General features: G+C 41.8%; 2 protein-coding genes across 2 annotated transcripts; one reads left to right on the forward strand and one right to left on the reverse strand.

Annotated features, from left to right (window-relative positions):
- Positions 1-559: 559 nt before the first annotated feature.
- On the forward strand, positions 560-17,055 carry LOC134493915 (myeloperoxidase-like). Its single transcript, XM_063298751.1, has 12 exons — positions 560-622; positions 3,114-3,225; positions 4,535-4,710; positions 6,248-6,371; positions 7,056-7,185; positions 8,013-8,216; positions 9,116-9,431; positions 11,249-11,409; positions 12,323-12,575; positions 13,653-13,823; positions 14,443-14,680; positions 16,424-17,055. Exons 1-12 carry the CDS (start codon positions 598-600, stop codon positions 16,620-16,622), a joined length of 2,109 nt encoding a protein of 702 aa, XP_063154821.1. The 5' UTR covers positions 560-597; the 3' UTR covers positions 16,623-17,055.
- Positions 17,056-18,018: 963 nt separating this feature from the next.
- On the reverse strand, positions 18,019-46,615 carry MPO (myeloperoxidase). The gene is made up of 14 exons (XM_063298763.1): positions 46,564-46,615; positions 44,793-44,870; positions 43,621-43,714; positions 42,504-42,679; positions 38,977-39,103; positions 35,786-35,915; positions 33,237-33,443; positions 31,630-31,948; positions 29,426-29,586; positions 26,103-26,334; positions 23,574-23,744; positions 23,131-23,368; positions 20,018-20,235; positions 18,019-18,597 (listed from the first exon to the last, which is right to left on the reverse strand). Exons 1-13 carry the CDS (start codon positions 46,568-46,570, stop codon positions 20,028-20,030), a joined length of 2,148 nt encoding a protein of 715 aa, XP_063154833.1. The 5' UTR covers positions 46,571-46,615; the 3' UTR covers positions 18,019-18,597; positions 20,018-20,027.
- Positions 46,616-52,864: the final 6,249 nt, after the last annotated feature.

Here is a 52,864-nt window from a genome sequence, read left to right on the forward strand (position 1 = left end):
CCTGAAGGTCAAGTATGCCCTTGTAACTCTGTGGCATGAGCTGCACTGGTTATCAGTAAGCTTCTGGGTGCAATTTGAAGCGCTGATTGTGATTTATGAAGTTCTTCATGTCATGGGGACTGACTACCTTTGATAGGTTTATGGTATTCACACCCCAATGGCAAATATTGAATTTCTCTCAAGACATGAGATATGGAAATTATATCCAGGAAAATCCGGAAACAAAGTTAGAAATAAGTCCTGGAAACTACTTTGGTGCAAAACACACACCAACACACTGTGAACTAAATGTTACATTGTGAGAAGTCAGGGTGAAATTTAATACCTCCTTTGCTTTAAGAAGTTCAGGTCTGTGAAGGTTACCCCAGGTGCCAATAACCTCATTCAGAAAAGTGAAGCCTTAGAAACACAAATTAGACTTTTTTTTTCTCTGACAGTTACAGATAAATTACATGCTGAATCTGTATTTCCTTTTAGCAACCTGCTTTTGCAGGGTTCTAAAAATTACTTCTCTAAATGGAACAATTTGTATCATCTTTCTTTTCTTCCTTTTCAGAGATGGGGAGAACAGTTGCTTTGATAACATTCAGCCTCTTGATGGTATCTGAATCTTACCTGAAAGGTAAAATTGTAAATCTTGTTTTGCCTCATGCTACTCTTTCATGAGCATAATACTTCCTGGGAGGGAGAGATGCAGTTTTTAACGACCTCTTGAGGTATTTATAAACAAGACATAAATGGAAATCAAGGGCTATTAGCCTTGATGAACCTTGGCAGCTATCTGCTGGGAGATCACTATAGTGGGCTTGCTTGTGCAGTTGGTTGGCCACTGTGAGAACAAACTGCTGGACTAGGTGGGCCAGCTATCTGATCCACGAGGGCACAGCTTACATGCTTGTCTTAAATGGTGGGATTCAGGAAATTCTCCTTTTTGGGGAGAGATGGGCAGTGATAGAAATCTGAATAAATAAATAATAAAAAGGAACAAGGGATTTAAATATATATATGTAACTGTGACCCCCAAATTGGGAGAGTGGCTCCAACAGATCCCAGGAGCAACATCAGAGCTCTCTGTCCAGAAGAGTGCAGTGCTAGGAACAGCTAAGATCCTGCGCAGAACCCTCAAACTCCCAGGCCTCTGATAGGTTGAGGAAGACACACACCACCTATAGGGGTGAGAATGGAATATATTTATATTTATGGGGCATGGATAGGGTTAACAGATATCTGAGCAGGCAAAGGAGGACACGGACAATTGTAAGAGAGGACAAATGCGGGGGAGGGGAAAGGAGGAAACACTAACTGTTTAACTTTCTTGGCATCCACTACAAAAATTAGAGTGAAAAAAAAAAGTACTCAGTCCTACCTGTATATAAAATTACTTTTTCCAGCATCAGAAATACTTTTTTTTTTCCCTGGTGGCAGGAATGTACCAGAGTCAGTTAGGAGGCAAAAGCCTTTGGTATAAAGGATTAAGGTCTTGTCAGTTTCAGGCAGCAGCTGGAGCCCCTGAGGGTTCTAATCAACTAATTAAAGTCACAGAGTGGAGCTTGCCAACTTGCAGTTAGCACTTATTAGGGAAGTGCGGTGCAGGCTACTTCATTGTGCTGCTCTGGAAGAGATAGGTTGGAGGTACTCTAAAACAGTGTTTCTCAACCTTGGCCGCTTTAAGCTGTGTGGACTCAACTCCCAGAATTCCCTAGCCAGCCTTGCTGGCTGGGGAATTCTGTGAGTTGAAGTTCACACAGCTTAAAGCGGCCAAGGTTGAGAAACACTGCTCTAAAATCTGGGCAATATTTGATTTTAAGGCTATGCCTGAAGGGTGGAGGACATGATGACAAAAAGGAAGGCAGAGGTCTGGTAACTCCTTTTGCCAGAGGTCTGGTAACCCTAGGCATGGAACTAATTTCTGAGAATTGCCTTTGATTTTCTGGTAGAGAAACTGGTATTCCTGGGTTGGAAGGAAGGGGGGAGATGCCCTGTTTCGCACAAAGCTTGGATGGAGGGTTTGAAGAGGATTGGGACAGCATCTCTCTTAGCCTTTCTGGCTGATACTCGGCACATGACTAGAACTCACAATTAAAATACCTTCTTCATTTCATGATTTTGCCTTCATTTCATCCCTCATCTGCTGTGAGTGAGGCAGGCTCAATTCATCCTTAATCTACTGCTGTTAAACTAGTATTCTATCCCTTAAGCCAGCAGCACTCAGTGACAGCTTCAAAGTGTTATTTTGTCATCCTGGAGGAAATCTAGGGATGATTTCAGTGATTGGGGAAAGAGTCAATAGAAGCAAGAGAGGGAGGCAAACCACAGTTGCCTATGGCTAATTAAGAATATTATCAAAAGTCCCATGAAGGTTCTTTTTTAAAAACACTAGAATCATATCTGTTCCTTTCAGCCTTCTAGCGTGCCACAAATAATTTAACATGAATATCTGTCATTGTTGAGGTAATGAGAGGAGGTTTATAGATGTTAAAAAATAAGAGAAATTTATGGAAGAGGAAATGTATATCATTAATAACCATTAGAACTGCTAACTCAAGAGAAGCTTCATACAGTATTTAGGGCAGGGTCAAAAAAGGCAAGATGATAGCATGACTTCAGTGGTGTAGTCATGCCATTGCCTTGACTTTTTTTGCCATAAATGCACCTAAATGCACATGTGGACACCCCTGATTTAGCGCAGAATGTTATTAAATAGCAGAGTCTTTCTTCATCCCCTACTTCTGGCTACAGAATTCTAATAGCCGTTGTTGGTAACAATATGTTTGCTAGATCTTCAGTGTTGCTTGCTTATTATTCAATTTCTTATTCTCATTCTCAGCCAAGAAGATTTTTGGAGTAAAGTATAAGTAGTGAGGCAGTATTTGCCTTCATGCTTAACAATCTAAATGACACAACAGACAGGGAATAAAGATGGACAGGGAAGAGGAAAACAGCAGATGCCAGCTCTGCTTTCTTAAAGTTATTTAAGCTACCTATGAAAGTTACAGCTACCTATGATGATGTAGCTGGCCCTTCTTTTCATCTCTCCTGCTCTTGGTTAAGGAAAAAACAGAAGTCAGAATTTAGCCTTGTTTTTCGTCTAATATTCTTTTATTCTTCCAAAGATCTTGGTGATAAGGTGGTTTCCTCTGCAGAGCTGACTGGTAGTGAGTTTTTCAGCAGCATCAATGAAGCCAAGCAGAAGGTGGATCAGGCATATAAATTATCCCGGGAAAGGTGAGCTGCTTTTGTGAAAAATTGTAGGCAATCTAGTGATTCTCAAGCCCGTACCTGTCATGTTCGCCGTTCCAATGTTGCTGGTACATCGTAACGTTTCGCATGTCATTTCGCTGATACGTGTTTCATCTGGGAAGGGAGGAGGATTCCATCTCGTGGGGCTGTTATCTGTTGGCTGCTGGTTTGGAATGTGTTTGGGTTATCTCATTGTGTTCAAGGTTACTTTCCCAGGATCAGTAGAAAACGGTTACCAGCACCTGGGGGGGGGGAGTTTGCTACAGTCAGGCGAGGGGAGGGATTACGTTTTGAGCCGAGGGTTTTTAGTTTGTATTTGGTGCGCTTTTACTCATTCTCAGCTTTCTCTGTATTTGCATACTATTCTTCTAATAAATCAGATATCATTAAGTACCTGCTTGTGAGTCTGAGTCTATTGGGATAGGCAGTCATTACAGTACCTGTTTAGTAAATATCCTCATTCATCCATTTTGTCTGCTGTAACAGCAAGCCCTTTAGAAGCTAACTAGTTACTCAGATCTGAAGGAGTTTGGGTGTCCAGCGAAGTGCAATCATACAAGAGTCTGAACACACAAACTTCTTGGATGTGATATTGTAGAAGGACCACCCTCCCCAGTTGGTTAGGTCTAATGAAAAATCTAGATGTTTGAACGATGCTAAAGATAGAAGAGGTTTCTTACAGAATTTTAAAAAGGCACAGATTCTTTTGTGACATGGAAAAATAAGGACTCAGACTGCATATATCAATACATTTTGGCTAAATGGGGTACTCTGTTGAGGGAGTAAAATGGTAATGCAGAAGAAGACCTCTATAACTCTTGCTATAGCTCATTTTCTACCAAGAAAGAATGGAAATAACAAAAGCATTTATAAGAACATGAAAGAATGATAATACCTCCGATGGCCCATAATTTCTCTCTTTATGGTGAGATTTCCCTGCTGGTATTTTAAAAAATTTAGAGCCAGTTTGGTGTATTGGTTAAGACATCAGGCTTGAAACCGGGAGACTATGAGTTCTAGTCCTGCCTGGGGCACAAAGCCACCTGGTGACCTTGAGCCAGTCACTCTCTCTCAGCCCTAGGAAGGAGACAATGGCAAACCACTTCTGAAAAACCTTGCCAAGAAAACTGCAGGGACTAGTCCAGGCAGTCTCTGAGAATCGGATATGATTGAATAGATAAATAATAAAATAATTTAAAAACCATCATTGTGGAAACACATCCTTAGCTCTTATGACAGTTCTGATTGTTTTCTGTCATTGCTGTTGTCATCAATTTTGTACTTCTTTTTCCAGTATGAAGGAAAGTTTGAACAATGCTCATGTCAACCCCTCTGATTTCCTGAAATATTTAAAAGCACCAGTGGCAGGAACCAGGACTGCCATTCGAGCGGCAAGTTACGTGGAAACTGCCTTGGATATCCTAAAGAAGAAAATGCAAAATAAGTGTCTGAAACCATTCAATATTACAGGTATGATGAAAAACCAGGGAGACCTATGATGGTCCATGAAAACAGGGCTTTGTTTTCTTTCTTTGGCCCAATCACAGTGCCATGAAAGAATTTTCCACCTCTGGAGTGCTCCAGAAATTTTTATTAGATAGGTACTGCAAAAGGACGATTTCTGGAAAAGAAACAGAAAATCCCCCACACTAGGTCATGAATTCTGCAGTTTAGACTCCATAAAATTAAAGTTTTGAGTTGGATGACATAGTTTTGGATTTCATAGATTAGCTCACTCATGGCTGCCTTTGTGGATGATTTCTTTATTTTTATTATCAGGTTTGTATGCGTCAACTCAAGGCAGCGTACATGCCTAATGATCTCACCTCCTAGTTTCCCCACAGCAATCCTGTGAGGTAGGTTGGGCTGAGAGGGAGGGACCAGCCCAAAGTCACTCAGCCAGCTTTCATGCCTAACGGACGCCTAGAACTCATGGTCCTCCTGGTTTCTGGCCCAGCACCTGAGCTTCTTCTGTTCCTAAAAGAAGCCAGCATTTAGAAATTCAACAGCATGGAAAAAGGCATAATGTGGAAAAGGTCAAAGTGCAAATTTCAAAATGCTGAACTTGGAATATTTTGAAATTCTGGTATTCATTTTTTTTTAACTTTGTGCAAGTCATTGAAACCTCTGCATATAGCCTCTCCACGCTCACAGGCTTCAAGGGAGTGAGCAGGGAAGGAGTAAGAGAGGTTAGGAGTACTGCTGCAGAGAGCAGTACCTCTCTCCTACTAGGTGTTTACCGCATGCCAAGGTTGGAACAAAATGACATGCGTGCAGCAACATCATGACACAGACTCTGCCATTTACATCCTTACCTCCTTAGGACGTATGAAAGTCATGGTTTTAGTATTAGGAAGTCATGGAACACATGACACCACTTGCCATCCTTCTCCCTGTTGCCACGTATACCTCCTCCCTCCTCAAACACATGGACTTCTCCTTTTCTTTGGAGAATTTTGCACTTTTCCATATTATGGGCAAAAGAAAGAGCTTGTGGTTTAATGGTGAAGATGTTAAATAAGGAATACAGAGTCCCAGGTTCAAGTCCCCCCTCAGCCACAGATGCTCCCTGGGTGACTTTGGGCCAGTCACACACTCTCAGCCCAATCTACTCACAGGCGAGGCTTCTGAGGGGGTTCCCCAAAGTCAAGATGGTGGCCATGTGGTCAAACAACCCCCACACATAAAATGGGGCGGGACATGGCCACCATCCCGACTCTTTGTATTGCCTCTGTAGATATCGCTGCTCACAGGGCTGTGGAAGGAATTAGGAGGAGGGAGCCTTGCGTGCATTACTTTAAGCTCCTGAGGGAAAGGTGGGATATACATCTAAAAAATAAACAAAAAGAAGAAAAAGCCAATAATTTCTTATTTCCAGAATGAAAGCAGATGACCACTATCCTTGGCTTCTAATTTAAAATTTTAAGGTATTGATAATTAACAATCAACATTACTTAAATTAACATTAAATTAAATCCTTGATTTCTGATTGATTTTTCCTATTTAGATGTATTAAGCAGCCAGCAGAAAGACACACTCTTCAAGGTCACTGGTTGTAACTACGTAACGCGGCCGATTCGGTGTCTGCTGAACAGACCTTACCGTACCATCACTGGCGAGTGTAATAATAGGTATGCAACTCCTGTGAAAAGTCTGCTTAAGGCATGGCTCTTTAGGACAGTGTTTCTCGACCTTGGCAATGATAAGATAAGATCTTATCTATCTTATTTTGCCCCTTCTCTACCTCTCCAAAGAAGCAGATAAAGGATCTGTGCCCATTCTGTGGATTTCTGGAACAGCTGATGGGAACCCACCTAGGTGGAAGCATGGTCTGATTGGCTGTAAAATATCTCTGTATGCTGAACTATTCAGCTGAAAAATAAACAAGTTTAAGAGTTCTATGGGATAAAAGAATTTTCATTGGATTCTTTTAAAAATATCAAGCACACTTGGGGCATTGGTGTTAATGGCAGTACCCGGAAGGACTGGATGGAATTGTATTTTTTTAGCCTGTATTGTTTTATGTTTTATGCTTCATTTCATTTCTTTCACCATTAATCTTGAGGGGGAGGTGTTAAAAAAGCTTTCAAAATGCATATTTAATCAGTTGTAGTTTCTCAGAACAGAGGTTTACACATGGGTTTCATTTTTTTCAACATTCAAAGAAGCACAAAACCTGATGGTTAGCTGAACTCCAGTCTTTAGGGAGGGAAATTAGGTATTTTTTTGTATAGGAATTGTTTCAGTATATTTGATTCAGTGATGGGGACATCCATAAAAGACCTTCTATGCATTAAATTGTTTTCCCATTCTAGGGAACACCCACATTTTGGAGTAGCAAATCATGCCTATGCACGCTGGCTTCCAGCAGAGTATGAAGATGGCGTATCCCTTCCAAGAGGACTGATTGAGGGGCAACTTTATCATGGACATCCTCTCCCTCTGGTAAAAGCATGGGAGGTCATCTACCTGCTTGGATGGAGTTCTTAAAAAATAGCAATAGTCAGAGAACCGTCAGGGGACGATGGTGAAACCATCATGAGATCTTTGTATAGGATGAGATGAGCCTTGTAGAGAAATACCCATATTAGTCTAAGGTGGCCAACAGGAACTGGCCCAATCCACTCTCCCTCCCATCCCCAGATCACCTGACAAACGGTTGACGAAGTGGGTCTGATCATACCCCCAATTGCCATAGTGCATTGTTTTCCTTAGAGGATGGATTGGGGAGGAGAACTTTATGAGGACATGGCAGAAAAAAGAGGTTGCTGGGGCATATTTATGCTGAGGTTAGATGCCAATGGAAGAATAGAGCCTCAGATGGGCTGAGCTGGGAAAGAGTTCTGCTTCAGATGGTGTAAAGCTACTGCCAATCAGAGCAGGTCATCTGATGATGCATTTTGGTGACTCTATGATCCTCTGCCTTGTTACTTCCAGCTGTGATGCTATAGTTTTAGTCCCCTTTGTAGGGCCTGGACTTCAAGCAAAGAACTTGGGAAAAAGAGGAATTTCAAGCCAGACCAGATTAAAATTTGCTTATCTAATGCTCACTAGAAGTGTTTGACTTCAACCTCTATAATCTGGGCCAGGTTGCCCAAAACTGGTGGCTACAAGAAGATGAAGTCACGCACTTCTGGAAGATATCAGGTTGCAGAAGATAGCAGTGGCTTGTACTAGGCTAGGCAAAGGCAAACCAGTTTCCTTATGTGGGGAGGGGGAGTGTTGTTCCCATGGGACTTTAATTTCCATGGTCTTTGGGTGTTTCCTTGCAGGTACGGAAAGTGTCCAACGAGATCATCACTACTTCCAATGAAAATGTCACGCCTGATCAGGAACGCTCTCTTGCATTCATGCACTGGGGGCAGTGGGTTGACCATGACTTGGACTTAGCTCCTGAAAGCCCAAGCAACATTGAGAATAAGAAGGTCCACTGTGACAGTAGTTGCAACTATGTACCTCCTTGCTTTCCAATTAAGGTAATAGAAATTCTGCACTGGGAGAAAAAACAAGCGTACCATTGTGTGTCCACAGATCAGTTTTCTCTTTGCGAGATCCTCCTTGTGAGGATACTTTCTCCCTAGTTTTGATAAAATAGTGGATGAACATATGAATAAATAGTGTCTCTTTAAAATAAAATTTAAAATGCAGGTGGCTTGTTTGTAAGGTCAAGAGAAAAGGGTGATGATAAAGGCTAATTCTACAGTGGGCTTCCTGCTATGTATTTCTGATGAAACCTGGCTTACACAACACATTTCACTTGCTTACTGAATTAACCTATTTTCTGGATGCATGCAGTTCATTGACTGTAAGTGAATCAAATAGGTTGGTTGACAAACTATGCTAAAAAAAACTAAGTTTGCAGGTTGTGAAATACAAGCTCTTTCACTGATCTGCTGGACTCTTATTAGACTTGACAATCTCATGAGATTTAAAAATGATTTAAAACCATTTCTAAATTTTATTTATTAAAATTAACTTAAAAATCAAAGTATTTGAAAATAATGTTTGTTTATTTATTTATTATACTGCCTTTATTATTTTTATAAATAACTCAAGGCAGCAAACATACCTAATACTCCTTCCTCCTCCTATTTTCCCCACAACAACAACCCTGTGAGCTGAGTTGGGCTGAGAGAGAGGGACGCCCAAAGTCACCCAGCCAGCTTTCATGCCTAAGGCAGGACTAGAACTCTCTGTCTCCTGGCTTCTAGCCCGTTGCCTTAACCACTAGACCAAACTGGCTCTCTTTATGTCTATTGTTGAGTGCCAGAGCCTGAAAAAGTTGCCATACCCTGCTTAAGAGTTCAGGTCTCATGCTGGTTAGACTGGGGCCAGAGACAGGTGGAAGTTCTGATTCAGTGACCCTTTTGTACAGATCCCGCCTGGAGATCCACGGATTATGACTTCGGGCATCTGCATGCCATTCATTCGGACAGCCGCAGTGTGCAACCCCAGAACATTTGTCCGTGAGCAGCTCAATTCAATCACCTCCTTCCTGGATGCCAGCATGGTGTATGGGAGTGAAGAGCCTTTAGCAAGAAGTTTGCGGAACCAAAGCAACTTGCTTGGTCTTATGGCAATCAACCAGAACTTCACCGATGCGGGTCTGGCCCTTCTGCCTTTCGAGACGAACTCCAACAGCCTCTGTCTGCATACAAATAAAACTGCCAAAATCCCATGTTTTAAAGCAGGTATTTATTTATTTGTTTAATTAATGTATTGAATTTATAAGGTCACCCAACGCCGTAATGACTCTGCATGGGGTTCAGTGATAAAAACATTGCTAACATATATAAATAAAATCACAGGCATCTGGAGAAGGAAGAATTTTTAAATGTAATACAACCCACAGGATCTACCATTTAATCTGCTGCAAGGCCTGGGGGAAGAGCCGGGTTTTAAGGGCTTTTTTAAACACAATCAGGGCAGGGACCAGACAAATCTGAGGGGGAATGTTGTACTTCTTAGCCAGGGCACATAAGTTATCTGATTTCAATACATGAGCTAATAATAATAATAATGATAATAATAATGATAATAATAATAATAATAGGCATGTGGTACATTCAGTTCTGGGGCATCATGCGCAAGTTTTTATTTATTATTCAAATTCAATTACTGCCCATCTCCCCCAGAAGAGGGACTCTGGGCGGTTTACAATAAAATCAAACTACGACCATAAACATTAAAATCTCATAAAAATCAAACACATTACGATTGTAAAATGCAATAAATAAATATAAAATCCAAGAGGCTATAAAATTCCAAGCTGGTATATGTGAGAGTATTTTATGCTCTTTCAAAAAGCTCTACCGGACTATGAGATAACATTGCATAATGACCCCTAATAGAGAGAACTGCTTTGGTGAAGATCTATAGCCCAGCATGGCCAGGATGTGTCTTTTGGATGTAGAAGGCCAGCTTTAGCATCTCCAGTTAAAGCAAGCACAGTAGGGACATGACTGATGGAGTTTTTAACGGTTAGTAAAAGAACTCCAAGCAGCTAACAGCAATCTTGTAGAGTAGAAGCGTGAACTAAAAGAGAACTTGCACATTAAGCTTAATTGCATTCAGAAATAAATTCAGTCTCCACACTGTAGTTAAATGAAGAAAATAGAGATAGCTTACTTTTATTCAGTAGATCTGGATACAGGCAGGTTCATAGTAGAAAGCACTTAATCATCACTGGATGATGAAAAAGGGGAGAGCTGCATTTCTGCAGCACCTCCTGCTTGCAAGTCTGCCAGAAGGGTAATGGAGATTGTTAATCCCCAAACCCAAGAAGGAGGAGGAAGTGGAAATCAGGTGACCCACGTGATATCCCACAAACACAATAGAGAGACCCCCCTTATGCTTATGAGACAATGCTGAGTTGACCCCTGATAATTCTAGCAATGACCTGGACACCTTCTTACTTTCTGGAATAGTTAACACTGAGATGATATAGGAGGAGACAGAGAGGAATTAGAGTCTGGTAGTATAAGAGCCTTTTTGGTGGTCAGAAGATCCCCAGGTTACATCTCCAACATCTTCAGGAGGAACGAGAAAAGACTCACTTGAAATTCTGGAAAGCCACCACTGGAAAGTTGCACATAAAAAGGAATAGGGTTTCAGTTCCACAGCTGTGGATGCCATCTTGACTTGTTTTACACCCTCCCCTGTGGACACCCCTGGGACAGGAGCCTCCCTTTATAACTCCCTTCCAGCCACATTCCCTTACTAGGGTTACCAGATTTAGGCTGCAAGAATCCACATAACCTCTAGATGGCACAGGGAATCCTGAAAGTTAACATTTTCCACCTTCCTTTCTGAAATGTCTAGAACTTTGTTTCTCAACCTTGGCAACTTTAAGGCGAACTTCATGCCAGCATGGCTGGCTGGGGAATTCTGGGAGTTGAAATTCACATATCTTAAAGTTGACAAGGTTGAGAAACACTGGTTTAGAATGTTTTTGTTTTTGTTTTAATTGCTAGAACTAAGTAAAATGTGTCATGGTTTAACTTTGCAGGAGACCTAAGGGTCACTGAAAATCTGGGATTGACAGCTATTCACACTGTGTTTCTTCGGGAGCACAACCGGTTAGCCCGGGAACTAAAGAAGTTAAATCCCCATTGGAATGGAGAGAGACTCTATCAAGAAGCCCGGAAGATCACTGGTGCCATCATTCAGGTACTGAATGTTCTCATTTTTCAACACACAGGCTTTTCTGGTTTTGTGTAACATTTTGTTCAGATCAGCAGTATCCAAAGGGATTGCAGGACTGAATACTCTCTCTAGAACAGATGTCTTTTCAGGCAGAAAACAAATGAAGGAAGTCTTTTCCCTTGCACACCTCTTCTGCTGCCTAAATTGGCACATTTCAGAAAGAGGCTTGTTACTTTACAAACAGAACCTCAAATTACACATGGAATGCTAAAGCAGAGGGTGAGATATACCATATACTCTACCTTGCTCAAACAAATCCTGCTGGAATAGATGGTAGGTGAGCTAAAACAAGAAAGTTGGATCTCACCTTGATAGGTGCAACAAGCATTCCTGTTTCAATGGTTCCATTTTCAATGGTTTCAATTGTTGAAAAAGATATGTAATCCCAGTAGATCAGGAGTTCATTTATTAATGTAATTCTATTATTGACTTGGCCAGAGAGGGTAAAGGATGAGAGGTTAGTTCCTGCTAACCTAGCAGTTTGAAAGCATGCAAATGCAAGTAGATAAATAAGTACCACTTTGGTGGGAAAACAATTTGTAAACTGCCCAGAGTTGCTGGGAGTCATGTGGCATATACAGTTAATAATAATAATAATAATAATAATAATAATAATAATAATAATAATAATAATTAATACTGGGTATCAGGCCACTCTATTTCCTTACACAAGGTTGATGTGGAATCAGATCAAAAGACCTACCTTTGTTTCTCAAATTAAGTTTGTTTACAAATTGGGTTCTTACTTTCTGAGAGCTCAGAGGCCTCTTGCTTTTAGATCATCAGACCAAGCCTGTGAATGCCTCATCAGGTAATAAAGGAAATAAATAAGTAGGCTGAGCCCTTTGGGGCTTACATTGTGTCGGTATCGTTGCAGATAATCACGTACAGAGATTACTTTCCCCTGCTGCTGGGGAACGAAGCCCGTAAACAGTTACCTGTGTACAAGGGCTACAATAAGTATGTGGATCCCACCGTTTCCAACGTTTTCTCCTTGGCCTTCCGATTTGGGCATGGTAGTGTCCCGCCCATTGTACCCCGTCTGGATGAGAATTTCCAGAACTCGCTTCCCTTTTCCAATACCCCACTTCATCTCACCTTTATGGCTCCGTGGAGGATTTTGGTGGAAGGTGAGTTTGGTCTCTCTCTTAACCCTTCTGGGCTGGGCTTCTCTGAGATCCTGCCCATTTCTTGAGAACTTAAACCGAGCCTGTCCAAGGTGCTGCCTAGAGGGCTGGGAACTATCCAATGCTCCTAGAAACCATCATTTTTGTAAAGCAGGAGTGAACAACTCTGAATCTCAGAGCCCCTGCGAGCATGCCCCAAGTCTGTCCGATGCATTCCTGCAGCTTTGATCCAGGAAGCACACAGTAACTGTCATGCACACACTACCATTGTCTTAAATAGCATAGTTAAAAAAGCAAAGACCCTCCCTGTGCTTTTCCCTCAACACAGAACCATAAAAAAATCCTGGGCCCACCCATCCGTTTGACATGCCTATAGGACATTCTCTAAAGGGATTTCTATGCAGCTCCCAGCCCCTCAAATGCTGCTCATCCCTGCTGTGCAATGGAGACCTTTGGCACACCTAAGACATGTGGCTCTCTGAAGCAGATGGCTGCCCCCAGATCTTAGGCTGCCCTACAGTGACAGGTCAAGGGGTTCTTCAGACTGACATCTCTAAGGCAGGGGACCAGCTGCAAGCCAGGGGGGGTTGGGGGCTGCTGCCACTGGGGACGAAGCGTGAGGAGCAACCAACATACTGGGACCTGGGAAAATGCCTGTTTCAGAAGATGGGCCTCGGTGGGCTGCCCGGGGGGAGACCAGGGTTGGCACTCCCCATTTTAATGGCTGGCTGGCTGCTGCATTCCAAACTGTGGCTTGCTTTCATTTAATTCAAATGTATATTACAATTGATTAGTGAAAACCACATGCATATAGTTAATCTGATGATTATGCTTCATGTATTATGCAATTGCCACCATTTGTCACATTAGACATGATAAATTAGCAGCTATTTTTGGAAGGGCAGAACTAGACCCCACGATACCTAACTGACTTTCCTCAAATTACTATGCCAGAGAGTTATCTGCTGAATTTAAACACAGAAAGCAAGCTGCTCATTTAAAAAAAAAATCAAAAGCTCTGGGAGCCTTGGCTTAGAAGATGCATCTCTTTCAGGGACCACTGTTGCCTTTCTCTTCTAGGTGGCATTGACCCCCTTCTCCGTGGCTTCATGGCAGACCGTTCTAAACTAATGAGGCAGAACCAGATGATGGTTGAAGAGCTTCAGGAACGGCTCTTCGAGCAACTTGAACATATTGGTCTTGATCTGTCAGCTCTGAACCTGCAGAGGGGACGAGACCATGGTTTGCCAGGTAGAACAGCTTATTGTAGAGGCAGATTTATTGCTGTCCGTTGGATACCACCTTAAGAAAGGCTGCCCAAATCAGTCTTCCTTGCAACCTAACAGCCTCCAGATCTGGTGGGACCACAACCCCCAGAATTCTTAGTGGGCTGACTGGCGAATTCTGGGAATTGCAGTCCCAGCACATCTGAAAGAGTGTCAAGTAGGAGAAGGTTTCTGTAAACTTTCTGGCCACCTTTTCTTTCCTGCCACCCTGCCCTGCCCTGTCCAGACGTTGTTGTGCATGATTTCAGTAGTTTTTCAGAATAGAAAATGAATCCCAGCCTGACAGAGACACTAAACTATGCCTATTATATAACACCTGCTTGCAGCTCCTACAGCATTCTCGAAATGGTTATGTGGGGAAGGCTCTACCGTCACCCTTTTCTTTACAATCTTAAAATATACATCAGATTTGTTTCCTGTTTTACACAGATCCAGCAGCATAAGTGGGATCAGCTGTAACCAGGGGTACCTGGGGAGGGGGAGAAAAAGTCAAGACGACAGCTGTGACCATGCAAATGCAGACCTGCCCCTTTTTTTTACATGGGGACCTCCCTGTCTGCAACAATGGTTGTTCCTCCTTGTAGGGTACAATACCTGGAGACGTTTTTGTGGCCTCTCTGATCCCAAAAATGAAGCGGAGCTTGCTGTAGTCCTTCGCAATCGTAAACTGGCAAAGCAGTTCATTAACCTTTACGGGACACCAGAAAATATTGACATCTGGATTGGGGCGATGTCCGAACCCTTTGTCCAAAATGGGAGAGTTGGACCTCTCCTGGCCTGTCTCATTGGAGCCCAGTTTAGAAAACTCCGAGATGGAGACAGGTGGGTGTTTTTCAAATCCTTATGTATCAGAAAACTGTATGCCAAATCCAAATGTTGCCATTGATTTCTTGGCTGTAATTGTATTTGTGATCTTTAAGCAATGGTGTGATATGGTAGTTTTAATTATTATTTCTTATTTTACTTTGATTATTGTTTTGTACCATGGACTTTGTAGGATAATTTGGCGGGATCATCACTTGCTGCGCATCTTTTGATTGTGGAGGGAAGACATCCAATATATACATCAGTGTTTCTCAACCTTGGCAACTTTATGAAGTATGGACTTCAACTCCCAAAATTCCCCAGCCAGCATGGCTGGCTGGGGAATTCTGGGAGTTGAAGTCCACACTTCTTAAAGTTGCCAAGGTTGAGAAATACTGGTATACATAGATAAATATATAAACAAGACTCAGGTTTTGGGACAGTCCTGAGGGTGAAGAAACAGTTGTGATTGACTTGATCAGCACTAGACTTCAGGACACCCTTTGGCAGGATTTCCAGTTCTCTTTGCCTGTTTTCTCCTCTCCGCCTTCTCTTCCTCAGCCCAGAGCCTCCTCCTTAGGTTGTGTCCATGGTATATTAAAATACAGTGAAAAACTACTGGAAGCCAGCTTAGCTCACATAACATTGGTGTTATGTGGGCATACCTTGGCGTACTCAAACATTCTGGACCAGCTGCAGCTTCCAGATGCTTGTGGGGCATTGGCAACTTGTTAGTCATGCTGACCCTGTACCAGGGTTAGGACATTGTTTTGGATTTTAGCAGTAATGCCAACTTCAAACCTTCTGCAGGACCAGAAGTTAGCATAACTACCATCTGCAAAACCATCACCATATGGAAAAGTCTGCTGCTGAGCAACAGATAACGTGGTTCTCCTCCTCCTTTGGGTCAGCAGTCAACCAACAGACTTAACTTGGAGACTGAATCCATTCATTTCTGGATCCATGGTGTTATAAACTAACCAAACAGGCTGGGATGGGACAACAGGTTAAGCTACAAAAAGTTAACCAAAGTTAAAACCAGCTATCCTTCACATGCTCTGCCAAGGCAGCCACTAAGTCTTAACTGATCTGCAGACCCTATAGTGTGAGCAGAGCCATTGGGACTAACCCCACACTTGCGCTCTCCAAGTATGGAAGAGTTCAATCTCTACCCGCCTTGTCCTTTCCTTCTATACACCTTATGGGCCACTGCTGCAATCAGGATGCTGGTCAATAGCATCAGCTGAAACAGTCCAAAGATCTAAAATAGCTTTATAGGTAGAGAACATTCAGAAATCTTTGAAGGCTTTTTCTTTAAAAAAGTTAAGAATAAAGCTCCATATTAATTTCAGAGTGAAGTCTTCTTCACTCAAGTCAAACTCAACTCTGATGGCTGCATGGACATATCCATATTGTTTTCTTAGCAACAGTACAGAAGTGGTTTGCTCTTAGGGCTTTCTTCTGGGATGCTATTTCAATTGCCAACATTGGATGTTCCTGGTGGTCTCCTGTCCAAGTACTTCCAGGTACAGCCCAACTTAGCTTTTCAAGATCAGCCAAGATGGCTAGCTGCTTCTCCCTGCTGCGACAAACATCCAGAGAAGCCCACCAAAAGAAAATGGTTTTCTAGGATTAACCCTTCAGCCCTTGTGTAATTAAAACATTTTAACTTCCTCAAGTCTATTTTATTATTATTACTGTTATTATTCCTATCATCATCATTCATCTGTTGCAACTTTTCACTTTTTTTTTTTTTGGCAGATATTGGTGGGAGAACCATGGGGTCTTTACTCCACTGCAGCGCAATGCTCTGGAAAAGGATTCATTTTCCCGTATCATTTGTGACAACACAAACATCAAAGAGGTGACCAGGAACATTTTCAAAACGAACCGCTATCCAAGAGATTTTGTGAGCTGCTGCAAAATCACAAGTCTGGATTTGTCAGCTTGGAAAGAATAGAATCAAAATCTGGGCAGAAGGATGAGTCAGGCAGTGTGGGACAGCACCTTGACTCTGCATGGAGGGCCTGGAACTCAGGACGCTGTCATACTCTAAAACATGAAATAGAATGGTGGTAACCAGCTCCCACCATTAAGGACATGGCTTCCAGTCCATTTCAGTTTAAGACCTATAAACCGGGTGCCTGGAGTCAAATGGAATGGGGCAATACACAAATGCTGTAAGTAAATAAGGTTACGTCTGCCTGTATTTAGTATTCATTAGCATCCTGTCTCACTTCCCCAATTACCACATTTTCCTGAAGTGAAGAACATTTGGACCAGTTGCAATGAGTATTTCCAGATGGGGGCATTTGCAGGGCGGTCAAAAAATCAGGATAACCATGCCATCAAAGCCCGACACCTTTTTTAGTGCATCACATGAGCAAAATATATAAGACGGGTGGGGGGTTGATCACACATTCGTAGGTGCCCTTTTGACTTTTTTGACCCCCTCCCCCCATGAATGCCCTGCTGGGAGACTTCTAGGGAGTTGGTGCCACAACTGAGCACAACTATGTTGCTGTCTTTCAATTCTCCCACAGGAGAGGAACCCTCAACATGCCTACATTTGTACTGGACAGGTAGATTCAATTTGAAGTAAACAATCCTGCAGGCATGCAGATGCCATGTCATTTAGGGTTCTATAAATCAAAACTAGCACTTTGAATTGTAGCTGGAACCTATTGGGAGCCATTGCAGAATCAGTGCTGGTGTTATGTGTGAGTAGTGGCTTTCACCTGCCAACAAACAGGCTACTTCATTTTGCAACAATTGCAGTTTCTGAGTAGTCTTCAACGGCAGCACCATGTAAAGGGCATTCCAGTAATCTAATCACTTCCCTGAGTTTCTGCTCCACAAGGCTATTTTGTTAGCCAACAATGAGATCCCAAACATTGGACCAGGGGCATCGTACTAAGTTTGACTCTTTAAGAAACATCTGAATGAGCAACTAGACATTTTCATTTTCTTTAGCTTAAGCTTGTTTAATGGGCCCCTGAAAAATTTACAGACTTGAAGCTGGATTTAGATACTTCTCTACAGTCATGTACACAAAGTACTGGTGTTAGTTGGGCATACAACGCTGTCACATATAAACTCTAGGTGTGGGTGTGGGTATTAAGATCCTGTTGCTTAGAATCAGTTTTTATTCTAACGATTGCCTAGGGATAGCTGGCAGTAAGATCTGATTATTTTTAAAGTCAGCTATTGAAATGATTGCATCACTAATAAAAATGGATGGATACAAGGACCTGTGTAGATACTTTTTGAATTCAGAAATATAAAAAGCTGCTATACCTATAGGCTATTGTTCTATGTGGCACAGTCTGATTTGTAGTTGTTCTCCAAGTTTTATGTTAAATAGATCTCCCTCAAGCACATTAATCATGCATCTGCCTTCATTTCCCTCCAGATTCAAGCTTTCTGGATTAGAAATGTACCTGAGCATATATTTTTGCATATGTTTGACAAAAAGTAAAATGCATCAATGCACAAGGTGTTAGGCTCAAAAGACCCCTGGGTGAAATTTCAAGCATCTTTTAAAAACTCAGGGGATTATCTCTGCACAGGGCCTTTCCTTTTCACCACTGCTAGTATCCTTGCTCAACCTAAATACCATTGGCAAATAACTGTACATTCCAATAACCCAGCTCTGTTTCAAAGATACAGGAAGGGGATTGCAACAATATTTCATGCACTCCTCAGACAGAGATCCTTCTATAATTTCATTGCCTTGTGTGATTTGAAGAAGTGGACAAGACTTGAATATAGCAGAGCAGCTATTTTAATCTGGCACTCCTTTCTCATTTCTCCAAATTAAGCATGAGCAATGGCAGCGAGCAATGACAACTATAGCCAGTTAAAGAATGCTTTCTCAAAAACTAAAATTCCAGGTTGTTGACAGAGCCATTGGCAAAACCTGCTGGGATGTTCTTCTGCAGAGGAGAGAGAGAAAAAAATTATTAGAAAAATTGTTCCTACAACAAACTCAAAACAACCAAGCTCAGTAAAACCAATAGCCACTATGGCATATCCTCCACCACACTCTATCCACTGTATTTCTCCAAAATTCTCTCTCCTTTGAATGAAATGCTGAAAGCTATTCTGTTTCATCAAATTACATGGGAACTGGTACAAAATAAAGCAGAACTGCAGCTTGCAGAGCAAAATGACAACTGTGCTTTAATAGGATAAACTGGATAAACATATCCTCTGGAGAACAGGCTCTCTAAATGAGGGAGGATGAAGAGGGTAGGATAGATCCGCTGTTAATTTTCCTTTCAAAAATTGTGTGCAGTGACGAATTTGAGGCTGGTTTAGGATGCAGGGTACTGAATCTGCACCTGGTGATACCCCCTCCCAACAACACATTGGAAGGGGGCCTCTGACAAAATCTGCTATTCCCAATTGCCTCCATAATGACCTGACTAAGGATACACCAAACTACCTCTGTTTGTTCAGCAGCCCACAGTGGTTGCAAAAACACAGGCAGAGGCTGCTTAGGATCAGCATTTGGGGAAATGATGAGCCATAAAAAGGTTATTTAGGGGTTCAGATAAATTTAAGGAAAGATTCTTCCTGGATCTCCTCAAGGAATCAGATACTCTTTGGCTGTCCATACTACATAGGAAGCCATAGGTTTCAATCCCTGGGATCCCTGAACAAAATTAGCAGTATTGCATGTTGCGTGCATGAGCTGGGTTTGTGCATCATGCTAGACAAGACTAATTTGGATTGCTTGGCTCAAAGTTCGGAGTGTTACAGGAAACCCACATTAAGCTGCAATAGCGTTATTTGTTTGACTTTAGCATATTATGGAAACAGCTGTTGTGTTATGATTTAGCAAGTTGTGTGAATCCTGGTTTTGCATGTACAGTATGTGCGCATGTATGCACATAATATGGCTCTACTTGCTTGCCCCTTTCCTTTCCTTTGCAGCCGCAGCCCCAGTCTATATATTGCCGTACGGGCTTTTTTCCTGATCTTAGAGCCAGCAAGGGCAATATTTCTCAACCTCAGCAACTTTAAGATGTGTGGACTTCAACTTTCAGAATTCTGGGAGTTGAAGCCCACACATCTTAAAGTTGCTGAGGTTGAGAAATATTGAGTTAGGGGAACAGAGGCCAAAACACAGGGAAATGTTATGGTGGGGAGGAGAGGGCTCAGAAAAGACTGCATATACCCCTCTCTGTAATGCTCCTCCCCCACAAACCTTTGCATTCCTCTTCTGGGGAATATTGGTTTATAACTTCAATATGGTGGCAACTTTCTAAGGTTACGTCGCATCTCAAGGAAAAGCTCATGAGTGCAAATTCAAAGGTGGCACAGCTGCGTCTGAGACCGCATGCATCTTACCTTTGCTGATCTAATTAGAAGGCTTTTTCCATGGGAAGAGGCTGAACATTGGGATGGTATTGCAATTGACAAAATTCCGTGGGTAACTGTTGGCTCGGAAAATGAATTGAGGTACCTCGCGAATGAAGGTATTGTCACAGATGATGCGTGACAATGTGGCTCTATTAAGAGCCTGTTGCTGGGCCCGGGTGAACACTCCAGACCTTTCCCACCAGAACCTGGAAAAAAGAGGGAAATGGTCACCTGACCACCAGCCTCCCAGATTTACAGAAACTTTCTTGCTGGAATAAAGCCATTAATTGTCTGTTAATTAAGTGGCTTAGGAGGGGTTCTCTCCTTTGGAATGAATATAAACATATATAGCAACTGAATCAAATCATTGATCCATCTTGCCCTACACGGTTACAGTGACCATGCGTCCTTTTTTACAAAGGACAGTCCTTTATTTCAGAAAGCTGTGCTTTAGATTTATTTTTCAAAAACTCACTTGCCCTTAATTTTGGTTATTTAACTTTTACTGTACAAATGGTACCACTTAATTCAGTCTTTCACATTCATGTGAAAAATAATGGAAATTGAATTGTCTTTTTAAAATAAATTTACAAATATTGTTTGATTTTAGATATTTTATTAAACTATGCATTTTTGTAAAAAAAAATTTTTTTTGGTTTTGCTCTTGAATTTTCCCTTGTAAAGCAAAGTTATAAACATCTATATACTACTAAAACTCTCGTATCTGTTTGATGCTTTGTAACCTGTAACTGGGCGAAACAGTGCATCATAGGGCAAAACTTTTTTAACCAAGGTATCTCAAATGGGTTAACTTGCAAAATTCATCCAAAATCTGGAACCCATGACTCCCATGGAATTGGAATTTGGCAAATTTTATAAAGCATTTTATGACATAAAAATTACCATAAAACATTTTATGACATAATACAAAATGTCATAAAACATTTCCTGTGGTCAACTTCTGATGTCGACTGTGTTATACAGTTCAACATGGGATACTTTCAAGGCAGATATATCTCTCCCTGAATTTTTAAGAACTTTTCCAGGACATTAGAAGCTCTGCCATTGTTGAAGGCATTGAGGAATCTGGTAAGAAATATCTCTGAAATGATGGCCCAACGGGTCACGGGTTGTCTAGTAAACAATTCTAGTGAACCTCTTTCAGATTTGCCCCTTTTTCAGGTTTGTCCTTTATTTTTTCCAAGAAGAAATGGTCACTGTATATATAGTAGAACCTGATTAGCGGTGGCTTCCCAAAATTTTAAATCTATCTTGTTTACCTAAAAGGAAAAATAATTCCTTTTATTTATTGGTTGTGTTTTTATTGTTTTTTATTTTGTTGTAATTGTTAGCCACCCAGAGTCATGTATATGAGATGCGCAGCCATATCAATTTATTATATATACGTGTGTGTGTGTATTATATATGAATTGTTTATTGTACACCGCCCAGAGTCACTTTCGTGAGATAGACGGATATATAGATTTGATTGATTAAATAAATAAATAAATAAAGGGGAAAAAGAACTCTGATAAGATAACATGTTCTCACAGGAGGAACTGGATCCAGTGGATGACCTGTTTATCACCAGCTAAAAATTCCATTTTGTTTCCCCCTCTTTTGGTAGAATTTCATTTAATGTGAAGCTTTCACTGAAAATTTCCCATTTTACTGCTATTTTATTTGTAACATGTAAGAAGTTTAGAAGCTGGATCAAATCACGAATCCATCTTGCCCTATATAGTAGAACCTGATTAGCAGTGGCTTCCCAAGATTTCAAATCTATCTTATTTGTAAGATGTTTGAAAGATCTTAAATAGATTCCCTGCTTTTTTCTTTCCTTCTCTGATCCTTTCCATTCACTCATCCCTGTTCAGTTTTGTTCGCTCTTCCTCTTTCCCACCCTTCCTTACTGAAGCTACTTATTCCCCTTCCTTATCTCTCTTTTTTAATGTTTACATCCATTTTAATCGGTAGTTAGGAATTCAGGGGTTTTTGATTACCCAACTGTTACACATGTATGCGCTTATGGGATGGGGAGAATTCCAGCACTGGTTTCAGCTGGAGTTGTTAACTCTAGGTTGACATGATGGGGAAAATGAGCAACACAGAGATTTTGTTTATTGTGTGTGTAGTTTTTTTTCAGGGGCCATCTTCCTTCCAGGTAAATACAGGTAGTCCTCACTTAATGACCACAATAGGGACCGGGAAATTGGTTGTTAAGTGGTGCAGTCATTAAGTGAGTCACCACATGACTGGGCTCAATTTAATGAACATTTTTACAACAGTGGTTAAGGGAATCCAGCTTCCCCAATGGACTTTTTTGCTAGAAACCGGCAAAAAAGGTAGCAGATCGCAATCATGTTACTACAGGATGGTGCAGCAGGTCGTAAATGCAAGCTGGCTGCCAAGTGCCTGCACTGCAATCATGTGACCACATGCAATGGTCTGCAATGGTTGTAAGTGCAAGTACAGGTTGTAAAGCACTTTTCCCGAGGCTGTTGTAACTTTGGATCGTCATTAATTGCATGGTTGTTAAGCGAGAACTAACTGTACAGTGTTTGGGAATGCTGGGCACTGAACCTTATTCATGCAAAGCACCTCCTCTGTCAACATGTGACCGGACCCGATTTTACAATCATTTTTATGACGATCATTAAGTGTATCTAGCTACCCCAATGGACGTTTTTTGCCAGAAACTAGCAAAAACTGTCACAAATCGTGATCACGTTACCGCAGGATGCTGCAATTGGTTGTAAATGTGAGATGGCTGCCAAGTGCCCAAATTGCAGTCACGTGACTGTGGGGGTGGTGCAACAGTATGCGATGGTTGTAAGTGCGGGTACTGGTTGTAAAGTGCCTTTTCCAAGGCCGTCATAACTTCGGACTGTCATTAAACGAATGGTCGTTATGCAAGGACTACCTGTACCGTGTTTGGGAATGCTGGGCACTGAACCTTATTCATGCAAAGCACCTCCTCTGTCCCTGAGTAGCAGCACCACCTTCTAGTTTCCTTTTCTGTAGTGAAACAACTTTGGCTCAATCTGCTATGTGAAGAGTAAGAGGCCACAATAAAATGGCAGGCTTTCTATATTGCTCACCTGTCTCCATCACGTAGGTTTTGGAACTGTTTTTGAAGGATACATGCCATTAGAGGCCCAACCCTGCCATTGCGGATGAGGGGCTCAGCCACTCCCCCAATCCAGAGGTCGATGTTTTTGGGCGTCCCATAAAGTCTAGTGAACTTCCTGGCCAGCACACGGTTCTGGAGGACCTGGGCCAGCTCAGCTTCATTGCGAGGTTCTGAGAGGCCACAGAACCGTCTCCAGGCATTATAACCTAGAGAGTGAGAAAAGCGGTCAAAAGTGCTGCTCATCTGAAAAATGATGTCCCCGCTAGTACCTTTCTATGTTGCAATCTCAAAACATTTTTAGGCTGAGCTACTGAGGGACTTCTGTAATTTTCTACATTATTTTTGGCTATTTAGCAGCAATCCACAATCTCTGATGTTTGCTGCAAAATGGGAGCACTCTACCCTCATTACCTGGTAGGCCGTGCTCTCGGCCACGCTGCATGTTCAACGCTGGCAGGTCCAATCCAATCCTAGCAACTTGTTGGAAGAGTCGGTCTCGGAGAGCCTCTACTACTAACTGATCTTGTCTCAGCTGTTTGGCTGGTGTACCTATCTGGCCTCGCAGAATGGGGTCAATGCCTCCTGAAAGAGAGAGGAAATAACTTTCAAAAGCGATGCCCGTCCACAGATCTCAACCAAACATAAGGAGAAATCTCAGCAATGGAGTGGGTAGCTTTAGAGCTCTCCTCCCAGTTCTTTAGCCAGCAGAAAACTAAACGGGCATAAAATTTGCTGACTCTGCTTCCTGGAGACGCCAACTGCACAATGCTGCCAGATAATCCTGTTCTTGTTTATGGTGTACAGGGCACATTAAGGACAAGGATTTCTTATTTCTCCCATCAAACAGCACTGGCCGGTGAGAAAACATTCCCCAAATACTGTCCTTAATGTGAAACTGAGATGAGGAGGAAGCAAGTTTTGATAGCTAGACTAGCCGGTTTAGCTATCAGTCAAAACTCAGCCAGATTTTCACACATGTTTTGTGCAGGTGCATTTAAGCAGAGACCCCTTCATTATTCCCAGTTATTTTTTTAACCTTATTTAAGTTTAAACACTATCTAAGCTTAGAAAATTTATGGATTTATATATTTAATAAATGTATATGGCTGCCCATCTCATATACATGACTCTGGGCAGTTAACAAAATAAAAACAGTAAAAAGAACCAAAATTTGAAAAACAACATCAGTAGCATAAAATAGCAGCTGAGATCATTCATAACATCCCACATTCAAATCAATGATGAAACGGATTCACCTACTGAATACTGCCAGGGCCCCAGGCTAGATGGCAAATCCAAGTTTTTAACGTCTGGTGAAAGGCCAGCAGGGTCAGGTCACGTCTAATCTCAGGGGGGATGCTATTCCAGAGGATGGGCATCACGGCAGAAAAGGCTCAGTTCTGGGGTCAGATGGATTCTCTTGTGGATGGGACCTAGAGCAGGCCTCTCCTGCTGGATCTAACAGGATGGGTAGACACCACTGGGGAGAGTAAGTCACCCAGCCCCAAGCCATGAAGGGCTTTAAAGATAACCACCAGCACCTTGAATTGCATCCAGAAGCATACCGGTAGCCAATGCAGCTCATGAAGCAGTTGTGTCACTTGTGCCGAACAACCAGCCTCCATAACTGTCTGTGCCATCGCATTTTGCAGCAGCTGAAGCTTCCACATACTTTTCATAGTATGTACAGCATGTTGCAGTAATCCATCTGGGAGGTGATTGAGGTATGAGTGACTGTGAGCTGGGTCTCCTGGTCCAGGAATGTACACAACTGGTGCACAACACAAAGCTGTGCAAAGGTCCTCCTGGGCACAGCTCCATCTGCTCTTTGAGCAGGAGCTGTGAGTCCAGGAGGGCCCCCAGATTGCACACAGGATCTGTCTGGGGCAGTGCGACCCCATCCAGAAAAAGAGATGGAAGGTCCCCAGAGCCAGGGGGTCCTAAAACCCAAAGTCACTCAGTCTTTCTAGGGTTGAGCCAAAGCCTGCTTTTCCCCATCCAGACATGCACAGCCTCCAGGCAGGACCTCCATGGCATCACTCCATGGCATCTGCATACTGATACCTCACCCCAGATTGATGGATGTCCTCACCCAGCGGTTTCATGTAGATGTTAAACAGGAGAGGAGAGAGTGCTGAGCCCTGCAGCAGCCCACATAGCAGAGGCCATGGGCTGGACTTCTCCTCCCCTAACAACAGTGACTGGAACCAGCTCCAGAAGGAGAAGAAACAATACAACATGGTGCCACTCATCCTCAACCCTCAAAGCTGGTCAGAAGGATACCATGATTGATGGCATTGAAAGCTGCTGAAAGGTCAAGAACAGCAAGGATGGATGCATCACCCCCATCCCGCTCCCACCAGAAATCACCCAAGAGTGCGATCAATGCTGCCTCAGTCCCATATCCAGGCCTGAATCCTGACTGAAAGAGCTGCAAACAATCCCCTTCTTCCAGAGTTCTTTCAAGCTGCTGTGCAACCACCTTCTCCACAATCTTCCCCCAAAAGGGAAGGTTGGAAACTGGATGAAATTTGTTCAGTACTGTTGGTTCCAGCAATGGCCTCTTGAGGAAGGGGCAGACCGCTGCCTCCTTCAGAGACGGTGGAACCACCCCATCTCTCGAAGAGGAGTATTCAACAAACTGCAGAAGGCAGGGTACCTCTGAAGAAAACTAATCAGGCTTTGGTGAGAAGGAACTCTCAGTCATGATTCTACAGCTTGCCACCTTCAGTAGGAATTTTAAAAGTTAAGAACTCCCTTGAGCTGAACCAAGTCCTGGTGTCTTTATGGACACATTCATGTAGTTTTCTTAGCAGTAATACAGAAATGGTTTACTGCTGCCTTACTTCTAGCCCTGGGTTTCCTATCCAAGAACTAACCAGGTCCAGCTCAGCTTAACTGTTTGAGATCAGCCAAGGCTGGCCACTTGCTGGGATTTACCTTCTCGGATTACTCTCCACGTAGCAAAGAACTCTGTTTCTAAGGGTGTTTGACTCAGGGTCTGATAACGGGTGTTTAAGCGATGCACAGCGGGCCGCACCAAAGTATGTCCAAAACGGAAAGCATTGGTGAAGACGCTGGAAATTCGGGGATCCACAGAGTCATTGTAGCCCCGGTAGGAAGCCAGGGAGCCTCCCAGTAGGGCGGGTATATATTCTGTATAGGTGATTTTCTGGAGCAAGAGGACAAAAAGAAAGAAGAGTCACGGCCCTATTGGAAGAAAGCTATTAATTCAGGCTAATGATTATGACTAATATTACTTTTAATATTAGAAGCAGTCTTCCCCAACACGATGCCATGGGGTTTCTTCTTATACTCCTTTGTTTTCTATATACTTGTTTGGCTTCTTTCTCTTTTGTAGGCTCACAACAAGTCAGAATACTTTCAACTCAACACATAGACTATATCAGCAGAAATTTAACACCCCTTTCCTAAATCATGGTGTTGGGATCACTGTCTGAGGGAGGAATTAGTACCAGCCATAAACTGGTATTAACCAGTTTTTTGAAACTGCACAACACATGAACCTTTTTTCATACATGACGCTTTCTATGATGTGGAATGCGGATGCTAAGTCCCCAGCAATATGCACCCTCTGCAGGGATGTCCTACGGCCCCCAGCAGTCAAACTCTTGACAAGTCAAGCTGCTACTGAAGCTTTCTTTCTGGCAACAATTTTCCGTGAATGGGGAAAGCCATGCCCAGGAGGGAATTCTGGTAGCTGGGAAAGCCTCATATCACAAGGAGTAGATAGCTTGCATTAAATTAAAGATTGCTTGGAAACATGTTTACAATGAATATTAGGCCAAACACTTGATGGATGCTGAAGGCAAGTCCATCTGTAGAGCAGCATGTTGGCAAAGATAGCTTTAGAGCAGTGTTTCTCAATCTCAGCAACTTTTATATGGACTTCAACTCCCATAATTCCCCAGCCAGATCTCAGCATTCTTGCTATCTCTTCTTGGTAGCCTAGCATCTTCTTCCCATCAGTTCTGATTTTCAGCTTTCCAGCTGTCTCCACTTCTACACGATGTTCATTAATAAGTACAGTTTAGGGCAGCCTTTCTCAACATTTTGACCCTGGAGGGACCCTTGAAATATTTTTCAGGCCTGGGGGAACCCCTGCACATTCAGGCTCAAATGTAGGTCAGAAGTTACAAAATCATTGTTTAGATGGAATCTAAAAGGGACATGGGATGAAACAGGGGGCACACCTAGCAACCCCAACCCTGCACCACTACACATTCAGGAGAGCCATTGGTAGCTGGTTTTCCTGATGATACAGGAAGCTGATGGGAAGGGAAAAGAAGCCAAGAAATCCATCAGTCACTGCCTCCAAACGCCCACAATAAACATTTTAAGGACAGCAACAAAACCAGCCTCATTATGCTGGTAGAGGAGTATAAGATACTTTTCTGCTGGCTTAGCTTACTATCAGGACAAAAGCAGCTATCTGAATGGCCCTTTCATGATGAATCACCTAAACCAGGGTTTTTCAACCAGGGTTCTGTGGAACCCTAGGGTTCTGTGAGAGGTCACTAGGTGTGGTAGATTTTGGCGGTGCCGCTGGTTCTCAGGAAGGAGGGAGCACATTCCAAGAAGGGGAAGGAGATAAGCGGAAACATAGTCCGGAGGGCAGTTGTGGGAAAACCAAGAGGTTCAGAATAGCCCCGCCCTAGAGCTTTCCCAGGTTATTTCCCCTGAGGTTAGGTAGAGTTGCTTTAGTCTGGCAAGATTCTGTCTATGCAGTGTGAGCAAATAAAGAACTGAAGCTTGGCTGGACTGGTTCTTGGTTGTTCTTGGGCTGGGCCTGACACTAGGGGTTCCCTGGGAGATCATGATTTATTTAAAAAATTATTTCAAATTCAGGCAAGAGGTAAGTTTTATTCTTTATTTTTAGTTTAAGAACACCGTTTCTCATGAGTACTGATGGCGAGCAGGAGGGGGCCTCTATCCAGGGGAGAAAACGCATGCGTAGTACTGAGGAGTTAAGCAGCCATTCAAAGAGATACAGATCAGACCCGCCTTAACCTCTGGGGTTTATCTGTCTGGGTTTTTCCCACGCTTCTTCAGTTTGTTAGGATTTTCTGTCTAATGTAGCAGTTATAAACACTACAGACCTACTCCTCGTCTCAGCGTGATTCCTGGCTGTTAGGACACTGTTAATGCATATATACAGGCCGACACATGAAACAAATATCGTGATTTTGTCACTTCTGGCCTATATTTGAGCCTGAATGTGCAGGGGTTCCCCGAGGCCTGAAAAATATTTCAAGAGTTCCTCCATGGTCAAAAGGTTGAGAAAAGCTGATCTAAACTGTACTTATTAATGAACAGTGTGTAGAAATGGAGACAGCTTTTAGGTGCTCTGACCTATGAAGAAATCCATCATGTCCTGAGAGTAGACCATCTGTCCGATAAGATAGTGTGAGTATTCAGAGGAAACTCTACTAATAAGCAAGGGTTTCTTTTGTTAAATTGAACTGTATAGATTCTGGGTTCATTTCTAGAACAGTCAGTGTGGTCCAGGTGTTGGACTAGGACTAGGAAGACTCAGGTTCAAGTCCAGCCTCAGCCCCAAGAGTTCCTAGCCAGCACACTTCACAGAGTTGTTGTGTGTACATGTTATTTTGAGCTCCTGTAGGAAAGGTGAGATAGAAATCTAAGAGACAAATAAATAATAACTAAATTTAGATGGTAGGTGTCATGCTAGGGTCATTCAGTATCCCACCCTAACGATCCTACACTACAGGTTGTCTTCACTTAACAACCATTCATGTAGTGACAGTTCAGACTTATGACAGTGCTGGAAAAACCAACTTACGACCGGTCCTCACACTTACAACCATCACAGTGTCCCTGCGGTCATATGATCATGATTTGGGCACTTGGCAACCAGTTCACATTTATGACTGCCGCAGTGTCCCATGGTCAGGGGATTGCCATTTTCGACCTTCTCAGCCAGCTTCTGGCAAACAAAACCAATGGGGAACCATATGGTTTGCTTAACGACCATGTGGTTCACTTAATTACCCGCACTGAATCGCTTAATGACCACTGCGAAAAAGGTTGTAAAATCAGGTCAGATTCACTTAATGACTACTTCACTTAGCAACTGAAATTCTGGTCCTAATTGTGGTTGTTAAGCAAGGACTACCTGTATAGGATTGGATACTCTGGGCTGCACAGAGGGGTTAAGCCACTTAAACAGAATTGTGCCTTCATTTTGTGCAAAACAATCACAGCACCTATTCATCCCATACCTGCATCATTGCTCCCAAGATTTTCCGGGACTCCTGATAGAGTTCTTCTCCACTCATTTGTGGGTTCAGCCTCTTCAGCTCAGTGGCCAGACGGTTGTGCTCCCGCATGAAAAGTGTTTGCAAAGCGATCAAGCCTGGCATTTCATTCACTCGATTGTCCCCTTTAAAAGCCAGAATAAGAAAGCATCATTGCAACAGAGGTTTCATAAGTCAGTATTTTGTTCCAGGTGAGCAGTCTGAAGCAGCAGCAGGTATTGGGGAGCTATGCCTTGAACAAAGATATCTGAGATATCTGCGCAGTCTTTCCAGTGACACACTTAACTGAATTAAGGGAAAGGGTTAATAGGTCAAGCAATCACAGCCAGCACACATATTAGAGCAGTGTTGCTCAACCTTGGCAACTTTAAGAGGTATGGACTTCAGTACCCAGAATTCCCCAGCTTGGCTGGCTGGGGAATTCTGGGACTTGAAGTCCACACCTCTTAAAGTTGCCAAGGTTGAGAAACACTGGATTAGAGGTAGTTTTAGCTTCTGCAAGGCTACATGAAGCTAAGCTAACTCTCCACAGGTCATCCATATTGTCTAAATGGAAGCAACAGAAATAATCACCTTCTTGGACTGCTGGCAGAGATGGTGCTACTGGCCCCACAAAACTAGGGATTCTCTAGGTTCCCTACTATTGCATCCCCACCCAGAGACATAAGTCAGGGAAGACTTGATAGAGAAGGAGCAAAAATAGGTGGGGATAGATCAGGCCCTTTTCCTGACTTCATCTGCTGTAACATTGACTCTAATATGAAGCAAAATATGATGATAGATAGATAGATAGATAGATAGATAGATAGATAGATATAGATAGGTAGATAGATAGATAGGTAGATAGATAGGCAGGCAGGCAGATGATAGATAGATGATAGATAGATAGATATACATAGATAGATCTAATCAATCTACTTCGGGGAGGATATTCCAATTGGCTACTGTCCCTTCTACTGAAACTCTAGAGATTGGGAGCTGCTGGTGCATGGGAGCATTTGCTCCAGAGGAGTAACTGACTGGATCAGCTGTATCAGGTGAACATAAACAGTGAGGGTCCCCCACATAGGTGTTTGTGGCTACAGGTGGATGGGGGAGAGGGTAAATGACAAAACATGCATCATGATGTCAAACACATACTACATGGCTTACATATTGTACTTGTGCCTAATGCCAGGACAAAGTATGAATGACTAGAGTTTGCATTCTGACACTGTGACACACATTTCACCATTTTTCCATCAACACAATTTGTACCACATGTCTATGGCTGCTCAAGTTCCTTATTGCTGTTATTTTTAGTAGAATTCCAATTTCCACCAACTGGAGCCTGGCTGTGGCTCAGGGAACACATGGCCTACATCACATCTTCAGCCAAGGCACTTATTTATTACAGATTATTTATATATTTGAGAGCCAGTTTGGTACAGTGGATAAAGAACCCAGGCTAGAAACTGGGAGACTATGAGTTCTAGTCCTGCCTCAGGCTTGAAGCCAGCATGGTGACTTTGGACCAGTCTCTCTCAGCCTTAGCAAACCACTGCCAATGGCAAACCATTCCTGAAAACCTTGACAAGAGAACTTGGATATTGTAAAGCCACTTAGGTTTCAGGGAATGCCCTGGTAAACAGGCAGGTCTCTAGCTGTTCTCTAAAAATCTGGATGGAAGTGTCTATCTCAGGTCCATTGGAAGTTCATTCTGAAGATCTAGTGCTGCCAGCGAGCTGAAAGCTGACAGATCCATGTACAAATAACCCCTCCCACAGTCAGCAAGCCCTCCCTAACAGATTTCATGCTTGTGCCGACACCTGCAAAAGTCACAGCTGCTTTGAAGGTGCAAAGCATAATGCTTCGTCTGCAGACCAACAAATTGCCAAGTACCTCTTTCAAAGGCTTTGCGCAGCCCTGCTCAGGTACCTAAACTCAAGTACTTTGCTCTTCACAAAAGTGCACCCACCCCCAGCTTTTTCCAAAAGCTTCATTTTGCCAGAGATGACTACTGGTAAGGGACTGGGAACTGAAAACTCTTAAATGAGTCACAGCAGCTCTCCAAGTATTAGCCAATATATTCAGATCAGCCTTCTGTCTCCTCCTGCTATCCCCTTCACTAGTGACTTCAGTTTGCAAGGACAGCCCTGAACAAATGGTGCATCTTTCAAATAACTTACCTGCCAAAAAACAGGGGATCCTGAAGGTTGTATTTGTTATATTGCAGTTTTCTTGAAAACCTTCTGGAGTGCCAAAGGGGAGAAAGGCAAGGCCTCGATCTGTGAACCTCTGGTTGACAGCCAGCAGTCCCAGGTTGTTTGTGAAATTTCTTAGCTGCATTGCCCACTTGTTTTCACTGGCATATACCATACTGGCATCAACAAAGGCTGTGAGTGCATTGATCTGGTTGCGGATGGCATAGCCACCATTGCATGCAGGAGCTGACCGAGTAAAGGGAATGCAGTCACCCTGTTTTTTGGTAGGGTCATTAGGTGGGATCTAGAGCAAAAAGATGAAGATGAGCTTAAATTCCCAGGTTCAAAGAACATAACATTTGCTTTATTTTGCCAAGCAGAGGAATTCTTGTATCAAACACCTTGCAGCTTTACATGGATAGCCACCATCGTTCTCATGCTTTCTCCTTTTCTCCCATTAAGTTTAAAAGGAACATAGGACACAAGAGAGGGATGCTTGGAAACTGTATAAATACGATCCAGTTCTGGAATGAGTTAGTTTTGGTGATGGGTTTTGGACTTCAATTCCTGTCAGCTCCAGTTAGCACAGCCACACAACTGAATGTCTGAAGGCCTTCAAGTTAAACTGGGAGGGAGACAGGTTACACCTGTTAAGCCTGCTGGCTCAGCAATGCTGTCTTTTTATATGAATAAGGACTGCTCAAGAAATCCTGTCTTGATTTTTTGTGGGAACAGAACTCTATAAATAAAAAGTCAAAGATTCAAAGACTTCTGTACTTTAATGAAAGAGGGGCATAATATTTATTATTAGATATCCCCTCTTCTTTGGTTCCAGAGCACAAAGTGACCTATGTATAGCTCCCTCTTTCCATTTTCTTCAGAACAATAACTCTGTGAGGTTGGCGGGGCTAAGACACAGAGAGTGGTTAGCCCAAAGTAACCCAGTGAACTTCAACAGCAGAAGATGACTAGAACTTGGGTCTCACCAGTACCAGTCCAGCACCTTAACCGTTAGATCACACTGGCTGTTTGTAACTTTACTCTAGTTTGGGATGTGCTTTGTAATTCACTGAACAATGTTAGATGTGTTTTATCTATTCTTATGAATTTAGAGGCAGCCAGTAACAAAATACTGAAATATAAACAGCTCAAACAAAATAGAATAATTGTAGCGTTTCTGAGAAAGAGCAGAGGGGAAAACTCTTGGTCAAAATGTCATTAGAGAGCCCAGGTCCTTATTATTCTCACTGTTCATTTAATCATGCTTTCCTCTGGATCCATTCTACCAAGCAGAGTAGAAAGTACTGGAGATGTTCTATCTCCTCACTTGCATGTGCTTAGAATAGACAGCAAGGAGGATAGAGAGATGGAGGTGCAGTTGGAGATGGAGATGGAGAAGCAGGGCTAGGAAGAATTGGGAAGCTGGAGAACAGGGGTTGACAGATTTGAGTGGTTGGAAGTAAAACCCCTGAAAGTATGGAGACATGAGATGTTCCCTGCTGATGGTGAATTTCTCCCTAGCCTTCCACTCATTCTGAGTTTCTCTTGGTAGCTATTAATCCATGGAAAAATAGATGCAGAATTTCTCATACCGGTATGGGAAAGCACGGTGGTCCTTTGACACAGCTTGTAAAGCAATTTATTCCACTGATGAAGGTGAGAGTCGCTGTTGTGGAAGGTCCAAAATCCAAATCATGATCGAGAAATTGCCCCCACTGCATAAACAGGACTGAGCGGAAAGGATCAACAGTGAGGTTGACATTGGGAAAGAAGACAATGTCGTTGGATACAGCCCGGACCTGTTACCAAGAAATTATTATTAGGAAGAGTGTTGGGGACAGGAAGAAAGGGAAGGGGCTTACCAAAACCCACCTGGATACAGCTACAGATTGCTAGATAAGTGAAGCTAATTAGAAAGAATTTAAAGATATACATGCAAAAACTGCCAGTGAAATCATCCAGGAGTCCCCTCCTGGATGAAACAAGAGAGAGGAATGACCTGAAGGTCTTCAGGCAGGAGAAACAAATACAGATGCTTGATACCCTGGAACTTCATTAAAAGCAGCTAACTAAAATGATTAAATAAACATATTTTATAACCTGTTACCTAACTTGGGTATTAGAATTTCAGAGGGCTTATATATGGGTCCTACAATAGAATATTGCAACCTAAAGTGCTGGTGCTCAGCAACCAGTCAAATAGCCAAGCCTTTTTTTCAGGCTTTCTGCAGCTGCTAAGCAGATAAAATCTTCATGAGACTGTCTGGGTACTTATTTTTGCCCTCTTATTTATTCTTCCCTTAACTTTGTTGTTGTTTTGCTCCTAGGGCTTACAAATATGTTCATGTTTGTGCCTGGGTGGTGCCATTTTGGCTGCTGCTTCAAGATGTTATAAAATAATAATGTGGAATGTACATGCATTAAATAAACATTAATCATCCATAAAACAAAGAACTGAATGTACTATTAGTGTCTCCAAAAGTGGTATGATACCATCTCTGTATAAGTATTTATCAGTTTTGAACCTAGATACTTAGGAAGAGGCTGCTGATGTGCATTCAGCCCCCAAATCTCTATTCTTCCTATGATGGATTAGCAATTCCTTCCTCCAATTTCTACACAGCATAGCCATGGGCATCAAGTATCTCAAGATGTCTCACTAAATGTATCAGGCATAGAGCTTTGGAAAGCAGGAGAAACCTTTAGTGCAACAACGAGTTTTTCCATTAAGCTAGAGAACCAGAGAAGATACCCTGTGGTTCTTCCAAATCCAGCCCCACCACATAGTCCTCAGCCCTCACGTTGTGATCTTCAGCCCTCCAAGAAATGTTGAATGTGGCCATTGATCACCCAAAGGTTGTCTATCCCTGCTTTAAAAGGAGCCACACTCTTAGGGTACAAAGTATGTGCATATGTGGATTTTAGGAGGATAATCTGGTAGGAGGATTTAAAAGACCTTGGTCAATGTATATTAGAAAAAGTTGTGCATTTGGATGGTAAGTCTAAATCATCCTGGACAGTGCTGGGGATTGGTCAGAGCAGCAGGCTGGACGTCTGAGAAGGATGAAGCTCTCACTTTTAGTCAATTAGTGCTACAAATATGGGGAGGGAGGGGAGAGATGAGTTAGCCTTGTTAGTAATATTTGAAGCCCCTCCCTCAATTTTCAGCTTCCATGGGAAAAAAATGAAAAGGGAGAGAGTGTCAGCCTGTGTTTAAGAGTGTAAAGGAGAACATTGAGGTTTTAGAACTCCTGTTGTCTTTTGAGGATGACAAAATATAAGTTTAGATAGTTATGATTCACTGTCATTTTTCAGATCCTGCCTTTTAAACAAATATTAATGAAATCCTGCAATCCCCCTTCAAGCAAATATCACTGTAATTCTGATTATGATAGACATTGCAAAATGTTGGATGCTATATGATACCCCCCTCCACAATACCCATCCAACAGTTGCTTCTATTCCCTGACCATATCTCAAAGATAGTATAGCTAGCATGCTAACCTAGTAGGAAGTGATCAATAATCAAGTCATCCAGACTGGTTTTTCAAAAAGCTTCCCAATGTCATGTTGTAAATTATACTCTGTCTCCCTCTTTCTTTGTCGTGTCTTTGAAATGTAGCAGACCAGAAGTATCTAAGCTGTGGTTGTGCTATTGTATTGCTCAGCAAGTTGGGGATCTGGTGTACATTGTAGTTGTTTGCATACTTAATGTAGATAGGTTGTATCTTCAAAGTGAGTTGGTTTATTTAAGTGAGCCAGGGTTCGGCCACAATGGTATACTGCTATCTCTTCATTTGCAGAAACTATACATATAAGATTCTTCCCAGTTTCATAAAAATGCCACTCTTTTCCTGTTTTCCATTGCTCCACCTAGTGTACAAAAGCATCACATCATTTACAAGCCTTAAACTCTACCTGGATCTCTTCTGCAGTGTCAGACAAATTTAGGGCTCCTTAGTACATTTCTGGCTATGACCCTTCAATTCCATAAATTATTCCATTTCTCTAATTCCCCTTGCCTCAATGCTTCGTATCTCTCCTTCCCTTCTGGCTGTTTTTCTCCCTTAAAATTCTGGATCCTTCCCTCTGTTCAAACTAAGCGTCATGAGATGAGAGAGAAATGGGGACTGTGTCTTACTAAGGGCAGAGGAAATCCAGAATACAGCTTCGTTTCTGTCCAGCCACGTGGGAGAGAGATGCCATCCTCATATTCTTGTGGAAGCCACCGGACATATGGACGGTTGCTAGCCCCTAAAGTTGGAATTCTCCTGCAATAGTTCATTAAAGACAAATGTTTATTTAGAAGAGAATTTTGAAAAAGAGTAAGATGCTTACACAAGATGCTAACCCCTAAACCTAGGTAATAAAACCCAATTGTATTCACATAGCATGTTACGGCCAAATACATCAACCATATTATGGTTAAATGTTGAGGCTTAGTCCCAGAAGACAGTCACAATACCTGGATTCTCATAAGATGCTAAATTACAAACTAAGAAACCAAAGGTAGCTGGGTAACAAGCTTCATTCCTGGTGATGGCATACATGCACACCTCTTGGCAATGGGCATGTCATAAAAGTGATTTGATTCTGCTTCCTTCCAGGATGCTTCTTAAACTTCCTTGTCTAGCCAACCACCCTGGAATCCTCAAGTTGTCTCCCACCCTATCCAGGGTGAACATGTTTATCTTCCAAGGTCACTCAAGGTTGGCAGGTGTTTCCATTTGCTGCCAACTCTAATCTAGTGTAAACCTAAGTGAACGATAATAGTTCTTGGGGCAGGGCTGAGATAACGGAGAACTGGCTAGACAGAGGCTCCGCAGCTGGAGAGAGCCTGCGCCCGACTCAGTAACTGAGTCCATACATCACGCTAAGCTTTAGTTTGTTTATCCTTAGTTTGTTGGATAAAATTCAACTGGCTGAATCAGAACACATCTATAGGTAGTCCTCACTTAATGACAATTGGGACTGGAATTTTGGTTGGTAAGCGAAGTGGTCATTAAGCAAATCCAACCAGATTTTATGACCTTTTTGTGGAAGTTGTTAAGCGAATCACTGTGGGTGTTAAGCAAACCACATGGTTGCTAAGCAAATCACACAGTTCCCCATTGATTTTGCTTGCCAGAAGCTGGCTGGGAAGGTTGAAAAGGGTGACCACTGGATGCTGTGATCGTCATAAATGCGAACCGGTTGCCAAGAGCCCAGATTGTGATCACGTGACTGCAGGGACGCTACAATGGTCATAAGTGAGAGGATCGGTCATAAGTCAGTTTTTTCAGCACTGTCATATGTCCAAACTGTCACTAAACAAATGGTTGTTAAGCAAGGACTTTGTTGTTTATTCGTTTAGTCGCTTCCGACTCTTCGTGACTTCATGGACCAGCCTACGCCAGAGCTTCCTGTCGGTCGTCAACACCCCCAGCTCCCCCAGGGACGAGTCCGTCACCTCCAGAATATCATCCATCCACCTTGCCCTTAGTCGGCCCCTCTTCCTTTTGCCTTCCACTCTCCCTAGCATCAACATCTTCTCCAGGGTGTCCTGTCTTCTCATTGTGTGGCCAAAGTATTTCAGTTTGGCCTTTATTATCGTTCCCTCAAGTGAGCAGTCTGGCTTTACTTCCTGGAGGATGGACTGGTTTGATCTTCTTGCAGTCCAAGGCACTCTCAGAATTTTCCTCCAACACCACAGTTCAAAAGCATCGATCTTCCTTCGCTCACCCTTCCTTATGATCCAGCTCTCACAGCCATATGTTACTACGGGGAACACCATTGCTTTAACTATGCGGACCTTTGTTGTCAGTGTGATGTCTCTGCTCTTGACTATTCTTGCCACCTTTTCTTGATCTCTTCTTCTTCTGTTAGGTCCTTGCCATCTTTGTTTTTGATCATACCCATTTTGGCCTGGAATTTACCTCCAGTGTTTCTAATTTTCTGGAAGAGGCCCCTTGTCCTTCCTATTCTATTGTCTTCTTCCACTTCTGCGCATTGCTTGTTTAAAAATAATTCCTTATCTCTTCTGGCTAACCTCTGGAATTTTGCATTTAATTGGGCATATCTCCCCCTATCGCTGTTGCCTTTTGCTTTCCTTCTTTCTTGGGCTACTTCTAGTGACTCAGCAGACAGCCATTTTGCCTTCTTGGTTTTCTCTTTCTTTGGGATGTATTTTGTTGCCGCCTCCTGAACAATGTTGCGAACTTCTGTCCATAGTTCTTCCGGGACCCTGTCTACTAAGTCCAGTCCCTTAAATCGATTCTTCACCTCCACTGCATATTCCTTAGGAATATTAGTGAGCTCATATCTAGCTGATCTGTGGGTCTTCCCTAATCTCTTTAGTCTGATCCTAAATTGTGCAATAAAGCAAGGACTACCTGTAGTTTATAAGTGCAAAATGTTCTGACTTCAGAGATGGCACATTCTGGAGAATTTTGGAATGTTTTATTGTTTTGCCAGACTACACCATTCTCACCAGTTTGAGGGCGGCCCTACAGTTTTCCAGGAGTAAATCTCCTAGCATAAGGAAATGCTTCATGCTGTTCTAGACATGGTCCAGGCCCAACTGTGCTGCTAATCAGAAAAGGTTATAAAGTGCTAAATGGCCTCACTGTTGGAGTGCAAGCTTCCACTGGGCAGACTGATGGCTTTCTTATGACTTCCCATCAGATCCTCTTAAACAGAGTTAGGACTGAACCAGCAAGTTTCCGAACACAGAGCATGTGCAATAGACCCTACTGCAGAGTTTCTCAACCTCGACAACTTTAAGATGTGTGGACTTCAACTCCCAGAATTCTCCAGCCAGCCAATACTGCCCTACTGAAAGGAAGGGAAGATAACCTATGACCCCAGGCAGATTTTGGAGCCTCTTCTGACCAAGGCTATCGAAAGCTGATGCTATACTTTCTGGCCAATTTGAGACATGAAAGGAATGAAAACTAATGTAAACCCTAAAATAAACATCACAATTAAAAAAAAATAAGAATCCACAGAAGTTTTCCCCAAACTTAGGATGTGGCCCTCTTCACTTAGCAGCCATTTATTTATTTTATTTATTAATCAGATTTATATAGCCGCCCATCGCACAAGAAGTGACTCTGGGTGGCATACAATAATAAGCCATTAGCCCTTAAAAACAATTAGGTTAGACCAGCGTTTCTCAACCTTGGCAACTTTAAGATGTCTGGACTTCAACTCCCAGAATTCCCCAGCCAGCACGGCTGGCTGGGGAATTCTGGGAGTTGAAGTCCAGACATCTTAAAGTTGCCAAGGTTGAGAAACGCTGGATTAGGCCCCTTGGCCACCAAAAGATTGTCCATTCCTGCTCTAGAATCATACAGGTTATTGCATTCGCCTGTAATGGTCCGGTATGGGCTCCTCTCATCACATGACTGTGTACATCTCTCTTGGAGAGCACATCCGCTTGCCTTGTAGATAGTTTGCATCTGGGAAGGGGAGAGCACATCTGCAGGGAAACAAGAGGATGCAGACTTCAGGGCAGCAAAAGTAACAGAGGAATGCAGGACTAGAATCACTTGCCTTCTCAATTATACTTTGAAAACCTAGAGGGTTTAAGTTTTGTAAGGATGAGGATATTCCAAAGGTGAAACATTTTCCTTTTTGAGAAATGTTGGACAGCTATTAAATACTGTGGAAGAATGAACTCACCACCTGGACCAAGCAGGCATTTTTTCTTCCTGGGATCCAGAGTTTTAGGGCCACCTGGGAAGGAGGGTTAAAATGGGCCCACCCTCTCCTTGACTGGAGAGGCTGTTGTATAAAAAAGGAAGTGAAAGGAAGCTTGTGTGTGGGTGAAGAGTGAAGTCTGGAGGAGAGCAGAGTAGAGTCTTGGGAAAGAGAAACGCCAACCCAAAGGCAGGCGCCTCTGCAGGAGTCTTCAGACAGCAAGAGAAAACTTCAATTCTTGGAGCTTGAAGGCTGCTGAGGGGCAGAGCTGAGAGACGGGGAGGCAAACAGCCGAGTAGACACGCCAAACCAAGCCCACTGCGCCCAGCAGCAGCAGCTCAGATGCAGAGCTCTCCAAACCAGCTCCAGAAACAGGACTGTGAGTGCTGGGGGCGGGGAGAGAAAAGCCCATTTGCAAGTCTCTAAAGGAGTGAAAAGGATTTTCCCATGCAATTGGACTGAGACTGGCTACAAGAGCTGAAAATCTGGAGGAAAAGGAAAGATTTAAAGAGCTAAGAAATAGTGAAGATAAGAAAACGTAGTGCTGCAAAAATAGGAACATAGAAGTAGAACATAGAGATAGAACTTTATAGATTAAATAAGAATAGAAATAGTTGTAAGTTTATAGGAATAGGATGATAGTAGAATAAGGTAGGAGTTTAATTCTCTACAATAAAACAGTTTTGCATGGGTGAAACAAATCGTCTTTGTGTCTGTGTTCTGTACTATATTTAAAAAAAAAACCCTAACAAATACCATTCATAGCAGCACCAACAAATAACTCTACAGCAGTGTTTCTCAATCTTGGCAGCTTGAAGATGTGTGGACTTCAACTCCCAGAATTCCCCAGCCAACATGGCTGGCTGGGGAATTCTGGGAGTTGAAGTCCACACATCAAACTGCCAAGATTGAGAAACACTGCTCTATAGTAATCAGTAGCTTACTTAGTGGTTGCATTCATAAAACCTGCTAAGCTTGGTAAATTTTAACCTTGGTTAATTTTTTGTGGCTTAGCCAGCTCTTTTAGTTGCTTTAGTACTATGCAAACTCAGAAAATGGGTTAAGTAGTAACCAAGTTAAGCATGTTTTTCAGTTGCAGCCTTCTTCAAGTCAATCTCCTGCTCAGTGTAGGATCTGCAAAGCAGAATACAACTATAGCATCTCTGAGGCATGACTGCTTAAATGACTTCAAGGCAGAAGAACCCAACATTTCCCATGACCATATGTTTTAGTGATTAGCAGCTCTTACAGTTTTTCCCATAGCTTTTAGTCCCAAACCTCTTTCTCTATAATTTCCATCCATTGATCTGAGATTTACCCTTGAGAGCAATTAAGAAAACTGCTCTACCACTTTGAAGATCTTTTCTCTAAACTTCAACATACCCATTCCTTGGGTAACGTTAATAGCTAGAGGTTAATTTCTAACTTCAAACAATCTCAGCCATTCTTCTCTAGATAATCTCCAGTTTCCCAATGTCCTTCTTAACATGTGATGCTCGCATATGCTTTGGTAAAGCACTATAAAAAGTAATCTTAGTATATTTATAGATTTATCTGCATTAAGGTTTCTTTGTGCTATACCTTGCAGAGTTTTAATTCAATCTCATGCATTATTAGACCAAGTAATTAGTGGTTTATCACTGCCCAATTAGTAATATCAAAGGGAAAAGAACATCCAAATGAATCCAGACTGCAGTAAACTGAACCTATGTAACACATAATAAAACTATTGAAAATGATAAAAATGGGCTTCTTGAGGCGCAGGAAGAGATTTGGGAAGAAAGACTGTCAAAAGCATTCTCTGAAAAGGTTTCCCATGAAGACAGATGCTTCCATATAAAACCATCATCCCTGTTTGCTTTTTTGGTTGCCCCACCCAACAATCAACTGACAATTTACATAAATGGGGTAAATTTTAATCCACCTTTAAAGCCCTACGTGGCATGGGTCCAGGTTACCTAAGGGACCGCCTCTTCCCCGTTTCATCAGCCTGTCCCACCCGATCATGCAGAGAGGGCATGCTGCAGACCCCGTCTGCAAGAGAATTCCATCTGGCGGGGTTCAGGAGGCAGGCCTTTCTGCAATAGCCCCTACCCTTTGGAATATCCTTCCCCGGAAGTGAGATTGGCTCCCTCCCTCCTGGACTTCAGAAAACAGCTGAAAACCTGGTTTTGTCACCATGCTTGGAGTGGGGAGAAGAAGAGCCATTCTTGGGGCTGGTTGGTTCCCTAGTCCTGCCGGGATCAGTCTTATCCCCTTATGGGTTGAATTAGATCTGCCGTTACTTGGATTTCATTGTATTTTATATTAATTGATCATTGTTATTAATGATTTTACTGAATTTTAAATTATTTTTATTGTGAACTGCCCAGGGTCCCCCGTGTGTGGGGAGATGGGCAGTGATAAAAATATAATAAATAAATAAATTCTGAGATAAAAGAACATTTCTCTCTCGCTTCCTCTTTGAAAATGATTGGCCAAGAAGCATACATTTATTATTTATTTATTAATCAAAATTAGCCACCACCCATCTCCCCCAAAAGAGGAGTACAGACATGTACTGTCTGGTCAGAAGGAATGGGTAAATCTGTCAATTCAGTTTCTTCTCAGTTCCTCATTTTTGGTTCATCTCATTCTTGTTCAAGTTTGAGACTTTTTTTTAAGCATAAATCCTTTAATGCATTATTTACACATTTCTCCAAACCATACAGCTTTTGTCTGCAGTTTTGACAAATGCACATTGTTTTTGCAAACAGTTTCTCCTAATGAGTCTGTAGTGCATATCTGTATATATCTTTTCAGGAATGGGTGCATTTTCCTGCAGACTTTTCCTTCATCTAGGTTCGTTTTCCACCAGGCAAACTCTATTGCGAAAAGTAGAGAAGGGCAACTCTTAAAGGATAACCTAGTTTCAGTGGACTTCCAGTAAGATGGCAATGCATGAGGCTGCATGCTTGTGAGCACCACTGATAATATAAAATTTTATACCATGAACATTGGGGTTGGAGATTTAATTGAAGTACATTAGCATTAGTTTTGGTTTGTCTGTGATAAGCTAAGTTATTGCAGAAGTACTGTATTGTGAACTGATAGCAAAAAATGTAAACTAAATGTGGAACTCCCAGCATTTTTATTTCACCTAGTATTGGTTAATTTATTAGTTCAAAGATGCTAAATACCTGTGATGTTGAATTTCTGAGGAATTGCATGCTGCAACTTCTCTTTCAAGAGATCTAGGGTCACCAGCATATAATGAGCAGCTTTCACATGCAACCGAGTTTTTCCAACAGGTTGTTTGAAAGACACTAGGATATCTGAAGGGCTCACTGTCTCTTTTCTTAATTTTTCGTTTAACCTGGTAAATCAGAAAATACCTATATCAAAACCACAGAATGAAAAGAAACTAAAAACTTTAGCTTTTTTATTTATTTTCTATCCCACCTTTATTGTTTTTATAAATCACTCAAGGCAGCAAATATACCTAATACTCCTTCCTCCTCCTTTTTTCCCCACAACAACAACCCTGTGAGGTGAGTTGGGCTGAGAGAGAGTAACTAGCCCAAGGTCACCCAGCCGGCTTTCATGCCTCAGGCGGGACTAGAACTCACAGACTCCCGGTTTCTAGCATGGTGCCTTAACCACTAGACCAAACTGGCTCTCCTTCCTACAAGGAGTATTCTGTTCCTATAAGGTGTATTCTTACAATGACCCAGGGAGGGATGCTAACTTGAGAGTCAGAGACTGCCTGATGTTATCTAAAGAAATCTAGGGATGAACTAGGTGTCCATAGTCCTAATCTAATACTTTACATTTCTTCATGTCATCATTAGCCCTTTGATTTCAACCTACTGCCAAAAATGGATGTCATCACCTTCATCTTTCAAGGTTTCTGTGCCTTTAGTGATGGGCAGGCAGGGAAATATTTTGTATGTATGTAGGTATTTTTATTCCATTTGTATACCGCCAGATCAACTCCAGACCATGGGGTTTACAATCACAACAAACAATAAAAACACCCACAGTACAAGAGCTATATTAAAACATACACAATAAAGATATGAAATAAAAGTGGGAATAGGTGAAATACTTAATCAGTTTGTAATTGATACAAATATCCATGACTGCCAGTTGAAACAAAATGATACGTTCCATGAATTTTTGTCTGAAATGCAACTTTCACGCAGATAAGTCATCCAGCAAACAATGCAGCAAATCTCCATCAAATGGAGTAGATGGAAACAGGCAAAATAAACCTGGCCTGCTGCTGGAACTTTTGTGCAAAAATAGAAACCTTACCAGTTCTGGGTGTATTTGTAGGCATTGTCAACTAATTTCTTGGCTTCTTCCACATTCTGCAGAAGGAATTGGGTTCCCAGTTTCTTTGCAATGTCTAAAAGAGACAATTGGTTTGGATTTTCTTAAAGGAGAAACTTCCATCAAATGCCTTAAAAACAAACCAATGCAACTGTAGCTTCCCTGGCCTGGTTCCCTCCAGATATACTGGGGATTCTGACAGTTGTGTTCCAGCATATCTAGAAGCCAACAGCTTGGAGAAGTCTGTTGTAACATTAATGGTATCTTTCATTAAGCAATCACCTATCAAAACTGATTGGTAGATCAAAACTGATCCTGGCTGTGTTCACACAGTACTTTAAACCTTGTCAGTTACTAATTATATAGATTGGTATCTGAGATCTGTCAGGGAAAGCTTGCTGTTGGTCATGCCCGTGTGAGAGGGTGTTAGGATGTGTATCTCTTGGTGGGCCTTCTCTGTAGTACCACCAAAGCTTTGGAATAAGCTTCTAAACACGTGTGTTGATGGAGGGAATGTGTGACATCCCATGTGTCATAATGCTGCTGCTGCTGCTAATAATAATGCAAATTTTATACAGCAGATTATTCACATGATACAACTGGAACAAATTCCATCATTTGCAGTGATGCTATGATGCACAGACATCAGACACACGTACTTCCAATTAGGGTTGTTTGCAAGGAAGGTCAAAATAATCAAGATAGCAGCCACATGGTCTGAGGGTTGAAGTCCACACATCTTAAAGCCAGCAAGGTTCAGAAATGCTGCCTTAGGGATATTTGGCAGACTTCTGAGTGTGCACCAAGAAAGCAAATGCAGACTGAATTTCTGCACCTGTTCAAATGCCATCAAATGACCACATTTCTTCACACTGAAGATGTTGCCTAGTCTGGCAATGAAACATCTGCAAGAAAACAACAAGGCTCAGAGAGCACCAAGCACGCCACAGACCATATTTCTTTCAGCTGCAGTGAGTTTTTCACACAGAGGCAATTGGAATGCTTTGGAAACTGCATTTGTTCCTGCAGCTTGTTCTTAAACAATGAAATGTTTAGACTGCTTTTTTACAAGAAAAAAAATAAAACACAGACAAATGCAGACATCGACAGGCACTCCAAATCAATTAAAACGAGTAGTAAGTGAAAGACCTTACCTTGCACAGAAAGGTTCTCTGCCTGTTGAGGCTTTATTGCTATTAGGATTCCCAAAAGAACAAGGACCAGCTTCAGGCCTTGGAGAAAGCACAGTTTTGATCTGGGTTACTGGCAAATCATTTGGGCAAGAAATCTTTAATTGTTAAATTGAATTTTAATACAAATGTGGGATGTCAGAAGCTGGCTGCCCTAGAGCCACAAACTTAGAGAGGGCAGTATGTATATACTTGTGTATAAAAATGCTCCTTACTGTCCTAACTCTAGGATTTTCTTTCTCCTAGATAGAATAGCTGCCCAGAGTCACTTGTTGAGATGGGTGGCTATAGAAATCAAATAAATAAATAAATTTTCTTTCCTTCTGCCATCCGAGGACTACCAGTTTTGTGGAAGGAAACATTTGGACCACCCCTGAGTGATAGCAAATGGAGTGGTCGCCCTATTTTTCACAGCCTAGGTGAGGTAGCTATATCCCTCTTGAAAAACCAAATCGAAATAAAAACCCCAATCTCGTTTTACAACACCAAAAAACCACAATTGTGTTATATACATCAAAGTGCTTGTTCCACAGCCTGACCTCCTTGCCTCTCCTGCTTCCTTCGTCTCTCTACATCGTTTCTGCCTACATTAACAACAAAACCCCCCCAATTTATTTATATTAAAATGTGTCCTCTTCTTTGCCCCAGACATATGACAAAGACAAGGCCAAAGCTGTTGAAATCACTGCTACAGGAACTGAACTTTGAATGACTGTGAAACAGATCACAGCAACTCAAGAAAAAAAATTCCTAGTGCTGGTGGAAGTTTAGGGCTCTAACGGAGTTTGCGCAAAGACATTCTGCAAAGAGAGGAAAGCTGTGAGAGAGTCATTCTCTGGACAGCAGCTGTCAATCACAGTCACATTCAGAAGAGCGTCCTGTAGGCAGTTTCTTTGTTCTAGATCATTTCTGCACTAATGGCGTAGAGCATCTTCATGGCATCACCCAGCCATTGTTGAAGTCATACATGGCCTGTCCACATTACACTTATTGTGAGCCAATGATGGTAGCATGACTGCAGCTGGCACTATCAATTGCTAATGTGGAAAAGACTGGGGCGTATTATTTAGCCATTAAAAAAAATATCAAGGAATGTCACATTGTTCTTCAAGAACAGAATACGAAGTTCCTGAGTCTATATTATAATCAGAAAAAAACTAACATTGCTAATTGTGCCAAAGGAAAAGTTAAATAGAGAAGGTTTTTGTTATATATCAGAAATTTCACTCCGGAAATATTCAAAATATTGTTAATACATATACCTATGATCATCCCATAAATACTTCCAAAAGCTTGAAATTCAGTGTGTCCAGCCTTACTGGCATGTAGATACTTTGCTTCTATCCTGTTTGTCAAACTGTTACGCAAAGCTCAAAAGCCTGCAAGCAGCCCTGATTGAGCAAAGCTGATGGAGAAAAAAACCCCTTTTTCATACTTGTCACTAAGAGGTGCAGTGGTTCTGCTTCCCATGACAGTTTACCTAGTCAAAACAGAATGACCTCCCCCAATCTGATGCTCTCCAGGTGCATTGAACTACAATACCCACTATTCCTATCTATCAGAATGGGAGCTGTAATCTAACATATCTGGTTGAGGATGGCTAAACAGGGAAATTTATTAGTCAAGGAGATCTAATATAAAATGGAAGAAATGGGGGAAAACCCAACTCCATAAGGCAGTTTCAGAGCAATACACTAAAATAATTACTTTTAAGGAGCATTTCAAAATCACTTACTTGCCATCTTCTACAGTTCTGGCCTTAGATGCCTGGAAATCAACTATTTTCTAGAAGATGGGAGGAACAATTCACAGGAGAAAAGCCACACCCCATTTCTTTTTCCCTCCCTTCTTAAGACACATCCTACTGATATGCAGGAGCCATCATTGGCTTTGCTCTGAAAATGAAGAAAAGCCACACAGCAGCTTTCCCAGGGCTTTAGATCTTGTCTGCAAAAGTCCAGAGGACTACTAGAAGAAGTAAACTTCTTCTCTGTCTGCCTCTTTGCTAACATCTTCTGGTTGTCCAGAATTTTGCAGGCCAGATTTGTTATCCTACTTTTCCCCAACCTGGCATGCTCCAGATGTGCTGCAATCTAAATACTTCTGGAGAGTATCAGGTAGGCATTTGGGGAATGGATCAACCACCCAATATCTATCTAGAAGACAACCAAGAATCTGGTTGAGAATCTGTGGGAGTAACAGGATCAAGTCACAGCAGAGCATATGAGACATTGGGAAGTAGGATTTGAGTTATCAAAAGCAAAAATTAATTGTTCAGCAAGGCCAGGAGGGGGATGGCATGTGCATTTCCTTTCCTGGAGAAACCCCACCAAGGACATTAAAAATAATACAACAAGCTTTCAATGTGTAACATGATACTTTATGTTTAAAAATACATCCATTCATCCATACTCATCACATTATTCCCTTTAGCGGAAGCAACTTTACACAAATCTCAGAAAAAGAGTAAGATATAAAGGATAAAAGAAATTAAAGGCAGGAGATGAAAGAAATGGAAGCCTAAATCTAGTTTCTGCCAACACCATTCACTATTCTTCATACTTTTCTATCCTTGCTTCCACCCATGTCCATAGACCAATCCCTACATCAACATGTTCTTTTAACTTCTCACCTCTCCCTTTTTCAGCATTGCATCCATAACATCCAACCATGATCTTCCTCTTTCTCTCAACCCATTTCCTCTTCCTTCATACATTTATTTTACATTTTGATTCTTATTAACACTCTTCATCTGACCAAACCATCTTAATGTGCAATACTTCTTTCTTTTAAACTGGTCACTCACTTTTGTATTCTATCCACATTCATTCATCAGCCATACATTCTAATGTGGACCCTACCTCTTCTTGCTTTATCACACATATTTTTTGAGTATCCCATCCCACTTCATTCAACTTACTGTTATGTTTCTCCTGACATGTCTTTCACTTCCTTATAACAAAGTGGGCGGAAGGACACTCTTATGCACAGCTATTTTTGCTTCTTTCAATAATGCATTATTTGTAACAGGCTATATAATACCCACCAGTTTTCTGCCAGCATTTACATGTTATAGCATTTCTCCATCCATTTTTTATTTTTCTAGTCTCTAGAAAGTCTCTTATTTTCTTGGTCTCTTTCAGATCCATATTCCTTGTTACATCCAAGCAATATTTTTGATGCTGCAAATAATTCAGATTCTCAGCAACAATGCAGCCTAATCTGCATATAAAAGTACACATAGTCACAACCCAACCAAAGTCACTGCAAATATTTCTTCTGCGTTTGTCCATAAATACATGAAATAACAAGGGGACCTCTTACATACTTATCTTATTCACTGTTCATTGTTGAACCATTCACTAAGCATTACATTTATTCTCACATAATCTTTATTCCCACTAGATTGATTGATTATGTGTTGTCAGGTCAGTGTTGACTCATAGCAACCACATAGACTTTTTCTAAAATGATTTGTCCCCAGTCTGGTCCTTCAGGTCTCCCAATGGTGCATGCTGTAATTGAGTTCATTCGCCCTGCTGCTGGTCATTCTCTTTCCTTCCATTTTTCCCACCATTATTAACTTCTCAAAGGATCTGGGTTTTCACATAATGTATCCAAAATTTTGAGCCTCAAGTGAGAACTCTGAATTTATTTGTTCTATGATGCATTAGTTTGTTTTGGCTACCCATGGCATACTCAAGAGTTTTCTCTAAAACTAAAGTTCAAAAGTGTCAATACCGTTTCTAGCCTGCTTATTCAAAGTCCAGCTTTTGTATCCAGAGATACAAATTGCCTGAACAATTTTGATCTTTGTAGGTATAGACATGTTATGGCATCTGAATATCTTTTCCAAGGCCATCATTGTCAAGTGCCAGGGCCAACACCAAGTGCTAATCTGTGGCATATTTCTTGGCTGCTAGTTCCTTTACTATTTTTTTTAATCCATTCAATCGTGTCTGATCCTTGGAGACTGCTTGGACAAGTCCCACAGTTTTCTTGGCAAGGTTTTTTCAGAAGTGGTTTGCCATTGCCTCCTTCCTAGGGCTGAGAGAAAGTGACTGCCCAAGGTCACCCAGCTGGCTTTGTGCCTAAGGTGGGACAAGAACTCATGGTCTCCCGGTTTCTAGCCTGATGCCTTAACCATTACACCAGACTGGCTCTCTTACTATTAATAGACAATCCTAAAAGATAAAAACTATCCACCATTTCAATGTCTTCACTGAACATTCAATGTTCTAAGGCTGATTTTAATACTTGTCATTAATTTGGTCTTTATATTTAATCATACTCATTTTTCCACTGCACTCCTTGACTTCCATTAGTAGCCCTTGCTGACCTATTTTCAGCTATCAGCATAACACAGGCCATTGATGTTTCTTCAACCAACTTCAAAGCTACACTCATCTTCTTCCAATCCAGCTTCCCTCAATATATATTCAGCATAGAAGTTGAATAAATAAGCAGAGAGTATACAGCCTTATCTCTGTTGAGTGGAGCCAGTCTGTTTCACCATGTTTCCTCTGGAGTGTGGCTTCTTGTCCTGGGTTGCATAAAGTCAATGAGAAGTCCTGGCATTTCCATTTTCATAAAGACATTTCACAGCTTAACATAGCTGATACAATCAAAGGCCCATCTAGTAGTGAAGAACGTATTGACTTCTTCTTGTTATTCTTTAGCTTTCTCAGTTACCCAGCATGCATCAGCAATAGTGTCTCTTGTTCCTTGGCCTTATCTAAAACCAGCATGAACATCTGGCATTTCTCTTCAAATGTAGGGCTCTAACCTGTATTGAATCAAGGTTTGAAACTCCTTCTGAGTTCAAAGAAGTTTTGGAAAACTTTCCTTATTTTCTATGTCTGTTTCCATGTTCAGTGTCTTCACAATACTGCTTCTTGTCTCCTCTAACAACTTGCAGAAATTTGTCAAATTTACTCCTAAGATCTTTGCCTTGGTTGGCTTTGGCTTCTCTTCTCTTCTTGGCAATTTCCACTGTTTGTTCTGACATCCAGTTCACTGTTTTTCTGTTTCTTCATTTTTGGTAATCTCTTTTCACCTTAACAACGTATTTAAGTCCATCCCACAGTTCCTCCGGCTCCCTCTCAATAAGGTTCAGGACTTCAAAGCAATCCCTGATGTTCTCCTTGAAGATTATGGATATATGGTCAAGAATTTATTGTGGAAACTGGTTGTCTTTGTTTTGCTTTAGCTTGACTTGGAACTTGCACATGAATAGTTTGTCATCTACAAACAACTCCTGGCCACATCTTTTTTATTGTGTCTGAGCTCTTCCAGCTCTTTGTATCAATAATATAGTCAATTTGATTTCTTGTGCTGTCTGGTGATGTCTGTCTACATTGTACATCAATGTTATTTTGGCTGTTTGAAGAATGTCAGCAATGAAGAAAACATTGGATTGGCAAAGACGTATAAGTCATTCTCCTGCTTCATTTCTGTTTCCCAGGCCATACAGTCCAATCCCATTATATGTAAGGCCCTTAATGTATTCAGCATCCGAACTTAAATTTCATATTTGCACGCAATGTTCCCAAACTCAGATCTTTCATGTTATCATCTAAACTGACAAACCTTCTTTCTTTAGTAAACCTTCTTTCTCCCATTCACACATTTCGCAATGATTTGTTGAAAAGGAAGAATCTGGTCCGCACATTCCCTGCTCAGAGCAAAGGTCCACTGCACTTCCTGACTTTTACTCACTGTCACCTCTTGTACCTTTTCAATCAGACTTCTGCGAACTACTTAAAAAACTAATCCTCCTATAGTGTTTACATTCCCTCTCACAACAACGGCATCTGGGGGGAAGAAGGGGATCGAGCATGAAAAGTGTATTGTGACATTGCTGTACATGCTCTGCCCCTTTTGTACATGCATCACAATGTCACAAACACAGGGTTAAGGGGTGGAGTTTGTTGTGGGACATCACAATGCCCACTTACCTTTTTGACAACAATCTCCCAATTCTGCAGACATCATTGTGTCTTTCCCTTTGAATGCCACAATAATGACATTCTTCCAGTTTTTAGGCTTGGAGTCAGCCTTCACACATTGCACAGCATGAAAATGATGCTAGATTTTCTTTACTCCTCTTAATTTTAACTGTTTCTTACCTCTTTGACTACTGGCTTTGCAATTATTTTTTTCTTCCTATAAACATTGTACAGTATCTTTTTCACACTTCTCTTATATGCATTTTTTCTCATCCACAGCTTCTGTCACATCAGCATTCCAGTTCTAACGATTATACTCCTTCAGACTTCCAATTAATATATCTCTATGCACTTCTTTGGTACTCTTTAATAATAAACGGTTTCAAGCAGCTTACACATCCTTGTTCCCTATGCCCTACTTTTTCATGTGGCACTCCTGTTTTCTTTTCCTCAGGTCATTCTATCCCTTTCTTACTTCTTTCCTTTTCTGTCAGTTTTTGCCTTGAATCCACTCGTTATCACCAAGAAAATTATCTGTCCTAGTTCATATTTCCTCATTCCCTTAGTATCTTCCCCCAAACTTTCATCATAAGCAGTAATATCAATCATACTTTTGCATATATATGTACTCCTTTGCTAGGTGTGTGTGTGTGTGTGTATGTATGTATGTATATATATATATATGAATAGACATGCTTAAACTATGTACTTGTCAGCCTTTCTAGACAGCCAGTCAGGAAACACGACCAGATGAACAAATTCTACTTTATTGTAAAACTACATTACTAGAATCTTGCAAGTCTGAAAGTACTTCCCATCCACCTGCCCCCCAGTCCTCTTTACAGCCCCAAAACTAGGGAGGGTCTCTTCTGAGCCTCTTGCCCTACCCACATTCCTGCTGTGGACTCAGCTGCCTCTTATCTGATCAATGATCAATCCCTTGGCTCCGTCTCTTTGCAGGATCATTCCCACATACCATTACTGTATTCAAAACAGACTTTTTCTAAGCAGATACTCACCAAACAAACATCATTCTCATTCATTCTTGGGTCTTTAAATGGCCCACTCATATATTCTCTCCTCTCTCTTGCCTTATTCCCCAAATCCATTCAGAACACTTAACAAAAAACATTTTCCTCTAGATCACAATTATTCAGAATGCTGCACAATTTTGCTCAAAAGTAATCTCTGTTTATTTCACTATCAGCATTCCTTGAAACACAACATGCAGATATCTTCAAGCTACAGATTTCTACTTTCATATGTACCCATCAACAGCCCTGATGACACCAATGCACGTTACATCATTGAAAAAAAATTCAAAATAGCACAAACTGTAACCATGACTTTCACTGAAGTTAATCACAAGTGTTTTCAGTTCTAGAACTAAACAGGTGCTCCAAGTGTGCCAGGACAATTCATGTACCTCCTAGCTGGTGGGTAGTGATGTGCAGCTGGTGGGTAGTGATGTGCAGCTGGTGGGTAGTGATGTGCAGACTTCAGGTTTGAAGCCAAAAAGATGCTTTGGGATGGGCCTGGGCATGCCTACCACCATGGTGATGTTCCCTGAAAGAAGCTGGCCTTTTCCTGGGCCTGCACAGAAAAACACTTATTTTTAACTTAAGGAGGCACTGGCAGTGCACCTCTACCTGCTCCAAAATGTCTTGTTGCACATGGTGGATGTCCTCTCAAGATCTGCAATATCTTTCTGGGATACCTGCTTCACTTCCAACCTAACAAGGTGCTGCTACTTGCTGAGATGAATCTATTAAAATCACCCTTTTCTTTTCCCATAGACTGCTGTCAAGAAAGTGACTTTTATTCTGAATTTAAGCACCTGATATTTCTTACCTAACTGCAGTTTTTTTATATTTACTGGTTGTGAAATGAATTTTAGCTCTGCCAGAGAGCACATGAAAGAACATGAAAGAAATAATGGTCATGTTCCATAGAGGTACTTTTTGGTCCTGGGCAAACCCCACCAGAGCCCACAATTCTGGATTAGGGAGCAAATGGTTAGATGAAAATGTTGTGGCTGAGCGAGAATTTTTACCCAGATTGCTCCTGACTCATTCTGTAACATGAGGC

Source organism: Candoia aspera, chromosome 1 (assembly GCF_035149785.1).
Source record: "Candoia aspera isolate rCanAsp1 chromosome 1, rCanAsp1.hap2, whole genome shotgun sequence".
In the NCBI taxonomy this organism is placed as follows: domain Eukaryota; kingdom Metazoa; phylum Chordata; class Lepidosauria; order Squamata; family Boidae; genus Candoia; species Candoia aspera.

Excerpts from the sequence above, each read along its gene's own strand:
- LOC134493915 (XM_063298751.1), top strand. The coding sequence starts at position 598 with ATGGTATCTGAATCTTACCTGAAAG. Across the intron at positions 3,226-4,534 it reads TATAAATTATCCCGGGAAAG|TATGAAGGAAAGTTTGAACA; the intron begins GTGAGCTGCTTT and ends TTCTTTTTCCAG. Across the intron at positions 8,217-9,115 it reads CTCCTTGCTTTCCAATTAAG|ATCCCGCCTGGAGATCCACG; the intron begins GTAATAGAAATT and ends CCTTTTGTACAG.
- MPO (XM_063298763.1), bottom strand. Across the intron at positions 35,916-38,976 it reads ACAGGCGAATGCAATAACCT|GAGAATTCCAACTTTAGGGG; the intron begins GTATGATTCTAG and ends GAACTATTGCAG. Across the intron at positions 20,236-23,130 it reads AACCTACGTGATGGAGACAG|GTTCTGGTGGGAAAGGTCTG; the intron begins GTGAGCAATATA and ends TCTTTTTTCCAG.